The sequence below is a fragment of the Dermacentor albipictus genome, chromosome 1 (assembly GCF_038994185.2).
Source record: "Dermacentor albipictus isolate Rhodes 1998 colony chromosome 1, USDA_Dalb.pri_finalv2, whole genome shotgun sequence".
Taxonomy (NCBI): Eukaryota; Metazoa; Arthropoda; class Arachnida; order Ixodida; family Ixodidae; genus Dermacentor; species Dermacentor albipictus.
In genome coordinates, this window is record NC_091821.1 from 47140190 (window position 1) to 47212278 (window position 72089).

The 72089-nt window shown below is 45.2% G+C and overlaps 1 protein-coding gene across 1 annotated transcript; it reads left to right on the forward strand.

The window, feature by feature from the left end:
* The first annotated feature begins 1033 nt into the window (after positions 1-1033).
* On the forward strand, positions 1034-46052 carry LOC135906713 (cholesterol 7-desaturase nvd-like). Its single transcript, XM_065438301.2, has 6 exons — positions 1034-1562; positions 7702-7825; positions 8699-8887; positions 18313-18626; positions 27379-27660; positions 45757-46052. Exons 1-6 carry the CDS (start codon positions 1389-1391, stop codon positions 45919-45921), a joined length of 1248 nt encoding a protein of 415 aa, XP_065294373.1. The 5' UTR covers positions 1034-1388; the 3' UTR covers positions 45922-46052.
* The last annotated feature ends 26037 nt before the right edge of the window (positions 46053-72089 follow it).

Consider the following 72089-nt stretch of genomic DNA (forward strand, 5'->3'; position numbering starts at 1 on the left):
TACCTGAGTCAGTGAGATAACAGTGAGCACTTGCTAGAAGCTTTCCCGATCGCAGATCTATGTGGTTACCCGTTTCTTTTTATTTTCGTTTTTTGATGTGCTGTGTTTCTAGTTTTGGGCAAGACCGCGTCGCACCGGTTGCTTTGCTCCTTGTTATGGTGCAGGAATTCCTGTAACACTTTTTCCAGCGCTCCAAGCAGCCGTCATAGCTCCTGCATGCCACCAGACGCTGTGGCGCCTACTTGAACAAGGGAAAGCGACGATGACAGCGGTGGCTGGACGGCTGATCATGCGTGCAACCTATAGGAACGGTGCATAATGAGAGCTCGAAGAAGTCGCGAAACCGACCATTGTCGGTCAAATCACGCAGCCGCCCATTCTTTACCGCTACCACGAGTTCACGGCTCAATAAAGGAACCGACGGAACGTGAGAGACGTTGTGGTGTTGTTCGAGCACGATGTCCTCAGGATGCGCGGCACGCGGTCAACGGCTATTCAAAAACCCCTGAAAGAGTGAGAGCTGCGAAGCATGGGCAGAAAGTCATCGATGTCATCCAGGGGACACATCACCTTGCGGAGGGGAAGGCCGTGGCTTTGCACATGGGAGTTAGGTGTAGCTAAACTGACATGGTGTAGGACAACACTGCACAGGCACGCGTCAGTAGAAATACACTTAGCGCGTAAACATCTCCGTCATTTGTCGACTGAAGTGATCACAACGGAGAAGCGTTACTAATCGAAGAAAGTAACTGAACCGCGCACATGTTCAGCTACCCGGGCGTGTTGTTACAGTAGGTGTTGGAGGAATAATAAAAGCATGCACACTTATCAGTATAGGCAATAATGTTCTTATCTAAAGAAATTCATATGTACTCGACTACAAAGTAATACAATCAGAATAATGCGGAAACCATGCCAAGGCCCGACTACCGACTAGGGCTTCTGACAGATGGCTCGCTTGTTTATTCATGACTGTGGCATGCTACTCACACATTCGACAGCTCGAGTGCAAAATCTCGGACACCTTCATTAAGGTAGCTTAGTTGTGTGTAGTAGCCATCTTGTGGAGTTTCTCGTTGAGGTCACAACAGTTGTGAGCAAGGAGCACGGAAAATCGATACCTCGTTTCACTTTCCAGTGAACACCGCTACTCCAGTGCGGTCCGCTCCGGTGTCGGCATTGGTCGCAGTTATCGGCTCAGCGTTGGCGCCGGAAGGCGGTGCCGACTGTTCCCTCAGCCTCTCAGACATGACGCACGCTGGTGGTTCCGCCTTTCCCAGCCACTGAACCACTCTGGCGCAACGATTGTTATCGACGGAGAAAAGAACTGCTCCCACTGTCGCCGCTTCTCTCAGTCGGAACTCTTGGTGCGCTCCAAGCGATGTGCCATGGATGGCTCCGGGGCGTTCGGACGAAGCTTTGACCGCCTGCCCCAGAAGACGAGCGGAAGCACGATCTCCTTGGACGCTCATGCTTTCGCGACGGCTGCCACCGTTGCGCTCGTAGCCGTCAGCGTTTGTTATTTTTGGCACAAGAAGAAGCTGGTCAGCGATTCAGAGAAGGTGCGTGACTTTGCCCCGCTAGCGATCGAGATGGCGTTTTTGTGCGCGTGAAGGCATGTTTGTACATGCAGAGTCGAGTTCACAGCCATAGCAGTAAGGCTGTGGACTTAATAACACTGAATGTACGTGGAGCACATACAGTCTCAGTCACGTCTGGTGCTACCACAGGTCGTATAGGTATACAGCTCGAAGGTGAACGTGACTTTTGCCCATTACCGCAAGTTTGCCTAAATATACGCGTCTTAGAGAGCCACAAGAAGGCAGTCAGAGCTATAAGGTTACTCATACCTGAGATTTAGGTGAAATAAACACGCATTATAAAGTGCAAAAAAAAAGCAGGACGCACGTAACTATGACTCCTGTAGTGTTCTTTTTTTCTGCAGTGTCGTATTTTGGTTAATTCGCCTCGGCGATAGTATCACTGTGAGGCGCGCCCTGATTGGTTGTTGAGCAAAATCGGAAGACGTAGTGCTCAACCAGCCAATGGCCGCGCCTGATGGCCAAGGCGATAGTATAGCCGAAGTGGATCGTCGCAGAATACATCCCTAGATGAGGACGGGTCAGGAGTAGGGAGTGGTTTGCTACTGCCTGGCATTGATACTGTCAGCGCCGTCACCCGCCCAAGTTAGTGGAGTTCGTGGAACTAAGCGAGCAGGGCCAGCCATGTCACCATTAATTTTTCGGGTGTTTGACCACGTCTCAGCAGTTTTGAGCACGATTCTGTGTCCGTACCTTAAGGCGAGAAAGCTTGCTTCAGAATCGGTCCACAGTCAGTTCATCTGGCTGTGGACTGTGAGAAGCAGCGCTTCTGTTTTCTCCACTTTCGGGGAGCACGACTGCTATCCATGCCTCACTACACTGTTACTTTGAGTATTAAGACACTGATTCAATGCTAATATGCTTCCTGTTGAAGGGGATCAGCTGTAGCCTAACAAAACCTACACGCTATCGGTGTGCCTACATATGGAACCTTCCTCGGTGAGAGAAAAACAGGACAAGAAAAAGCGAAAAGATGCAGCGCTGAAAAAAAGTTACAGATACACTTAAGTCTCCTTACGTGCACTTAGTCCGAAAGTAGTATGACTCTTCCACACGATACTTTTCCCTTTGCCATGTGCTCAAATTGGACACAGTAATGTTTAGGGGAGGGCCAAGTCAATTTTGCGAGTGGGTAGGTTGGTTTTGAACGCAGGTCAACTCAATTTGTGAATTGGGCAAAGTCAATTTTGGGGGTGGGCCAAGTCAATTTCTGGAGTGGGCCAGGTTGGTTTTGAAAGTGGAGCAACTGAATTTTCCAATTGGGCAAAGTCAATTCCGCAGTGCGAGTCGCAGCAGCAGGTTAAACGCGGGGAACGTGATGTCATCACTTGGTCACGTGGGTTTTGGTAAAATCGGGTGTTCAATCTGGAAGCAGGCTGGATTTTCTGCTTCATGGGACATATAATGCTTTCGCATTAAAAGGCAGTAGGTTGTTGGGCTGGTTTTCTATCACGAAAGAGTACCAACAAGCTTCAGTTCAGAGTATACTGTTGCTTTTCTTGCCATGCACCGTAAGGCGAAGTTTGGCAGGCGCACGCACCACGAATGAAATAATTCCAGTGAAGTCTGCATGACAGCAGTTAGAAAGTTGGCCACTGGCAACGAGAGCATACTTTGCAAAACGCCACTTCGATTGTGTCCTTCTGTGCTTGAGGGGTGCCTTTTGGCCTATTTTACTAAGCATAATTATTCAAGTTCCAAAGAGGCCGAATTAACAAAGTCGACATTAGCGCATTATCACAATTCCTGGCGAGAAACTCAATATTGAACTCCAGTTTGCGGAATTCTGTGGCGGTTCGGAATGAAGGTTGGCCAAACTTCTCAAGGGAAAACCTTCACTTTAATCTCTGCTGTGCCGACTTTGTTGACTAAAACTAATACAACGGGCACCAACCGCAAACACACCAGCTTCGGTGAATGTGTATTTATGACCTTCACACATCGTAAAAAACAAAAACAACGCAGTCAGGTGGCGGATCCGAACAACGCCTTCACAATAGATGGCAGTGTGGCTAGCTACCTTGCATTGAGCAGTTTTTTTTTTTGCTAAGAAATGGTTTAATTTTTAATTTTTGGTAGAATTAGTTACGATTGTAACGCGCATGCAAATTTGAACGCTTCTTTTATTTAAAACAAGTGACCCTTAGAAGCGTGGAAATACTGCAGGGCACGTTTATTTCGAAGCGTAGCTATAAGAGGCCTTACATAGGTCATTTGCGCCAATCGAGTACCCGCATACCACGTCTCAACAGCACAAGCAGTGCATGGCTGACAACGCAAAATGTGACTCTACTTGATTGAACACACGTTGCCTCTCCGAATACTCTTATCAGTGTGGTTAGAAAAGATTGGGAGAAGTTACACGCCAAAGCCTATACCCTATATGCCATAGGAGACATTGTATTCGCAAGAAGGGCTCTGGAAACTATAGAGGTTAACATATACACTTCTTGTTTCTTGCGGTTTGACTCGAAAGCTATTATTGTATAAATTTGTTCTTCCTTTTTCTATTACAGTGTTGAGATTCGAATTTTTCTGGGGAGTAATGTGGTTCACATCATCATCATCATCATCATCATCATCATCATCATCATCAGCCTGGTTACGCCCACTGCAGGGCAAAGGCCTCTCCTATACGTCTCCAACTACACCGGTCATATACTGATTGTGGCCATGTCTTCCCTGCAAACTTCTTAATCTCATGCGCCCACCTAACTTTCTGCCACCCCCTGCTACGCTTCCCTTCCCTTGGAATCCAGTCCGTAACCCTTAATGACCATCGGTCATCTTCCCTCCTCATTACATGTCCTGCCCATGCCCAATTCTTTTTCTTGATTTCAACTAAGATGTCATTAACTCGCGCTTGTTCCCTAACCCCATCTGTTCTTTTCTTATCCCTTAACGTTACACCCATCATTCTTATTTCCATAGTTCGTTGCGTCGTCCTCAATTTAAGTAGAGCCCTTTTCGTAACCCTCGAGGTTTCTGCCCCGTACATGAGCACTGGTAAGACACAGCTGTTATACACATTTCTCTTGAGGGATAATGGCAACCTGCTGTTCATGATCTAAGAATGCCTGCCAAACGCACCCCAGCCCATTCTTATTCTTCTGATTATTTCAGTCTCATGATCCGGATCTGCATTCACTACCTGTCCTAAGTAAATGTATTCCCTTACCACTTGCAGTGCCTCCCTACCTATCGTAAACTGCTGTTGTCTTCCGAGACTGTTTAACATTACTTTAGTTTTCTACAGATTAATTTTTAGACCCACCCTTCTGCTTTGCCTATCCACGTCGGTGAGCATGCATTGCAGTTGGTACCCTGAGTTACTAAGCAAAACAATATCATTCGCGAATCGCAAGTTACTAAGGTATTCTCCATTAACTCTTTTCCCCAATTCTTCCCAATCCAGGTCTCTGAATACCGCCGGTAAACACGCTGTGAATAGCATTGGAGAGATCGTATCTCCCTGCCTGAGGCCTTTCTTTATTGGGATTTTGTTGCTTTCGTTATGGAGGACTACGCTGGCTGTGGAGCCGCTATAGATATCTTTCAGTATTTTTACATACAGCTCGTCTACACCCTGATTCCGTAATGCCTCCATGACTGCTGAGGTTTCGACTGAATGAAACGCTTTCTCGTAATCAATGAAAGCGATATATAAGGGTTGGTTATATTCCGCACATTTCTCTATAGCCTGATTGATTGTGTGAATATGGTGTATTGTTGAGTAGACTTTACGGAATCCTGCCTGGTCCTTTGTTTGACGGATGCCTAAGGTGTTTCTGATTCTATTTGCAATTACCTTAGTAAATACTTTGTGGGCAACGGACAGTAAGCTGATCGGTCTATAATTTCTCAAGTCTTTGGCGTCCCCTTTTTTAGGTTTAGGATTATGTTAGCGTTCTTCCAAAATTCCGGTACGCTCGAAGTCATGAGGCATTGCGTATACAATGTGGCCAGTTTTTCTAGAACATTCTGCCCACCATCCTTCAACACATCTGCTGGTACATGATCCTCCCCAGCTGTCTTCCCCCTTTGCATAGCTCCCAAGGCTTTCTTTACTTCCTCCGGCGTTACTTGTGGGATTTCAAATTCCTCTAGACTATTCTCTCTTCCATTATTGTCGTGGGTTCCACTGGTACTGTGTAAATCACTACAGAACTCCTCAGCCACTTGAACGATCTCATCCATATTAGTAATTATATTGCCGGCTTTCTCTTTTAACGCATACATCTGATTCTTGCCTATTCCTAGTTTCTTCTTCACTGCTTTTAGGCTTTCTCCGTTCCTCAGAGCATTCTCAATTCTATCCATATTATACTTCCTTATGTCAGCTGTCTTACGCTTGTTGATTAACTCGGAAAGTTGTGCCAGTTCTATTCTAGCTGTAGGGCTAGAGGCTTTCATACATTGGCTTTTCTTGATCAGATCTTTTGTCTCCTGCGATAGCTTACTGGTATCCTGTCTAACGGAGTTATCACCGACTGCTATTGTACATTCCTTAATGATGCAACAGTGGTTCACTGAGTTTTCTCTTAATATGCACAAATGTCATTCACATTAGCCTGCATTTGTTGTTTACTTGTGTTTATTCTCTTTCGTCTTTCTTACCGATGCTGTCTTTCCTAGCTCTGTGAGTTAGGTTAACTCAAGCTTTTTGGTATAATTCGAATGAAAAAAAAACAGCGGAGGATCAGTGCAATGCTTATATGACCTACAACCAAGTTCTAAATTACCCAAAACCAAGGACATCATTATCATTATCGTCTTGGTTGCCATTGACGTCGTCCTCATCGGCCTGTTTTACTACTCTCGTTTCTTGCTATTGGCATTTTCTTTTGAGTATTTCTTTGCCCTCCTTAGAATAACTATTTGACTTGCGTTTTATTGCGCTGTTCCATTCTTGGTCAATCTCACTTTGCGGGCACCTGACACAGCAGAGAATCATGGTCAATATCAGCATTTCCACTGCAGTACAAAAGCTTCTCTTCAGCGGTCTCCTGTTGCCCTGTCATGCATAAGCAGACTCCATCCTGATGGTATCCACTTATGGTGTGTAATTTAACACCATCTAATTCTCTGTGCTCCTCGACCACATTATCGTTTCCCTAACACTCATTATGTTACTCTTAGAGTCCACTGGTTATTTGCACAAGCGACTCCCATTACCGGCTCGACTAGAATTCTTTTTCGTAACCTGAAATGGAATGTCAGCTACACCTGCTTTCTCTCTAATCCATCCTACCCTGTTCTTGTCTTTCAGTTACATCTACTTTTTTCTGTTTTATCTCTGGTTGCGCGGTCCTTAGTTTGTCCTCCAGGTTCTTTCTTTTCCTCGATTATAGTAGTGTACATTTACGAAGATTCGAAAAGGTCACTATGGTTAGTGGTGTGGAAAGTATGAAGGAGAAGCGCGCACACAATAATTTTCTTAGCGTACAAATCTCCACAAAGTCCTAAGGCTAAGAAGTTCCAGTTTACTATTTGCTTCATTCCTAACGTTGGCCAAAGGCGCTGAAGTTAGCCCCTAACTGCCCATCGAGGTCCCTTTTAGTCATTCGACCAAGTCCGGATTCTCTTGGACGTAAGCGGGTAGCATTAGAGAAAAAAAATTAATTCCTCTTTTGTAATTCAATCCGCCAAGCACAAATTTCGACGCCAGTATACCCGCAGGTCCCTGTGCGCATTACTACGTGGTTGACCACCACCGCGGATATAATTTGCTCATAACGCCTATCGCTACCATCAGTCTCCGGTACCTGGACGCGACCCAGTGGGGTAACGCTGTTATTAGAGCAAATTTTTGCTTATACGTGTCCCGTTGTTCTCTGAGAGTTAGAAACTTCTGCTTGGTGAAGGCGACTTTCCCTTCGCTCGATACTAGTTTAGAGCGCCTAGACTTTCACAGGAGCCTCATCTATTCAGATCAGTTCAGGATATTACACCTAAATGATGGCTCGAGAACTTATCTCACGTGGTCTAGCAGCAACTGTGCTTATGTGCGCAATTGCGCACGATTTTTTTTCACGGAGTTTGTGAAAGTTAAGTGATAGTGACACGGCATCTGCAATCAACGTGATTGTTGTCTTTTCAGCCTATGCGTACACGTACAGCGCGAGCCTTCAAAAACTGCCCACCCGTTTTCCCGAATGGATGGATCCCAGTTCTTGAGTCTGCACAACTTCAGGCAGGGGAAGTGAAGGCTCTCAACGTCATCGGTGAGTTGTTCTTATTCTGCGCATACTTGGAAGTTGCGATAAAGATTATGAATGCCCTGTAACACGTCAGAGGGCTGAGCGAGCATTAGGGCAGACCCAGACTCGGTCATGTGAAGGGGAAGATAGCTATGCGGCTTTAAAGAGAGGCCTATAAATCTTCCAGGCGGGTTTACAAAATCCGCCTAGACTCCAGCTGAAGTTTTGATATTACGTAAGGTGAAATCTTAGTCCGACTGGATGGTTTTATGTAGAACATATGCCTATGTAGAACATAGGCAGACCTATGTGACATTAAAAAAACTAGAAAAGAAAGAGCCGAATGCATGGAACTTCGCTATCGCAACAATTGTTTCTTACTGGCTGGTTGCTTTCGGAAAGTGCATGTGCGCTCTCACTAAATCTCTGGGGCCCGCTCTTACAAACCATCTTAGTGTATGAAATACTCTGCGCATCGCTTTGCTAGTGAAGGTAGCCAGTCAATGACACAGTTCATGAAACGAAAACGAGTGCGGCTATGGCTTATAGCTGAGTAACCTCGAAAATGTATAAACTCGAGATCGTGTGTTCGATCTCCTCCATGGAGTTCACATTTAGATGGGGGAGAAATGCAAAAACGTTTCAGTACTTAGATTTAGGTGAACATTAAAGGAGCGGAGGTGGTCAGAATTAATCCGGGGCACCGTGATACAAATTTCCCCTCCTACAGCATGCTTCATAATCAGATCTTGGTTGACGTAATGCCCGATAATTTATTTTATTAATTAAATAGTCAGCAAATGATTCACTTGCTACATATTTACAAACTTTCTTAGTGTGTAAAGTTCTGCTATGCATTAATTTTCGGCTCTAACTGTGCGTCTTTTTTCCTTCAAGGCCTAGAGCTGGTAGCATTCCGCACCGAAGACGGCGTTGCGCATGTTCTGGACGCTTACTGCCCCCACCTGGGTGCCCACTTGGGAGTGATGGGCCGCGTGGTGGGAGACTGCATAGAGTGCCCGTTCCACGGGTGGAGGTTCCAAGGGGACACCGGTGCTTGCACACACGTCCCATACGCTGTGAAAGGTAAGACATGTGTATGTTTTTAAAATTTATACTACAAGAGTTATAAAACATCATACACATAAAGTCTAACCTGCTGCGATAGCTACCGTTGTCGTAGCTTATTGCTGCTGTCATCTGGGATCGTATTGTTGATGAGTCATCTTCGGCAACTGCTTTCTCTAGGGGCCTCACGGCATGCGCGAATGCCTTAATTTAGTAAAGCGACGACCTTCTACCACCACCAAAGTACGGATCGACTGTACCGTGCGACGTGAAAATAAACGTTACATCTATAATAAATGATATTGTATGGAAGACCATTTCGGTTGATTGATTAGGTTTAACATCCCAAAGCAACACTGAGACTACTAGAAGCGTCGTAATGAAAAGCTCCGAAGTAATTTCGATCAGGTGGAGTCCTTCGACGTGCATTCAAATCTCGGTGCGTGGGGCTACTTGCCTTCCATCTCCATGGGTATGCGGCAGCCGCGTTCGAGAATTTACTATATGACCTCGTCCTCAGTAGCAGAAGGGCATAACAGCTGTAATACTTAGGCCGCCAACAAACATTTATGGTACCGCCCACTACTGCAATAAAGAAAACAACGTGAAATGAAAAGGGATATATCCGTATATAGCAGACTTGGAGTATGTCCCCAGCGTACTGCGTGTGAGGCCAGGTGAGAGTAAGCAGAACGCAGTAATTTACTATTGTCTCCAAGTAGAATGCCGTCACGTAAGTACATCTGTATTCAAAGAAGTGCTTTAAGACACAGTGCACGAAACCACAGGTTCAGCCTCGCCTCGATCGCAAAGCCAAAACAGCTTTTAGCTACGTTATCACACGACCACTGACCTTGAGTGACGTGGAGCTGATGTCATGGCAGCGAGAATCAACACTTTGGCCACCGCCACCTGGCATCTATGTCATGCCACTGCAGCAATGTGAAGCTGGAAGACTGATGTGCCAACCACTGAGCTGTCGCGTAATACGCTCTCTTAGCAATTCGGACGGGTTTTATAGCGTGCACGATACAGACTAATAGTGACGGTGCTCGCACATGAATTTTATGAGTCAAAAGTAGGCAATACGCTCACACAGGACAGCTCGAACAGTGTGAAACGTGTAAAATGGAAGTTGTTGATGTGATGTGCAACGCAGCGAATGAAAGAGGAAGAAGGCGTGGAGAGGAAAAGGATATTGGCCGTTGAGGTACGTCAATGTAGGACGAATATGAGCGTCGAGACTTCGGCGCTTGCCAACCACATGGCCCGGTTAATAAGACTCGCTGAAATGGTCGAAGATAATAACGTGTAAGCAATCAGCTGGTGAAAACCACTCTTCACCGGTGCAGACGTCACTTATAACGAAATGAGACATAGACTTCACGCAATATTTCTAACTAGGTACTGTGATTTTATCACGGAAAACATGTCACTAGGATTACCGTATTTGCACGAACATAACGCGATTTTTCTTTTGATTTTCGAAACATATAGCCTTAGAACGTGCCTCACGTTATGTTCGGGTTCGTCACACAAATGTAACGCAGTTTCTTTCTTTTTTTTTTTGCCTATCACCTCGTGCGCGCTGGGCCTGGCTCGGCTCGGCTGCTGGCCCTGCATACTGTGGCCACTGCCAGTTCGCCTCGTGCAAGAGCGGCGAGCTGGGAGTCGCGGCTGTGCATTCTGCGATGTCATATTTCTGTATAATAACACTCTTCCTGTCGCATCAATTTGGTTACGACATATAAATGGCAATCTTGAGCAAGACCATCGCCGTTGTTGTGCAGGTGCCTCAAGCGAATGATCTACTATGTCGCGCCTTGGTTCACCGCACAATCCGCGATGGGCCTTGCCGTGCCTTATCATGGCGTGCGCCGGCTTTTCTGAAGTGCTGACTCTTCAATAACCTTGGAGGTTTGTGACGGAGAGCGACGCCGTTGTCGCTGACAGTGACAAAAACCTCCGCACTCGTCCTTTCAATATATTTTGCAACAGCAGTTCGTAGCAACGATGAACAAAGCTCTGAGAGAATCCGCTTTTATGCGTCATTGCTTGTTTCATTGCGGCATCACTCCACGTTAAAATGGTTATACATCTTTTTCTTTTCTGAGAGACCAAAAGTCCCTCCTCGCGTTATATTCATGGTCACGCTATACGGTAATACGGTAATCGCCGGCACTTCTACGTGCTTACTACTGAATGGTCAAGAATATATTGCAGCACGCATGAACGGTGGAGCATACCATAGGTACCATTACGATTGCAGTGTTTCTGATTGTAAAGCGGGTCTTTAACATTGTCAACTACCACCACGTGCTACAAAGTTTCATTACCACTGCGTGCGTGGTAGAATGCTTCGACAGATAGCAGATCGCTATTTTTTTGCTCGACCATTAAAACATATATCGGGAGGCTTGATGAAAACACTTCTAATAATTTTCTATCATACGTGGTACCGCAAGGCAGTTTGCTGGGTGGGACACTGACTAAAGCTGTTATGTCAAAGCTGCCATCCAAACTTCCCGTCCTATTGCCCATCTATAATACGCAGACATTTGCATATGGGCATCCTCTTTCCACCTGTTTCTTCTGTAAAAACAATTGCCGTCTGGAAATGCTACCGTGGGCAAGTTTATGCGAGCCACAGGTATGTATTGATATTCTGGACAGTGTTATTAATTTCCTGTTCGTTGTCCAACGATTAACATTTCTTTTTTAACTTTTTTAGAAATGCTGATTGACCCTTGATCGCGTGGGTCATTACTAGCTTTTTGACGTTGTCATTGAAGTGTTTCTCTTCTGAAAACAACAACAACAACCGGCATGATGAAACTTAAATTGAACAAGCTCATTCATATTATACGCTGCTGGCGTGGGCCTTGATGAGGCTCCCCACAAGATGTGCTTCAAGCACAGACAACACTCGCTTGGCAGTGCATGGCCTATGGTTTTCCTGTGCTAAACTACTAATTACCTACTCAAAAAACACGAAATAAGTTAAGTCGTTCATGACTGCCAGACATGCCATCTAGAACCTTCGTGGTGGCGAATCCAAATGAAGCTCCAGTAGCCGCCCCTTCCTCAATAGAGTATGAAGACGTTTTTATCGTGTTTACGTTCGAATTCTTTCGTCACTTCTCGTGGTGGCTCGGTGGCTATGGTGTTGTGCTGCTGAACGCAAGGACGTGAGTTCGACTCCTGCCCACGGCGGCCGAATTCCAGCGGGGCGGAACGCAAGCACGCTGTTGTACTGTGCTTTGGGTGCAGAATAAATAAACCGAGGCGATCAAAATTAATGCGGAGCCCACCACTGTGACGTCTCACATAACTAATTGCGCAGTGTCGGGACGTAAGGCCTCACACTTTAATTTCTAAAATATTTTCTTTGGATGTGATGACATTTTCAAGACACAACAGCTTCTCCATGTCAGGCCATGTTTAGTGAGGGGTCAATCGTCCATGTTGACTTCGTCGGACACTGCGCATAAATGCGGATATTCTCTCACTGAAAAAAAAGTGTTTACACCATTTTTCGCTCAGTCGGTGACTCCTTCACCTACATGATTTTCACAATGGAAGCATAAATTATTTGTGTTAACAGATTAAGAGCTATGCATTCATTATTCTGTCTGTGACGAAGAAGATCGGCAGGCTAAAAAGCCCCGTTGCCATCGCGTGGCTCATTCCTAGTTCGTTCACTGGCTGCGCCCTAGCTGCTGCTGCCGCGTTGGTTGCTGCTCCTCTAGGACCCGAATAAACCCCCTTTACAGGTCATTCGGAATACATCAATTCTGTCGTCTTTCCCATGGGCTGTCTTCCATGGAAGGGGAGCTACATGGAATATTTTTGGCAGACTTCATTCAAGCACTGGTGAAACCTCCTGTGCGAGGTATTCTAACAAACTCGAAGACGCATCTTCAATGCTTATGGTGCTGTTGCTCGTGTGACCCTAACGCAATAACAACTTATAAGATTTCACAGAAAATAGCTAAATGCAGCCATATTATCCGGACACCAAACGAAGCTGCAAAGGACATGGAAATGTGGGTGCTGCACGTAACATTGAAACCAATGAACTGATTAGTGAACCACATAGTTTCGCTATTACTGGGCTAACTGAATTCACGAGGGATGATACTAAAATTGGGGTAAGATAACATTTCAAGTCTATAAGTCAAGCTTCTCGACTTGACGGAAATTCTACAAGCAGTCTTTTGTACACAATTGAACTCCATCTGCAGTTCCTGTTATCTGCTGGCGCTGGCCGTGACACAGGCTCAGATCCATCGTCTCAAGTTGAAAGGAGCGTATACAAGCAGATTTTGATCGCGTATATGTCATTTATCCATGCCTGGTTGCACGTTTGGCCACTCATGGAACAAAGTAAAACACGTCTTCATAAACTCTTCTAAGCCTGAGCCGCCGAGGGGGACTTTGAGGTCAGCGATGGGTAACCTCGATGCGCGTTCTTTCACGCTAGAAAAGTTTCTTGGTTCATGCAAGTAACACCTCATTGAAGAAACCGGCTCTTTAAAAGTTAATAAAAGTGATACATTGTACCTAATCAGCCAGCGTTTTTTTAATTTTCTTTCAGTATTTATTTACTTATATATTTATTTACAAGTACTCCTGTCTGAATGCAAGACATAGCAGGCGTAAGTACAGATAGTGAATACAGTTGTAATAAAGATACCAACAAAGTGGTGATGAAATGTTTCAACTTGTAACGTGGTTTGGTAAAAGATTAGCAAAGCTATCAAATGGTATGTTACGCAATGAAACATATAATTCGTTCCATAGTTCAACAGTTAAAGAAAGAAAGTTATAACAGTCCAGGTAGGATCTAAAGGCCACAATATTTAGCAGGTGCGTGTGCCTAGTTGGTTGGACAGAAAGGTTTCAAAGCATGATGGGTACTGAAATGACCGATGTTGAGGGCGCTATTTCTTATAGCAAGGAAATGCGTTTATAAGTCCACCGGTGCAGTGATGAAGAAAGTGATAAGCGGACAGCTTGCACTGTACGTGAGGATTCACCATCATAACTCTGGTATTTGAATCTAACATATTTTTTTGCCGTATTTCAAGTTTATCAATGTCCCGCAAAAAATGGGGTAACCACTGTTAGATACGGACTGTTTTCCTGGCATCCTTCGAGTTCACCATACCACATCAAATCGCGGTCGCACCCAATTAAAGTGCGCAGAAGCGCGTCTAACACGTTTCCGGACCTGTCAGACAAGTTGGCGACTCCAACCTGAGGTGTCGCACGTCGAGCTACTGTCACCCTGCTTCAGCCTTCCTACAGTGGTGCCTTGGAGCAACTCCCATCCACCGATTGTGACGGCGCTTCCAAGCCATGAGGCAACGCCGGTGGCAAATCACCCGTCCTACAGTGAAGCCTTTGGAGGAAACCCCATCCGCCGTTTGTAACGGCACTTGCACGGGCACCTACCATTGGAGGAAAATGACACCTCAGTGGGCTCGACGATTGGGCAAAAAAATGACATGACCCCGTGACACCAAAGGGGTTAAAAGCGAGAGACAGGGAGTAGAGAGAAGCATTCCTTCATTCATTCATCTCTTTAGGGCTTCTTGCCACGGGCCGCAGCGTCCGATTTGTTGCCGGCCATCGACGACTTGATGACTGGTAATTACTTCATATTTTTACTGTAAGTAATGTAAATACACCTCCACTTTTCATCTCAAGATACTCCTCAGCGTCGGCCAACTCCCACACTCAACGGCAAGATCCAATAACTGGTGGACAGCGGGGCGATTTTACTCCAGATACAATAACTGGTGCAGCGATAAGGATGAACCTTCGTCCAAGGAAGTCCTAAGGAACTGGGAAAAGCGAAAAAGAAAGAGCCTTCGACCCAGAGAGTCCTGAGGAACCCGGAACAGCGAAGAAGAAAGAGCCTTCGTCCCAGGGAGTCCTGAGGAACCGGAAACAGCGAATATGAAAGAGACTTCGCCCAAAGAACTCCGGAGGAACTGGGAACAGCGAAGAAGAAAGAGCCTTCGACCCAGGGTGTCCTGAGGGACTAGGAACAGCGAAGAAGAAAGAGCCTTCGGCCTAGTGAGTCCTGAGCAAGCGGGAACAGTGGACCGATGAACCAGATGCCGTGGTGCTGCATCCGTAAGTGAGCGCATAGTTTTTTTTTCCTTTTGATTCGCCAGACATCAAATTTTGCCTGTTTATTTTGATGTTCTAGGAATGGGGAATTTGTTGCATACTGTGTGTTTGCACAAACTATTTACGGAAAATAGTTCTAACCACCAGTCAGGGCAGGTGCCACGGATCTTAGAAGATCCACGAAGTCAGACTTGTTGTGCGACGAGTTGGTAGCTGAGGCGGACGAACAGATGAAAAAGCCAGCTATCATAAAGGCAATTCAAGATAGTTGCAATGATGATGAAAGCATTAAGAATGCTTGGGAGGTGATACAAGAAACACGGGAGCGTGAGCATCAAGAGCGTGAGCGGCAAGAACGTGAGCGTGATTGTGAGCGAGGACGGGAAAAGCACAAGAAAGAGATGGCAGCATTGAATGAAAAGATACAAGATTTGCAGCAGTTAACCGCACAAAGAGGACGGCTGTCTGAAAATTCTGTAAGTAGTACAGAGCAAACAAATGAATTATCTAGCGGATTTTCGCCAGGAGACAACGAGAAGAATAGTGCCTGTGAGATTACCGGCACATTCATAGATGAACGGAAAAGCCTAGCTGCTAACGATGCCTTAGCGGCAACAGAGGCCGTTAAAGGGCGTAGTGAGAGTGACTAGGTGCTGCGCCAACAGAATACTGTAGAGACAGCTAGGCCAGCTGTGAATGAGTGCCAGCTGGACGATGCAGTTGAGGGCAGTACGCACGATGGGGAGCTGCGTAGCTCAAGGGAAGACAACTGCATGGATCAGGGATCGATGCAGCTGTCCGCCAGTCGAGGCTAAGAGAGAGTTGATATAAAGCAAAATTACTCAGACTGTGCGGGTAGGAGAGTGATCCGGGCCGATGGTATGTGTACCGGCCAGCTTGAGGCACTACAAGGCGACATGAAAGGGAGTTCGAGGAAAAAGTGCCGTAGAAAGAAGCGCCGTAAAAATCGGAATGCGGTGAATAATGTCGCGCAGCCAAAGGCGGCGACAGACGCAAAAAGCCGGGGCGCGAGGAAAAGACAGGTGCGGTCGTCGTGTACGACGTCTGCGCATTAAACACGTTCGAGCCACCGGTCAAAAAGAGACCGAGAAGCTTGTTCTGCGCGGACGCTGACAAAGGGCCCGGGGCAGTTATGTTCCTCGTCGTTCCATCGTTCTTTTCAGGAAGCAGCATGTAGTGCGAAGGAGCTCAAGGTGGCAAGACGAGACGAGGTTGTAGGAAGTCGTGACATGGTCAGTCGAATTCATGATGAAAGCCTGGCGCCAGGAAGCAAATTGGCAAGAGAAGAGACTATAACGTCTTGAAGGAGCTGATAGTGTGTCGGCCCTTTTGTTGTTTCTGGGTAGACACAATAGCTTTCGAACCGCGACCACCTCGTGTACGGCTCAAAAGTATGAGTCAGTCGTACACGTTTGGAACGGGAGGCGAAAACAACTTCCGTAGAAGTGAAACGTTTTCTTTTGTTTTATTTTTGAGCATGTGAAAATTTCCGTGATTTTAGACTGAAGTTTTTTTTTAATATGTAAGGTAGGAGGTTTGTTTATGTTTTCGTTTGATAAACTCCGAGATTTAAGCGATGCGTTCAATGTAAACCTTTAGTTTCGCGAGGTGTTAATGCGTGGATTGGCTTTTTTTTTGTGAGTAAACTGAAGCGCCAACGTTATCGGTGAGAGGCCTATGGTAACGCGCGTGTGCATTAGTTAACCTTCTTTATCTTTAGAAGTGTTTTCGAAGTTGCTAGGGTTAAGCGCGTAGGTTTTCAATAAGTGCATAATTTACACTGAGAAGCGCTCTTATTTCTATTAGCGCGTGTCCTGTGCGGACGGAAGGAAGCACAATGTTTATGACTGGGTCGCTCGTGTGTGTTGAGGACGGCCGCGTTCTGACTTCTCTAGTAAGTGTGCGTTGAACTAGTTATTAGAAGACGCATTATTTTAAGGGTTCTGCGGAGTGCGTAAGTTAAGCAACTTTAGTTCGTTTAAGGTGCGTGTCCTGTATGGACTAGAGGAAGAAAGAAACGTGAGTAAGCGGGAAGAAACGTTTGCGTACGACGCAAGTACACGTTCTGAATGGGGACCACAAAGCTGGCGCGATTGTGATTACGTACCTGTGGAGTTGACCAGACTGTTCAGTGGCACCAGTACGTGCGATAAGTACGCCACTGCGATAGGGTAAGAACAGGCTGTTCGTGAAGTTAGGCCGCTTAAGTTATTTGCGGTTGTTTTCCTTAATTGTTTAACTTTCTCCCGTTTCTTTTGCAACGACAATTTCACTCTAGCCTTGTCGGCATTCGGGGAGATGTGGAAAGCTGTTTAGAAAGGTGGTTGGAACTGCTTTATCAAAATTGGGGAAAGAAAACATCAGGGTTCATTTTCACCTAGTAAAAGCCTGGCGAATCAGGGGTGAGGAGCCTGCGCTTACAATACCACACAGCGGAGGCATTTTCAAGAGCCTGGCGCACCAGAGATTTGTATGCCAACAGCTTGCAATCGATAGCGATTTGCTCGCTTCACTGTTATTGCCTTTCATTTAATAGGCTTCACTTCGCTTGGCGATGCTTTTGATGACTTAAGCTCAATGCGCTCAAGTTGTTTTTATGTATGTGCACACCGTATGCAGTTGATTTCCGTCACCACCCATTTACCAGTGCCTGTATCCACAAAATGCACTTAGGCTGGAATTGTTCGTAAGAAAAAATTCCAGCCAATCCTGATGCCGGACATACTATTAGTGAAGCCGACCAACCAATGCCAAAGTTTATTTACGTACGAGAAGTTTTGTGAATTCTTCTGAAATCTTTTCTTATTGTTACTAACACTTGTATTTGTAGCGTTTGCACTTTACTGAGTTGTGTACGAGCGGTAGAATAACAGTACGAGCATAGAAACAGCACAATTATTTTATTAATGTTGATTAATTCTTTATGCACTGGCTCTCCATGCACGCTGGCGAAAACTGAGGTCGAATTCACAAAGGTTTTTGTTCGTAAGTTCCCTTTGCCATTGCTGGTCGCCTTCGCTAATTATTTGTAAATCGTCACAATTAGGTGAATTGGCTCTTACGAACAGTTAGAACATAAGAATTTTTTAGTGAGTACGGGCCCGGCTGTTTTGCCGGAATGCTATCACATCACCTCATGCTATAATTCCTTAATCATTTAGGAATTTAATGTCTGCGTAGAAGCCGCCTGCAGAGTGGGTGCCTTTGTTTTCAATGTCGTCCAAAAAGATCGATTACCGTATACATTTCTGTGCCAAATGACCTCCATTTTTTCCCTACAGTGCCGGAGTTCGTGAAAGCCACCAGATGGGAGATGCGTGAATCCCTTGGTCTGCTGTTCGTGTGGTACCACGCGGATGGCGCGGCTCCTTCTTGGGAGCTGCCTGACGTGGCCGAGGTCGAGAAGGGCCTCTGGAGGGAGGAGCACCGCTTCGAGCACATCGTCGAGGCGCACATTCAGGACATCGCTGAGAATGGCGCCGATCTGGGACATTTTAATCAAATTCATCGTGCCTCGTGCTTCCTAACTAGCGAGCAGTTCCAGCGCACACTCGGAAACTCTTGGTGGGGCCGCTTGGTCAACCACTCCTGGCAGGCAAGAACTTTGGTGGTGCTATGCACCGCCCCTGTTTACCTACGCAGGTAGTTACGAACATGGCGCATCTTCCTAAGAACGAGTAGTAAGGGGTATTACAGTTAGACATTAAAATGCCGAACTGCAACGTTATAAAATATTTTGCACAGTTTCCTTTGTTTTTCAGTGGACTTGCGTGATACTATAAAGACCAGGGCCCGAATCCACAAAGCCTTCTAGCGCTAAAATTGTTCGTAATGTGAAATTTCAGCCAATCTCGATGCAAGGCATATTATTGGCGAAGGCGGTGGTCCATTGTGAAGTAGCGCTTCCGAACGAAAAGCTTTGTTAATTCAACCGTAGACGAAAAGCTCTTACTCTTGAATGATTCATGAAAGGGAATGCCAGCCATTCATAATGCTGGGCGCATTTTTGGCGAAGGCGGCAGCCCATTGGCAAGTAGCACTTCCGAACGAAAAGCTTTATGAATTAGGCTCCAGGGCCTGTAATTACAAACAGCTCTTACGATTGTATTGTTCGTAACAGGAAATGCCAGCCAATCCATATGCTGGACGTACTATTAGCGGAAGCAAGCGGCCAACGGCGATGAACGCTTAAGAATGGATAGCTTTGTTAATTCGCAATCGTTTCCTTTCATAAGCGTTCTTTTCATCTGGCCGGTGGCCTTCACTGATAATATGTCCAATATCAGGATTGCTTGGAATTTGCTCTTACAAACAAATTCTAGTGTAAAAGCGGTTTCTGAACATGGGCACCATTCCTTTAGGAAAAGTGTAACAGCTTATTGCGTTCCAGGGCCACCTTTCTATATTCTTACTGCTCACTGGAGCACTGGTCCTCCAAGTGTGCGAGAACATCTTATTGTCATCCAACCTGCAGGGCTCTATAGCTCGTTGTTCCCGCGTCGTTTCCTCGGCCGACATTACACTGCCTGCCACTGCTACAAATGTCTCTTCAGCTAGGAAAAAGCGGCATTTGAACCATTGGAAGCCGCAAGATCCCCTCCTCCAGCGATGTACATTCATCAGATAAATGGAAGATATCCTTTACTAGGATTGCCAGTGTCATTGGAAATGTTCGTCTAAACACGCATGAGAAAATGGCCGGATCTATGTTATTTTAAATTGGTAATGGGCATGCATAGCAACATTCGATCGCTCTCGGCCGTGCTTGAAGATTCATCTTTCGTAATTAGCATGAGGACAAAGATGTATTGAGCCCTCCTGTCATTGTTCTGATGGTGTTTATGGTATAGCCTTATGACTAGGGGAGCTATAGAAGCTTCATACAGAATGAGGAACAAAATTTATTAACAAATGCTTAGTGATGCTACAAGATTTTGTATGCAGAAGAAGGTCCCATTGTCAAAGAATATTTCGGGCCCTCCTGTACAAAAGAATAATCATCAATAACAAGGAAAGCAATAGCAGAGCCCTTATTTATTTCACATACTGTCAATTCCTCATGGAATTATAACAGCAAGGGCAAGTACAATTGTAGGAGATACGAACAACAAAGTTATTGTAAATACAGTATATATTTACAAGAGTATTATTGCACAAGTTCTTTCTAGGCTAAGACAAAAAAATTAATTACTCCATCACAGATTCAAGATATGGGTACAACCTACAGTTACCTAGAAGAATCTGGCGTAAAAACGAAACAAACCAATTCAAGAAAAACGAGTAAACACACGTGATAAAGATACGTGATGAACATAATAAACAGAATGTGCTAATATACATAACGCATTATAAAGAATACCTCAGTGTCGGTGCAAAAGCAGTGATAGATGAAAACATGTACTTTTCAAATACTAGAACATCGAGAAGAAAAAAGGTGTAATCTTGCGTAACTAATCAAGTATGCAATATTATATGGAAGGAGGGTGTTTAGAAGGTGTACAACTAAAAATGTTGGTAATATAGAAGCAAACAAGGAAAATGATGGCCCAGAAAAACTAAATCAAGCATGGTTTGTTGGAAGTAGTTCCCTGAACCCTTGTGGGCTTTGTTACCATTTTGCGGAGATTCAGCAAAAGCATGAGATCGAGGACATATCGGCATTGAGTGAGTGGTGTTGAAATGTTGGCCAGTTAACATCAGGCAGAACAAAAGCTTCTAGAAATGCTACTCTGACACCCAGGATGGTATTTTGCGCAGCCTTTCCATCACATCAACATCACATGAGGGACTTCATGCGGAAAATGATAGCTTACAAAAAATTCATTTCACGCCGATGACGTCAAATAACGCAATATCAAGAACTTCAGTTTTAATCAATAAGGCGACGCCAACATCACGTGTTAGTCGGTCCTTCCTCACGATTACTTAGTTTGGCGGTGTGGTTTCAGCATCCATGATAACGATTGTTGGCCATGTCTAGATAATAGTAATAAAATCTGTTTCGTGATCAAGAAGTAACACTTCAAGGACGCCAGTTTTCTTTAGTATGCTACGCGTTTTAATATTGCAGAAGGTTATCTCGTATGAAATGCGTTATACCGAGGGCGTCTTGCTGGTTTTCCTGCTTCCTGATTTTGTTGGATCGAAGTAGCAGAATGTAGTCGTATTAGGACGGCGTCATTTGTTTCATCATCCCATCGGGAAAGGTCACCATTGATACGTTGTTTGTCATAAACCACGATTCTTTTCTAGCTTTCACGTAGTCCCAGTTTGTTTTTCTGATGTTTCTGACGCGCCAAGAAAAATCTTCGCTGATTAAAAACTGCTCCCCTTTGGCTTATAACAGTTTCTTAGGATTTTCCATTTGTTACGGCAATCTAATAGCTTTAAAATGATCGGTCTAGTTTCTTAGCTGTATTTAGAAATAAAGCAGTTCATAGAACTAAAGGAAACAGAACAACGCGTATATAAAGAGACGTCCAGCACTGCAATCGTTAAGCCACCCAGCGAACGATTAATGCAAAGGTGAAAGTTCGGCAGATATGTGCCTGGTTGGGGACAAGTGAATTAAAGAGAAGGGAAATATAAGCACTACTACTCCTCATGCCATCTCACCCCTGAAGAAGGATCTGGTTAGGCTTCGAAAAAGCCTGGTTTTAAAGTAAATTTTGGTTATACTTCTCCCTTCTCGTTAAAAAAATAATTGGTGCTGCTCAGAAGTCTACAAAATTTGTAGTTCTGGCCTCGTTAATCTTCAAGTATCAGCTTTGTTACTTGATGTTTTTAATCTTTTATTACGAACAAATTAAAAAAAATCGTCTGTGACGAAGAGCGCCATATATCCTGTTCAGGAGGATTACCTGACGAGGCCGACATTACTCGCACAAGACACGATGTCTAGAGATAGCCTAAAAGAACTCACTAATAACTTTTTAATTGCTCACTTTTGCCCACAAGAGGCAACAGCTAAATGGAAGCTGAACCACAGGGAAGTCCCCCATTCTCGTTTTACATAAATCCAGAGATTAGCACCGCTTTCGAGATATCCGCCCTGAAAACCTGCAAAAAAGGCATTGGCGTTCTAGTGATGATCGTACAGAACTGCTGGAGAGAGGCTTTTGGGGAAATAAACAGGATTGGTGGGGGCGCAACGACAGGATCAACAAGACAGTATTTACGTTCTTTTTTTGCTGAGTTCATCTGTCACATAGCCACATGCTGAACCTATCTAAATTTAAATCAGACATTCAGCTACAATAACGCAAAAGCTCTTTCTTAGAGGATTCTCTGGAAGTTTTGTATAAAAAAGTTGAAAGAGACAGAATGGGTCCCATTTCACCTTTGCCATTCTTAGCAGTGAGACATCAAGCTGGAGAAGATGGGACCATTTCATATGGCCCTAAAGTGTGTCTACTTGACCTCGTACGCGGAAAGGTCGACACTGAACACAAGGTCTTCAGTCTTGGGGTTCTGCTTGCCACTTGTCGCTCTGGCAACTTTGCAACGATGTCTTTTACAATAAACATAAGTCCGACGGGCAGTAAAAATAATTGCCAATATTTCTCCTCTTCTTTTCATGTCCTTCACAAATGTATCCGTGCCGTCAGTGCTCTTGACTTTGCCCTTCAATAACGACTGATCTTTCCTGGATGTTCATGCAAGCATATTCTTACAAAAATTTATGTTTTAACCTACACGACGATTGCTGCGAGACCCTGCGGCTCATTGTCAGGGAGGGTTAGGTTACTCTGCGGCTTCGTTTCTTTCTACTTCAAGAGAAAAGAATTGTCATTCGCTGTACTAGCTCTGCTTTGAATGTCTACGTTCCTTTGCCACGCCTGTTTTGTTGCCATGATTCCTGGTCCAGTTCTGCCATCATTTCTAGGCCAGTTCGTTTATACCGTATTACATTTTCTTACATATCGTAATTTTGGCTTAAAATTGATTTAGGAGAGTGCTATAAATACACGAGTAAGTAACCAACTATAGAGAGGTAATTCGCAATTAAGATAACAACTAAAGCATGTAGCGCAGTTAGGGAGGGCTGCGGCAGGCGTCCTACTCCTGCCTCCATCCTGCTGTCCCATTCCTCTTGAGGACACAAGACAGGGCGAAATCGCTTCTCATGTGGAACGGTCGTTCATTTAGCTTAATATTAAAGTGGCAGAGAACATTCCAGAATTACAAGTTTTGAAGATTTTTCTTCATTGACTCATCTGCCTTGCTGCAACAAAAATGCGATTACATTGTGCAATCGAAAAAGCGATTTTCGATTCACGCGCACTCCTTGACGAAGCGATGAGAAATTACTGCAGAAACTATATGTACGGTGGCGCTATTGGGGACGGATTCCGTCAACTACATAGCTCAAATGGTGTTTGAATTATTTGACCTATCCCAACACTCCAACCATCCCCCTATTCCCTTCCTTCTCTCCTACACGCTTGCAATGTACAAGGTGTTTAAAGAAACGTGCACTAATATTGTTTATTCGAGGGTTTAATTCAAGTTGAAACCGACTGTGCGTTGCTAGCCGCCACATAAAAAAATCTTCGGTAACATACGTTTTTCTTTAATGTTTAGGAATGATTAGGTACCTCATTGTTGAATGAAGAAAAAAAACTACCATCGATATATAAATGTACCAGGTTAACGAAGGAAGTTTGAAACCTTGCGTTTTAGCTTGATGCGGTGCCCGAGCTTTAGAGCGTAGCGCTTTTCTCCACTTTTATGCCGGGGCTTATCGGCAAATACGACCACGCTGGCGACTTCCTGCTTCTAACGCCGCCACTCTTCCACACGCTACAAGCTTTAGAAAATGAGGAAGTTTCGCACTGGGCCATAACTGGACACTGACGCGTACGCGCCGTGCATACATGCTCCTTGATGTTAGCCGCTGGAAACACGCGGCCATGTACGGAGCTTTCGGAGTTCTTTAGCGTAGGTAACGTTTTCCTTGTTCGAGCGATAGTTAGACGCACTTGGTGTCGGTTTTGGCCGCATGAAACGAATGTTCGTCCTGGAGGCGAGGCGTAACAACTCCATACTCTTCCGGACTGACGTCACAGCTGTTCTGCGTGCTTTCCCGCGCCTCAGCTGTGTGAGAGACCCTACCCTACGTATAGCCATCGAGACACCGACTCAACACTAGGAGAAGGAGGCAAAGGAGCTAAATGCACATGCTACACCCGAGCGGCTGTACAGCGATACCATTACCAAGATCGGTCCAACCACGCCTTTTATTACTCTGCCTTCAAAACGGACCGCCGATACAAACCACATTAAAGCCTTGGCGAGGACACAGATTGTGCACTCTGGTCAGGCTCGAACCACCAAGTCACCATTTTTAATTCACAGGTTTCTCAGACAGAGTGCCCTGCGGCACTTTGTCTGACGCGGTGAAAACCATTTTGGCCTCTTACATCTGGCACTGTCAAGATGGCACCAAGCAGTGCTCACTACCACTCGACAGTCGCATGTATCGGACCATCGGGTCATGCGCTAAGCATGTTTATTGCGATGTCCCTACAGTATGTCTATTTCGCTTTCTTTACCACTGCTCTTTAGCGCATGTAAAAAGCAGCGAAATGAACTTTTAAACGCATGACCCGACGGACTGTGTGGCTGTCGGGCACTAGTGAGGACTCACTGTTTGCTGTCATGTTGCCCTTGTCAGATGTAGCGGCGAAAATGGTTTTGCCTATTTCATAAATTCTGCCGAAGGGGAAAAACATATGACAAATTTGTACTGACTTGGTATTGAACCAGACCCGTGTACTCTAGCGTGGCATTAGGGTTTTCTAACGCAATGCCACGAACGGGCAAATTGCAGTCATTACTCTACGTGGGATATTAACCACTGTATGGAAACTGTTGTGGTTACTGCTGCATGATGTTTCATGGTTTCGGCGTTTCCGAAGACAAATGCTTGTGCACCTGAATTCTATACACAACATTTTATCTATAACGTATCGCACGCCTACAGCCACTTCTAATCATTTGTTTCGTTTAAGAAGCGAGCCCTCGGCTGCGTCGACATTGATAGCCCTCGAAGTGAGCTACAGCATTTACATTCTCCCCCACATAAGCGCACAGGCCCACTTACAAGCAAATAGGCAAAGAAGCAACAAGTTGTATGCGTGTAGGAACACCGCCCAGTATTATTTTAGACATACGTAGAAGCCCGACGTCTCATACGACGCCCGTATACACACGCTACCAATTTCCAAGTTTGTATTATTGATCTGCATAGTGGTGTGATTAAACCTGTCCCCCGAAGAAACCTCTTGCAGGAAGCTCTTGTGAGTGACAAAGCAAACGGTACGACAAGCGTCATTCGCGCTTGTTCGCGAACGCAAATTGAAGGCGTCTTGAAGAGAGGGGTCAGCGGAACGAACTGTTCGGTGATGAGTTGTGCTTCGCTGCTTCGGTTTAGTTAACGCTTCTGTTCATTAGTGGATCGAAGTTAAGACTTCGACATGTTCGTAATTGCCACATATGCGAAGAACAGTTGCAACACGGCGTCATTTGCACTCAAGCTGATTGGTAGCGGAGGGTAATTGTTTAATTATTCAATTTGCGAGAAGCACATGTTGCCGTAGTACAGGATGAACCGGATGGAATTCGTTTTTTTTTTCTTTCTGCGAAATTGCGCATCTACACCATTGCAGAAGATGCGGTAATTGTAGCAGCAGTGATGAGTATGCAGATCTGCCCTGACTAAGGCGCGCTCCACCGCAACACACACAACCGGAACGCTGACGCGAGGGAAGTGCGTATTTAGCTTTTCCGCGAGCTTATTCCCGGTTTATCTTAGCGTGAAACATGCCGAAACAAACGAGATATATCGGATGTACTTCCGTGTAAGTACTGACGGATCCATCTAACGTACCTGTAAAGAAGTTGAATGGTTACGTCCGACGTACCTTTAGCCATAACCTTAGACATGTGCATATAAAACACTCTGGGAAGACGCGACTGAATGAATGTCCTTGACTACGGAACGGAGGAAGCAATACTTTTGTTTTGTATTGGGCTTAATTGTATATTTACACAATATTAAATAACCAACTTCGTAAGTAATAATTTTAGGCGAGAACTTCGAATACGAAAGTTGGAGAACGTTCCAGGCAGCATCTAATTCAGCAGCTTTGAACTTTCAACGTGTTGCGAATGATTTGTTGTGCTTCCTAAACAAAGCCCGCCAAGTGTTAAAACAAAGAGCAAGCGAAATACACGCTTGCTCGCCGCGATTACAAGTGCTCTCAAACGTGCCACATATGAACGAACAGCCCATCAAGTCTGCAAGTCCGCAGCAGGTTAAAAAGTGACAGGGCAGCAACGTAGACGTTGGCTGCGCGGCTTATACTAGTGATGTTCTTCTGCTTTTTCAGCGGCGAGCTGACCAAGCAGTACACAAGGTTATATGCGCTGTTCGCCGAGTCCTTCGAGTTCCAGTGCTAAAGAATGGTATTGTCTAATTGAGTATAATGTCAGTGATTGTAAAGATAAAACCAACAATGAGTCGATGCTTCGTTTCTGATTCTGATAGTCTGGAAAATCACAAATATAATTTGTACGCTCAGCGATGTCTAGCTGCCTACGCCAACACCTAGAATAATTTATGAAGGTCAGCGTTTACGGTCGCAACGAATCAAGATACGTTGCCAATAGTAAAATCTGCGCCAGCCGGATACAGCATACTCCGCACGATCTCTCGCACTCTTCTTGTCTAGTTTAAACCCTTTAGCATGCTAATTCTAGGAGCTCCATCTCTTATCTGTTCCTTCAAGTCACTGTTTCCTTTCGCACTTTTGGTGTTTCGCTTTTTGTTTGTTCGTTACTTTCTAGCTCTTTTGTGCTGTACTTGCGTGTGCCCCAATAAGCATATATACTCGAAGATAGCGCGAAGACGCAATGGTTAGCATTTGAAATGGTAGCGCATGCGGTGCTTAAAACCTCCCTGATAATGTTCCTACGCTGCGTACAGCAGTTGCAAGCTCTGTCGAAACTTTTCTCGTTTCGCAATTTTCGGGGGCGCCCCACAGCCACGCATTAATGAAGGTACCCGTTTGGCAGTTTTATGGCGCAAAAGCGACGCGGCCAAGGCTATGGCGCGCCGATAAAGTCGGGGTGCCGGTTTATGATTGCGGTTCCCTTCTCTAACATGGAGCTCTGAACAACGGCAGCACACAATAACTGCGAAACACCTGGATGCTGTGGCAGTAGGTGGCTAGGCTGGATCGCCGCGAGCATCATTCTACATCCGGAACGGTGACGTATACGATCCGCATCGCACATTGCGTGTGGCGGCCCTGTATAGAACGAGTATCGCTGTTTTCGTGCAGGCTACCTGGACTCCGCACGAGCACACGGCTTCCGTGGACGTGGCAGCATGCGTGTCGGTGTTCGGCACCTGCCCCGACTTCCTCAAGCACCGCGTCCAGGTGCTCCAAGTGGGGCCCGCTCTGGTGCTGGTTCGCATGCACAGCCGCCACGGCGACTGCCTCATCATCCAGTCGCTGACACCAGTGGCGCCTTTCCGAGTGCGCCTCGTCCACCGGTTCTACCCTGAGCCCCAGCTGCCTTGGATCATCCGGCGCCTGAACGTCCTCGGCTTCAGGCATATGGTGTGTTTCCTGCCCTGTCGCCGTATTATACGACACCAGTTCCACACTTTAAGCCGTCGGGATGAGTCGAGATCTGACAAAGAAATGCATGACACAAATCGCAGGAAAACATTGAAAAGGGCACCCGCATGACACTTCCGCCTCCGCTCCCCCTTTTTTGTTGAACGCGGCGGCACACTCCTCTTCGTGATCTCGCATTTTGCGTTCGTACATCTGCATAAGATACCACGTACCTGTTCATTTACTTTCTTCGTGAACGAATTTTTGAATATCGCAATTCTTCCTTTCCAAGAGGAAAACTTGAAAAGGCCGATATTAACAAATACCACTGTTTGACTTACTAACGAACAAAGGTTCATTATTTAAAATTTTAATTACTGCATTTGACTCCGTTTTATAATTGTTGAATTGAAGCTGGATGATAACGGAGTCATGTGTTATTACAAAAAATTCCGAGACTTGTGTACCATTAAGAACACGTGTTTCAAAATCAGCAAAATAAATTCACTGACATTACAATTTTTTTTCCTGCATAACGCGATGGAGGCTTTTATAGAACTGTTAACCGGAGGATCAACATAACATGTGGCATTTTTTGTGGATGAATATATTGCAACTAGCGCTGGTCTTCGGATTCCTACTAAGTGAAAAAGGGCGTGTTGTTACCTGGTTTCCTTTCCTAAATTTCATCATGTGCCCTAAAAATGCCGATGCAGCGTCCATGTCGGTGCTGGGCGTCGTCCCCAGCTTCCTCAAGCACCATTACTAGTGAGACTTTAGTAGTTAACTAACCGCCCAACTGATTTTCCTGTTTCAAAGAATGTTCACTTCCTCCCGTCAGCCGCCTGAAGATGTCGGATGGCGCCATCTGCCAAAGGCGGTTTTAAATGTATGTCTGAAGTAACAGAGAAACTTCCCGTATACAGGGTGTTTCACTTGAACTTGAACCAAGGGTTTAAAAAAAGTGGGTAGCCGCATCTGAATGAAACCAACAGCACATGGCTTGACGTCAAATGACGCTTCCTAGAGTATTTTTTATATTCTGCTTAAACAGGTAACTAAGCTGTATTCGGCAAAATATTTAATATTCACTCTAGGATCAAGTGCGTTTCATTGCGCTGTAGAGGGGGTTTAGAAACGACCAAACCAATCTTTTGTAGCAACGTACATGCTACGTGGCGATTTTTTTTTCGGCGTTTAAGGTAGGCCTGCGAAATATGAAATGAAAACACGTGACCGCCCTCATGTGTTATCGTATTGTAGCGCTCTCAACCGTACTTAGTGCAAAAGAACCGTGCGCCCGGACCATAGCGAAGTGAGCGGCCGTGGCTCTCGGCATCGGCTTCGCAGTATGTCAGCATCTTTGGCGATGGCACACGGAAAGGAAGCGCCGTCGTCCCTGGCAAGCGATAGGCTCGACGCACGGTTGAGATCGATGGGGTTTGCATTCGCTTGGAGACACTCAGATTATTTTTTTATTCATTTGCCTAATTGGACAGTCCTAATTAATTAATGAAATTTTTAAATATTATAGTAAATCAAAACTGTCAATGAGAAAATTGTAGAGCAAGATGAAAAACTCACGACACAGCTTTCTGTTGCTCGATACATGCTACATAAAAGTGTTTTACTGAAAGTGCAAGAAGCCCGCCTCGAGCGGCCAGTCGCGCTACAATTTTTCGTGCATTTGCGGGTTTCTTTCACGCTGGGAAAAAAGCACTCGAAAGAATCCTGTATAGCGTGTCCAGTTGGAATGAATTTCCAGAATGGAGCCAGTTTGAAGATCATCATCATCATCATCATCATCCTAGTTACGCCCACTGCAGGGCAAAGGCCTCTCCCATACTTCTCCATTTACCCCGGTCATGTACTAATTGTGGCCATGTTGTCCCTGCAAACGTCTTAATGTCATCCACCCACCTAACTTTCTGCCGCCCCCTGCTACGCTTCCCTTCCCTTGGAATCCAGTCCGTAACCCTTAATGACCATCGGTTATCTTCCCTCCTCATTACATGTCCGGCCCATGCCCATTTCTTTTTCTTGATTTCAACTAAGATGTCATTTACCCGCGTTTGTTGCCTCATCCAATCTGCTCTTTTCTTATCCCTTAACGTTACACCGATCATTTTTCTTTCCATATCTCGTTGCGTCGTCCTCAATTTCAGCAGAACCCTTTTCGTAAGCCTCCAGGTTTCTGCCCCATATGTGAGTACTGGTAACACACAGCTGTTATACACTTTCCTTTTGAGGGATAGTGGCAACCTGCTGTTCATGATTTGAGAATGCCTGCCAAACGCACCCCAGCCCATTCTTATTCTTCTGGTTATTTCAGTCTCATGATCCGGATCCGTGGTCACTACCTGCCCTAAGTAGATGTATTCCCTTACCACTTCCAGTGCTTCGCTACCTATCGTAAACTGCTGTTCTCTTCCGAGACTGTTAAACATTACTTTAGTTTTCTGCAGATTAATTTTCAGACCCACCCTTCTGCTTTGCCTCTCCAGGTCAGTGAGAATGCATTGCAATTGGTCTCCTGAGTTACTAAGCAAGGCAATATCATCAGCGAATCGCAAGTTGCTAAGGTATTCTCCATCAACTTTTATCTCCCATTCTTCCCACTCCAGGTCTCTGAATACCTCCTGTAAACATGCGGTGAATAGCATTGGAGAGACCGTATCTCCCTGTCTGACGCCTTTCTTTATTTGGATTTTGTTGCTTTCTTTGTGGAGGACTACGGTGGCTGTCGAGCCGCTATAGATATCTTCCAGTATTTTTACATATGGCTCATCTACACCCTGATTCCGTTCCGTAATGCCTCCATGACTGCTGAGGTTTCGACTGAATCAAACGCTTTCTAGTAATCAATGAAAGCTATATATAAGGGTTGGTTATATTCTGCACATTTTTCTATCACCTGATTGATAGTGTGAATATGGTCTATTGTTGAGTAGCCTTTACGGAATCCTGCCTGGTCCTTTCGTTGACAGAAGTCTAAGGTGTTCCTGATTCTATTTGCGATTACCTTAGTAAATACTTTGTAGGCAACGGACAGTAAGCTGATAGGTCTATAATTTTTCAAGTCTTTGGCGTCCCCTTTCTTATGGATAAGGATTATGTTAGCGTTCTTCCAAGATTCCGGTACGCTCGAGGTTATGAGGCATTGCGTATACAGGGTGGCCAGTTTCTCTAGAACAATCTGACCACCATCCTTCAACAAACCTGCTGTTACCTGATCCTCCCCAGCTGCCTTCCCCCTTTGCATAGCTCCTAAGGTTTTCTTTACTTCTTCTGGCGTTACCTGGGGGATTTTGAATTCCTCTAGGCTATTCTCTCTTCCACGATCGTCGTGGGTGCCACTGGTACTATATAAATCTCTGTAGAACTCCTCAGCCACTTGAACTATCTCATCCATATTAGTAACGATATTGCCGGCTTTGTCTCTCAACGCACACATCTGATTCCTGCCTATTACTAGTTTCTTCTTTCTCTGTTTTTAGGCTTCCTCCGTTCCAGAGAGCCTGTTCAATTCTATCCATATTATAGTTCCTGATGTCCGCTGTCTTACGCTTGTTGATTAACTTAGAAAGTTCTGCCAGTTCTATTCTAGCTGTAGGGTTAGAGGCTTTCACACATTGGCGTTTCTTGATCAGATCTTTTGTCAAGAAGCCAATCAATGAGTTAGCGGTAAGAGGGAAACTAGATGAATTCCGGATCAAGCTACAGAACAGGTATTCGGCTTTAACTCAGGAAGAGGACCTTAGTGTTGAAGCAATGAACGACAATCTCATGGGCATCATTAAGGAGTGCGCAATAGAAGTCGGTGGTAACGCCGTTAGACAGGAAACCAGTAATCTATCGCAGTTTGAAGATATGCGCCATCAAAGTCGCCATCAAACGAGGGTCTCGAATTCGGCAACATTGGTGCCTTCAGGTAATGTGCGGGACCAGTTACCTTCACCGACAAAGATCACGTACTCGTGATGCCTACGGCACAATAAATGTTTACGTCCGCCGCCAAAGTTTGTGAGTGGTGGCGCTGGCTAAAGTTCCCAAGGTTAGTTCTAACAGAACACGTAAATAATCAAGAAAACGGGTGAGGAAACCGCGCCGCTGTAGATGAAGTGGTTAGAGCATCGCACGCGTTATGAAAAAACGCGGGATCGTTCCCCACCTGCGTCAAGTTGTTTTTCATCCACTTTCATTACCATTATTTATCATTTTTTCAATTCAATTATTAAGTACAAGTAATTTCCCCTATGTTTTCCTTAGTGTCTTTGTTTGTTGGCTTCTCATGATATGATTAATAAAAATCGGGCCCCTCGGTTAGCCCCCTTTCTTCTCGTTCTTACATAACGAGGGTCTCGAATCCGGCAACATTGATGCCTTCATGTAGCATGTGCAGGTTTATTCACCAGTTGCCTTCACCCAGAAAGATCACGTACTCGTGACGCCTGCAGCAGAAGGGATGTTCCACATCTGCCGCCAAGGTTTGTGAGTGCCCTTACAAAAATGTTTAATGTGTTTTTTTAGTAAGTCTTGAATTTGTTCTATACAACTCTATTGCGTTTATTTTGATTGCCTATATAATTTTCCTATAGAGTGCCAAAAGTTATTTGGCTACCGCATTCTCATAGGAACTCTAAAGACACATTTCTATAGAATCGCTGAATGGACTTGCTTTTATGATCCTAAAGACAAATTTCTATAGAATGTTTCTATAGAGTTGATTTCAAGATGCTAAAGACAAATTTTTATAGAATATTTCTATTGAGTTGCTTTAGAGATGCTAAAGACAAATTTTTATAGAATATTTATATGCAGTTGCTTTCGAGTCCCTACAGGCAAATGCCTATAGAAGCTAGGCCGATGTGTGTAAAGTGCTTGCAATTTACCAAGGTTCTAGAGAACTATACTGTAGCCAATAAGGACTACAGTGAATGCAGTGGCAGAAAAAATGGTACTACCACCACAAAGTATTCAGTTCGAAATGCTTATTGCACTTCAGGCTAGATACATGCTTCATTTATGTTACATATACGCTTCAGACCAGAACCTGCAGCACACAAACTGTAGCTGCAAACATGCTTCTCGGGCAAAGCTGGTGGTGCTAACGCCCGAAACATGAGGTAAAGAAATCAGTGGCAGTCCTGATTACAGTGGACACCTGGCAAGCATAACATGCTTGACTAGGTCAAGAAACCTTACCACTGAAACTGCATAAGGACCCCCTGTTCCAGCAGTGTACAATAAATTGTTGGGTACTAAAGCCTGAAAATAAACTGATATGAATGTGCACTGCAATGTTGTGTAAGGCAAACGAAACCACACAGCATTTTAGTCTATGTTTAAGTGCAAAAATAACACTGGCAGTTTCTGCAAAAATGTGGCAAATATGGTCTTCATAGATTAGTACACTATATACCGAAACGATACAGCATTTTAGTCTATATTTATGTGTAGTATTAACACAGGCAATCCCTGCAAAACTGTGTGCAAATGGTAGTCTTCATAGAGGAGTACACCATATATCGTACAAAGTTTAAAAGCTTGAATTTCGTTGTAAGGAAACAACAAGGACATAAGAGCCAATATTCTAAATTTAGGGTGAGGACACATGCAATGCCCCCCCCCAAAAAAAGATTTAGCTCGGGAGTTCCTATGTAATGCACATGAAAAATAAAATCGTTTTTCTCGCCAGCTATGGGACCGAATTCGATTTTGATACATTAGAAAATTTTAAAATCATAGTTTTTAGATGAACGCCATCAATTTTTATTAAAAATTGCTGAAAATAGCAAAACTTGATGGACAAAAACTTACTCAGTTTGCAACTGTACATAACAAATAAAAAGGACTAGCACAATTCCGTTAATTCTGTAAATTTTCCTACACAAATACATCCAAAATAAAGAAACGCTTTTGAGGCAACCACCGGACAAATTTGAATTAAGTCTGTGGCATTTGCGAAAGTTAAATTCTACTCGTTGCAGGAACAACACTTTCATTTAGAGCCTAAAGGTAAAACTTTATGAAAATTGGCAGGTTTAAGAAAAATAACACCACGACCCTAATAATCCACGTCTCTGTGCCAAAAACAGATATGACAGTTCTGCAGACTCCATGTGCTATGTCTAAAGTCAACAAATTTGATATATAAATTTACAGCTTACATGAAATTGTTGCAGTATTTGAGAGTTTTGAGCATCTACTCACCAATTAATTATTGTATGTTAGAGTAGCATATGATATCTCCAATTTGCTAGATTAAATAATCGTACTAGGTCCAATAGAAATGTGATCTCGTTTTTTACTTATCAGTAAGGTTTGTTAGCCTTACAGCGTTGTTTCTTCATATTTTCAGTTTTCATGAATTCGTATCAAAAGCCGACTAGTTGCTTAAAAGCGTTTAATCATGGTACTGTGCTACGTGAATTATGCTTTCTCGAATTACACGTTTACTTTGATACAACGATATTGCTTTGTTTTACCTGATTCCTTGTTAGAAACCTGTAAAGTATTCATGAGATACAAATAAATAAATATTAAATGAATACGTAAGCAAATAAATATTTCGATTTGTCTTAGCATTCCACAACCACCATGACCTGTATGGAGCTTTGGCTGCTGCTTACATGTTGCAAGTTCATTCTTACATGATCACCTGCTATTTCACTTCCCGGGAAAGGAGCGAGGAAAGGCTGATTTTTAGCCTTATTTGGTCCGTCTAGTAATCGAACACGGTGTAGCCCTGCAAAATACAATTGAAATTAATTTTCAAAAGGTGTAATGAACGTTCAGCTATAATGTATCAGCAGGCGCAAGCATGCCACAAATATGTATATAGTTGTATCACTATGCTATGTTTCATTTCAGTATTTCAGAAAAAAATTATAAGAAAAGTGGCAAAACGCCCCACATCCCTGACCACTCTGCCAAAGAGGGGCAGTTCTTTTGAGAATCACTTTTCAGAATATTTTCATTTTCCCAAGATTCTGTGACATTTGCACTGGGCCAGTGTGCCTGACACTAGAATATCATTGCGAACGAAAAAAAATTTATCTCCAAACGACAACAGCCCAGCCACACATTAATCTCATCTTGCAATGATAACACATTGCCATTTATAACATAAGCAAGTAGGAACACACATGAGCTAAGAGTCCTATACAGATGTCACACTGTGCATAGCAAACAAATGTTTTGAAAAGAAGGGAATGACCTACTGGCTGCTAATGTTGAGCGGTAGAGAAAATTAATATTCCATCCACTGTTAGCCATAGTTGGTATGTACTATGCTTAATATGCCAGTAATAAATTTCTCACGTGGAGCTTTAGGTTGAGCAATCATGATAATGCATCGATCCATTGCATGGGGGCTAATAATGTTTTATCGTTGTTCTCGCAAATTGTGTTCGAAAACTGCCGATTTGTGGTATTTGGAACACAGTCGCAGTGTCACTGTCAGATACAATGGGCACAGTATATTTGTGCTTTTTGAGTTATCAAAACAATTCGTTTCTAATCTAGTACGGGTATGTACACTGATGTGTATCCTGAGCGCAATGATGAGAATTCCTAATTGTAATTGAAAAGTTAATTAGGTCTTAATTAAAAAGGGTCCTTCTTGCAACATAGCATGTGAAAAACAGAAAACAAAAATTATACTCAGGAATTACGTAAACTTGAAAATTGATTGCATAACTGCTCTATAGGTCAAGCAGAAGATTTGGCAAGAAATAAGGTGCCTGAAACCAGCATCAACAAACAACTTTGTTACTACTGGAGGTTGCAAAGAATTCAGTGAACAGATTGTGACCCACTGTTTTTATGTGGTATTTCTCAGCGATCTTGTTGGTCAATTGGTTGCCGTAGGTGAACAAAACTGATGAACAGTCTAAGTCTGGCGCACAGTCCCAGTCCCATCGGTCCATGCTCAAGCGAGACGAGCATACTGGTCCCTTGAGTTAATTATGGTGCTCCCCTAGGCACATGTTGAGGCGCCGGCCAGTGTGCTGCATGTACATTTGACCAAATATGCACATAATCACAGGAATAGACTACACTACCCCTGACAGACACAAGACAAATTTGCTGTTATCTTTAAAAAATTAACTTACGGTGTTTTATGTGCCAAAATCACGATCTGATTATGAGGCCCGCCACAGTTGGGGAGTCCAGAAATATGGACCACCTGGGGTTCTTTACGTGCACCTAAGTCTAAATACATGGGTCTTTTCGCATTTCGCCCCCATCAAAATGCGGCCGCCGTGGCCGGGACTCGATCCCGCGACTTCGTGCTTTGCAACCTAACACCGTAGCCACTAAGCAACCACAGCTGGTTTAGTGGTATCTTTAAGCAATCCTTCCTTGTCAGGATGCCTATATACCAGGTGAAAAATAAGGTATGCGGAATATACATGGCAGTGCGCAAGTGAATTGATAGGATAGGATACACTTTATTGCTCTAATCTCCCTTAATTTATCGTTTCTTCATTCCATTTAAGCACAAGTAATTTCCCCTATGTTGTCCTTGGTGGCTTGGCTTCTCATGATAGGACTAATAAAAATCGGGCCCCTCGGTTAACCCCCTTTCTTCTCGTCTAATTTACAAAGTCATTGAGCGGTCGGACCGAGTACTTTTATCTTCTTCTTGTCGATGGTGACTCCCGTCTTGCAGGGTTGGCGCCCCTATTCCAGGGCACCACTAAGCGTGGCTGCTCGTCGGGCATGGTGTACCAGCCCCCGTTGGAGGCATGGGTTGCCGCTGGAGAGCACACTCTCCCACTGTTCTGCAGTCGGATTTTCTATATTGTGGAATGTTTTGTTTTTGCTGCCTTCCCACGTGATATGATAAAGGGTGGGTTTTGCGGCACACCATGGGCATATGTCTGTGTATTGGTTTGTGAAAATTTTGCTTAGTATGTGTAGATTTGGGGGAAGGTTCCTGTTTGCAGCTTCCGCCAGCAAACTACCTCTTGTTGATTAAGCATGTTATGGGGCGGGGAGTATTTGACCCTCGTTCCTCTATGATAATTTAGTATTTTGGAGTACGTCGGGATCACCGTCATGAAATCCTCGGGGTCTCCATTTAGGTCCCCTCGGTTAGTATGCTGGCGAGCGGTCCTATCGGCCCTCTGGTCGCCCTCAATTTCAGTGTGTCCCTATATCTAGAAAATGTTGTGTCTAACTCGTCTTTCGTGTTGGCGAGCGCGGAGGAAGATTTGGAGCGCCTTTTGGCCAATTCTGCCATTGATGTAGTTACGGCATGCTTCCTTAGAATCCGTTAATATTGCAAGGGATTTGTTTGCGCAGTAACCCTCCGCGACTGCTATAGAGCAACAGCCATTTCTTCTCCCTCAGTTACCGTACAGTCCCGTGCCGACGCGCAAGTGATCTCCTTATAGTCCGAGCCATTTACTGTCGCAACGACTTTTTGCTCTATTCTTCCTCGTTTCCGAGGATACACCGCGGCGTCCGTATACACCGTGTTCGCCTTGGCTGCTAGATATTTCTCTACATATTTTGCCCTAGCATTCCACCTGACTGCGTGTAGGTGTGGGTCCATGTTTCTAAATTTAAGTACTAATCTAATTTCATCTAAATCTAAACCTAAATCTAAGTCCATATGTGTTTTCGCATTTCGCCCCCATCAAAATGCGGCCGCCATGGCCGGGATTCGATCCCGCGACTTCGTGCTTGGCAATCCAGCACCATAGCAACTAAGCAACCACGGCGGGTTTACTGGTATTTTTAAGCAAGCCTTCCTTGTGAGGATGCCTCTATAACCAGTGAAAAATAAGCTATGCAGAATATGCATGGCAGTGCGCAAGTGAATTGAGAAAGGCAAGCAGGCAAGGGATGCTTGCTCGTTGAAGGATACACAAAATTTTTCCAGCGTGAGTCATAAGGAGTGTACGCTATTCCTTTTACACGTGGTCAAACATACATAGGGCAAACTGGTCGGTGCCTTATCATGGTATTAAGAATAAATAAAGGGAAAATGAGACATCCACTTGTTCGTAGCAATTGCTACAAAGGAAACCCGTACGGGTTCCTCGATAGAAAAGCCTCGCAGTTGAAGACAAATTCGTCCTGGTTCGGAACAAATTTCCGGAATGCCCAGTCCGGTGTTCGCAAGACTATTACGTGATGTGCCTAAGAGATCACCATATTTCATTCAAAAGACCAGTATGACTGTCCACCTTGGCCGTACATTTCAACAACGGGGCTTCATGTTGGATTACAATCATTCATCTCTTTTCATTGAACGTAAAAAATTTACCAGTGAAATCAGTGAGGCATATCACATAAATAGCAAGACATGTTAGTGAGCCCCCACTTTTAATGCAACAACAAAAAAGGCATCCTGTGGAGATGACAAGGAATCGAAATCAATGTGTGCCTACTTACTACTTACTACAGAATATCGACCTGCATATTAATTTTCAAGAAATTCAAGCTCATCAAATGTGTATTTGCCAGTGGCTGTTATTATGGGAACAAGACAGAAGTAAAAAAAACGGAACATCTCAATGATAAACAATGCTGCGCACACTACGTGCTTAGACCTGAGACATATTTAGCCCACTACACTTAGAATTCTTACATGCACAGAAAACTGCACGAGATTGCAGCACAAACAGAAAAAAATGTAAATAAAAGGTGCAGCATAGGAAATAGTTTTCAAAGAATAAAACCACAATAAAAAGTGATAGATATACTACGTGCAAAGCAAAAATAAAATTTAACTTGCAGCCTAGGAACTTATGCAAGAAGAAATACTAAACATCAGGAAAGGTTAGGTATAGTTTTATAGAGAACACCATAATGTGGGCATAATGGCCATACACACAAATGAGTCGCAAGTTCAATAAAGGTGCAAAAATCTTTATCCTCTTTAGTAAGCTGCGTTAAGTAATGTGTTGATAAACTTCACCATGAATGATACCAAGCCCACTTTTTGGAACATGTACATTTCACACACCTGACATGGCCATCCAGATCACACGTCATGCTGCTGCAGCCATGGGGTCTGCATTTCTGGGGGCTCCTTGATCTTGTGGTTTGTGTTGTGGGTCACGATCTCACCACTGCAAAATAAGTTCTGTGTCAACTTACAGCAGTGGCACAATAATGCTGTCATATCATGAACACATGCAAGCAGCACCTAAAGAGTCACGAAAACAATGTTTGAACTAATGTGGAAAGAGAGGAAAAGTTTAAAATGATCGAATGTCATGATAATAGAGACCTCTTCATCAAAGTAAAATTTTGGACCCGCCGCAACAGCACATTACAATGTACATTTTTTTTATTGCTTCCTCCTGTCATATTTAGTTAAGTGAAAGCTATGTCAACGCATCTAGTCTTGAAAATAAAGCTGTATTAGCAGCGAGCTGTGATTAGCTTACATTGTTCCCTAGAACTGTTCGTTAACGGAAAACCTCGTAAGCAGAGATTGTTTACAACATCGACGCATTTATAAGCAAGAAAACGTCATCGAAGAAAGAATCGGTCAAGAGGTAGACGGGTGGTTACTATGCAACTTTAGCAGACAAGCGGGAGCTCAAGCACAGCTGCACAAGGTGAACACGACTTCCGAAACTTTTCTCAATCAGGATTATCAATTTCGCATTGTGGCAATAGAGTTGCGTAACAAAATTCTGACAACCAGCGCGCCGCAAGCATCTGCACAAGTTTCACTCTTGTCGTAGGTGTTCCCATTCCTACGTTCGCAAGGTACTCTATGCACACACGTGAAGCACGCACAAAACGCATGAACGCACGTGCAGTTGGCGAGCACGATTGCTTACCGTATTACCAGTATGATGGGGTCGAAAGGCGCTCTACAAGTTTCCAGTGCTGCGTCAACGATGTTACTCGCAGCGTACATGTCGTTGCGTAATGGACGTGCAGGGCACGCTAATAATAAGCATTATTTCTTTGCGACGTTCACCAAACTTTCCACGACAACCAGCAGAGACAAAGGGAACGCATTCCACGGCATTGAAATCGTTGGTCTAAATTTAGCTGGCGCGCCACTGATACGGCGAGTTTATAACGAGACGCAAACCATCGTCTGGCACTTTCGTGCACGCGAACTACGTCTTATTTCATGACAGCAAACCTAAAAACACACGATCAAACAAGCGCATTGAAGCAGCTATCACTATACCGATTGAAGACGGAGCGATAACAACAAGCCTTATTTTGCCGGTCGCGTGGATGGATGGATGGATATTATGAGCGTCTTCTTTGGAACGGGGCGGTGGGTTGCGCCACCAAGTTCTCGCTATTATACTGCCTATTGTCCTACCTAGGTTAAACAGGAAAAAAAGAACAAAAAACACTACGAACTCCGACAACCAAGTTTTCTGAGCCCATACTGCAAACTTTGCTTTTGTACGTCTCCATTTTTAGTCGTTTCCCTACTCTTCTTTCAACTGCCCTCGCTGAACCCAAGGGCTTAAAGGAAGCCAGTGGTGCCTAAATCAACCGCTGAGCAGACATCTTCACATTTTAATAAAACAGGCTCCATAGTCTCCCTAGCTTTACCGCAGCAAGCACATGCTTCTTCTTCCTTCTTATATCTCGCTTTATAGGTGCGTGTTCTATAAGGCATCCCGATCTCGCTTCGAAAGGTAACGAGCTTCCTTTTGAGTTATCCTAAATTCTTTCTTTCCTGATCTCGTTTTTTCCTCTTAAGTAGTTACCCATGGCAGGTTTTTTTTTCCATTGCCGCCACACATGAGATTATTTCAGCCTCTCTTACTTTCCGCTTGACGTTCTTTGTTGCTGTGTTGCCCACCTTACAGGCCGCATACTTGCTGGTAAACTTCCTAGTTCTTTTCCTCCACTGTGAATCAATGTTTTTTCTGTACAAGTACATCAACACTCTCCCAGTCCATTTACTTTCTTCCATATTCCTCAGTCGTTCTTCATACTCAATTTTACTGCGAGTTCAAAACTAGTTCAGCCCATATCACTCAGCACAGCTCCATTTGTAGTCTTCCCGTGAGCGCCCAATGCGAGGCCTCCCACTGACCTTTCGTTCCCATGGAGTCCTGATTGTACCCCTGGTTTAAAGCAAATAACCGCATTTCCAAAAGTAAGTCCTGGAAACATTACAGCTTTCCCCATACCTCGGAGCACCTCGTACCTATTGTATCCCCATAGGGCTTTGTGCTTCATTATGGCTGCATTTCTCTTCCCCTTCACTGTTGTTGTTTTTTCCTGTGTTTCCAAATATCTATTGCCTTCGTTTATCCATTTACCAAGGTATTTATATTCTGTTACCTGAGGTATTTCCTGGCCCTGTCTTGCCACTGTCTGTTCACTGTTTTCATTAAATATCATAACACCTGATTTTCTAACATTAAATTTCAAACTAGACATGTTGCCTTCCTGTCCACAGATGTTAGCCAGACGTTGCAAATCACTTTGTTTGTTAGCTAGCAACACAATATCGTCCACATAAAATAAACCTGGAGCTGCTGCTCTACTACTGTATCCGCCTGTTGTATGAGAGATAAAACCCGATATTACTTCCTTCTAGCGCCCTCTCCATCCTCACCATGTACATCATAAACAGCAATGGGGATAAGGGGCACCCTTGCCTCAGTCCCTTGTTGATATGAACTTTCTCCTCACTCCTCATCCCTTCCCATTCAACGCACACGGTATTTTCTAGGTAAATCTCTCTCAAAAGCTGTAGACAATCGTCACCTTCCCTTCCAGAATATTCCACAAAATGTTGCGGTCTACGTTGTCATAGGCTTCTGTAATGTCTAAAAAGGTCACATATTGTAGCACTCTTCAATGAAGCACACTAAACACACTGGTTTATTGTGGGCGAACTTGTGCCCGGAAACTCAATATTAAGCATTCACACACTTTTAAAAGAAGAGTTAACAGCAGCCTATTCCACAGTCAACCGCGTCTCACCGCCGAACGCACTTTTCACGCGCCCGGAGGCCAAGAGCCACGCCGTGGCTTCTCATTGGACGGCAGACTCGGGCGCTGCCGTGAGCGCGTGCACGGGAGGCACGCGCTGTATCGCCATGCGCGAGGCGTTGCTGGCGCTCTTCTAATGGCGATGCGACGAGTAATGGGCTTTAGCGATGAGACGCTTGCAAAGGTGCCTCACGAGAGTGCTCGTACCTGGCATGTGGAGAGCTCTCTGCGGCAATATAGCGGTCTGCTTTCTACTTTTGATATTTTAATACAATGAGTAAGAACAAATAAGTTATCATCTAAACGCCTACCTATTCTGAAACCATGCTGAAGTTCTCCCAAAATGGCATTATTCTCTGCCCATGCTTGCAGCTTTAATTTGATTGCCTGCATTGTTAGCGTGTATAACACCGATGTAATGGACCGATGTAATGGACCGGCGCCGACAACGCCGTCTGTATACTTGTGCGGCCGTTGTGGCCTGTGTGATGCCTGCAATGATAGCCACTACAGCAGGTTTTGTGCCATTTTGGGCCCAACTGGATACATATGTTGTGAGACAAAAAGAAGCATTGACATGTTTATATTGTACGCTACAGCTTAGCGCAGAAATAAATTACATGACGTATTCTCGGTTTTGAGTCGCTTATGCCGCACGCAGTCAGCAAAAGCATGGCCTTCAAGATCTGAACAAGCTAGCCTGAGCAAGCTATCGCTGGGGTGTGATTTGAACAATTTCAACTTCGGTCACTGGCCTTAAAGCCTTAAATGACGTTATGCGCAGCCGTTACTTGCACAACCTGCGGCGTCGTTCCGTTTCTCTTTGAAGTAACTTCCTACTCTCGTTAACATGTCACCCAGAAGCTGTTGACACGATCTCGGAGGTACACGTGTGCAGTGTATGATGTTTCCGTGCGCCTTGTAACTGTGTCCGTGGCCTAGCAACAAATAAATGATGGTATTTAATTTTGCTCGTGAGGCGAAGGTTACGCTTATGTGGTCCGTAACTTGCTTTTGTTGTGGTGTGTTTATCGCGCGCGGATCGCGCGCATGTCGTCCATGCCTTCTGTGTGCATTGTGCGCCCCACCCCGATTCCACGAAAAAAAAAACTGCACATTTATGAAGCGTGCATTTGTCACATTTAAGTGGTGTGTTCCAGAAATGTGCGGTGGCGTTCTATGTATTTCCACCCCAAGTGCTGCAGTCACTGCATTCCAGCAAATAGAAGTGACGTGACTGCTTACGCGCAGTTTAGCTTAGTGTTTCTTGGTCATCCTTGTGATTTACCCGCACATGCGATAGAAACCACAATGCGCGCTTTCTTGACATTGTTTTGGTTTTTCTAATTTCGATTAGTGACTTGTTTGATTTCGTCAATGAGTGTCTTTTCAAAGGCGCTCTTGCTTGAAAGTGAAAACCTGTGAAATGGGGTTGAAATAATCAGACTTTTTATTTTTCGAGAAGTGCGTGAGTGGTAATTTCACAAGAACCTAGTGATACAGCTCCGTCAATAGAATTAAAAAGCAAAATATCTAAACGTGCTACAGTATGTAAATCTTATTATTATGTGTCAATATACGTCAGTACGCTCTCAGCGCAGTACGGCCCGCACCCCGTTCAGGGCAAATGCAATACTTCAATTCGCTCTGAACTAATGTACATCACTTCTTCATATCATTTGTTCCATGAACAAAATTTTCCATGTGTGCACGTTGCCTTTCCGAGTTAGAAAGACAACTTGAGTTATTATTCAACAGTATTGAACACCTTCTATTGAATGTTTGTAGAGTGCAAATATAGAGCCACTTATTAGACAGGCCGCACTTAAGCTTGTTTATATGTCCTATAAACGTTCTTCTATAGAAGTCAGTACATAGGATGTCATATGATGGCACATTTTTAGAATGTCAATGGAGAGCCAGTCTTTAGACAGGCCGCATTAGAAGTACTAAAAACGTTCTATCAACATTGTTCTATAGAATGTTGCACATACGATGACAAGAAACCCTCTATAGACCGCTTATAGAGTGTTAATGGTGAGTCATTCTATAGACAAGCCACATTAGAAGTGTTAAAAACGTTCTATAGACATTATTTTATAGAATTTAGTACATATGATATCAATACACCTTCCACAGAACGTCTATAGAGGGCGAATGGAGGGTCATTCTATAGACAGGTCGCGTTTGAAGTTTTAAATACATTCTATAAAATTTACATTCTATAAAAATTGCTTTATAGAATTTAGTACACATGACGTCAATGTACCCTCTATTCCACATCTATTGTGTGTGAAATGACTTGTTTCTATAGACAGGTTTCTTTATAATTCTTATAGAGATTCTATGCAGAAGACTCTATAGATCGCGAGTTCTTACAGAGTACCTTTTGACTCAATAGGAACTCATTAGGAGTTCTAAAGGAACTCTAAACCCATTTTCATAAGGGTGGTGGCGCTGGCTAACACTATCAAGGTTAGTTCTAGTAGAACACATAAATACCTAAGAAAGTGGATGGGGAAACCTCGCCGCGGTAGCTCAGTTGGTTAGAGCACCGCACGCGTAATGCGAAGACGTGGGATCGTTCCCTACGTACGGCAAGTTGTTTTCTCATCAACTTTCATTGTCCTTATTTAGCATTTCCTTAATTCACTTAGTAAAAGTACAAGTAATTTCCCCTATGTTTTCCTTGGTGTCTTTGTTTGTTGGCTTCTCATGATATGGAGCGCCCATGTATTTCGTACGACACTTTGTGATGTAATTTCTCGAAACTGCTGTCACCCTGCAGGTCCAGTTCAAGTTGGTACATCTTGCAAATTGACCGGCTACAATGCGTAAATATCAGTACGTGACCTGAACTAACTAATGAAGAAGTTAGTTAATTATTGTAATAAGTTGAATGTATGTTTCGATTTCTTCTTCTAGTAACGTCCGCCTCTTCGAGTAATATAGGTAAAGAACAAGAATAATGATATCTGCCACAGACGATATTATAAAATTCAGTAAAGCTTAAAAATGCTCACCCCGCATGTGAATGAATGGTGGGTAAAGCAAAGAAGCCTCATACCGAAGGCAACGTTTCAACAAAGGAACTTCTCTTCGCTACGGTGCATGTACAGCACTTTTTGTTCTTTATTCTAGAACATCAAAATATCACAAAACTTGATTTTGTGGGCTATCCCTTTCTTTAAAAGCAGCTACGTGCTCGTACGAGTTCTGCACGAATATGCTCAGCTGAAGTAAGCATACGAGAATGATTTTAACTTTATTCATCCAGAAAAGTTGTATAAAAGCCCACGTCCCCAATTTCCCTGTCTTCGTTGGCCGCAATAGGTGGAATAGATACTCGTATGTACACACATGTTAATGGAGCGCTTCAGCTGTACCTTAATAACTTCAATAGTATGTAAGCTGACAAAGAAAATAGTGGCCGAAGATTCAAGTAGGGAAAGATATTGCTTATGCTGGGCAAAAGTGGATATGTGTACGGAAGCAAGAGTTTGGGCGACCGTAGCAATGCGCCGTAACTCGTGCCGCACGGGCTAATGTGTACATGCGTGTTCCTTTCCAAACTCGTCAGAATGTTGCGAGGCGTGATTTGTTGACAGCGGTTGACATCAAAGAAAGATAAGGTCTTCTTGCGAGTATTAGTGTTCCATGTGGTTTGCTGTTAAAACTGCACTACATTGGGGATCGGCCCAAATTTTTAGAATGCATCCATCTCCGGGATCAGCCCATATTTTCCGTTCAGTAAAGCCGCACTCCCGATTCCAGTTTTAAGCAGGCAAAGTTTAGACGAGCGCATCCATTCTTCATTTCGGCTTTCTTGGGCTAGTTACACATTATTACTGCTCGGTACATAGGTCTACGATGACTTGGTGCGTCTCGTTCGTTCAGACTTTCATTTTGACGCCTTCTATCGTTGTCCTATGCGCACTAGAAGGCCTCGCATCGTCTAATTTGGTGTAACGAAAGCGGCCAGATACCCACATTCCACGAATCCCAAATCAGTCTGAAGTCTCCCGAGCACACCTTGCCCTCAATAAAGAAAGCGTGACGCTGTCGCTGTGCAACGCACCTTTTCTGCGCTCACTAAACAATAAGAAAGACATTCCTGTGACTGTTCTGTACCGCTTTTTTCAGGTGGAGAGGGATATAGCCGTTTGGAATCACAAGACCTACCTCAAGCAGCCTGCCCTGGTCAAGGAAGACCGAATGATTGTGTCCTTCCGCAAATGGTTCTCGCAGTTCTACAGCGAAAGCAGCCCCAAGTGGCGCGAGGTTATGGAAATGAGTCTGGACTGGTGAACCCAATGGATTCAGTGCCGGGAAGAAAAGAAAAAAATAACTGTGTCGACGCCACATTGCACGTGTTTTCACAGCAGCTGTCTTCTTGTAGCTACAAGCCATGTCACTCGAAGCGCGTAAACGACACTCTTCAGCAGTGGCATAGCTAGAATTTTTTTTTCTTCTTTTTATTGGGGGGGGGGGGGCGCACCTGACCGCAGATGGTGGGTGGAGTAGGAGGGGAGATGGGGAGTCCGCATGGTGACAAAGAAATTTCGAGGTTGGGGGGCACGGGCACGTGTCCTGTACCCAGTGTGCCACCGCCTGGCTGCGACACTGCCCGTTCAGTTACATAATGTTTTGGGTGCTGTTTCCGTCCCTGGACGCCGCATTTGTGAACATTCAACTTTGGGCATTAGCGTGCAGCCAGTGCAAGATGATGGTGCCACATTGCAGCTCCGGATGATGATGATGTGTGGTGTTTTCTGGGGCAAGGGGCAAGTATGACCAAAGAACACCACTGCAGCTCTGGAATCGATTTACTTACGTGAATCTGATGCCGCCTTCACTTTTCACAAGGAGGCAGCTGCCTTGTGTGGTGGTTTTACAGCCCCCCCCCCCCCCCCGGAAATACAAATGTTATGCCACTGCTCAATTTGCCTCGGCCGCTTTCAGCCCTTTCTTCAGAAGCCGTTTTACTTGTAGAAGAGCCTAATATACCTGACGTTCCTTGGCATGAGATAAGTGTACCTGAGAACAATCACTCAGAGATTTATTCAAAATTTTTTAGCGGAGTAGCACTTACGACCTCTATCAGTTTGTTAATTTTCGTACGTATCTTGGCTTTACAAGCAGAAATGTTCTGGATTTAGTGTTTAGTAATCGTTAGGAACCTAATTGGATCAGTCATCTCGACACCCGGCATCAGTGACCACAACATAGTGGCAGCTACCGTGATATGCAAAAAATTGAGCTAAGTATATCGCTCCCAAGAAATGTATACCTGTATGACAAGGGCAACTATGATGCCATAAATGGCGATCAAGATGCGCGTATGCGTTCGTTTATAAAACACAGCCGTGACTTGGAGATCAAAACATTGTGGTTACTGTTTAAATAGAAGTTAATGTCCATAATGCAGAAGTTTATTCCAATAAAAATTCTGACATTGAGTTCCCACAGTGGTAGGGCTTGGATAACAATTATGGGGTTTTACGTGCGAGAACCACGACTTGATTATTACAGACGCCGTAGTGGGGGGGGGGGGGAGGGGGGCTCTGAAATGATTTGGACCACCTGCGGTTCTTGAACGTGCACCTAAATCTAAGTACAAGGGCATTTTCGGCCGCATTAAAATGCAGCCACCGTGGCCGCGATTTGATCCCGCGACATCGTGCTTAGCAGCCCAACGCTACAGCCACTAAGCAACCACCGGTGAGAGAATGCCTTGGATAAGTAGCAACCCGTGTGCTCCTCTATCAAAAGGAAGACTAGGGTCTATAAAGCATTATATTCAAACGAAAACTGCGGATTTATTTTGGAAAGCTGAAACTCCCAGTCCTTGAACCTACACAGCAACTAAAACAGGCAAAGGATGAATATTTGTTTTCATTGGCAGATAAAATGATATCGAACCCCAAAGAAGTATGGCGATCTGCCGTGGTTGCTTTGTAGCTTTGTCGTTGCCCTGCTAAGCACCAGGCCGCGGGATGAAATCCCGGCCACGGTGGCCGCATTTCGATGGGGGCGAAATTCAAGAACACCCGTGTACCTAGATTTAGCTGCAGGTCAAAGAAACCGATGTGGTCAAGATTAATCCTGAGTCTCCCACAATGGCGTGTCGCATAATCAAATCGTGGTTTTGGCACGTAAAACCCCATAATATATTTCATAGAAGTATGGCGCTTTGTTAAAAATCTTAAAAAGGGTTCTACCGACATCCCAATCATAGTAAACAACGACGCTCGAGGTTTTACAGAACGTAGGTTAGGGCGTGTTGGAATTCCATAACTGAGGTTTTTTAGCGCACGAAAAGGGACAAAAGACAGTGGCAACACGCGGACACAGCGCTATATGTCCGCGTCTTGCGACTGTCTTTCATCCCTTTTCGTGCGCTAAAAAACGTCGGAGGTTTTAAAATATGACATGCAGAAAGTCGAATGTTCTAACGCGTACTTTGAATATGTTTTATTCTGAGCCAATATGTGCGTCGTCAACGCAAATTGACTATACTGAAAGTATGGCACTAGTGCCACTACTTGAAATGTTCAAAATTCATATAACAGAAGAGGGTGTCTGGAATCTCTAGCATAAACTAAACCCGCACTCTGCTCATGGCCCCGCTGGCATAGCGAACGACATCTAGAAGCGCTGCGCCTATCATATTGCTTCTTTTATGGTTGTACTCTATCGCCTATCATTCCGGCAAAGAAAGCTCCCTTGAGCTTGGAAAATGGCCATTATTGCGCCCGTACATAAAGATGGTGATCGAGTACAGTTATGTAATTACAGACTGATATAGATAACCTCATTGTGTTGTGAAATACTTGAGCATGTCATCTATTCGTGCTTATAAAACATCTTCAAAATGGCATTTTTTTCATCCATGACTACACGGTTTTCTCGCCGGGCTTTCTTGTATAATGCAGTTAACCGAGTTCGTACATGATATTGCTTTATGTTTAGATGAAGATGTACAACTGGATGCCGTTTTTCTTTACTGTAAGGAAGCTTTTGATGTAGTGCCACATTACCTCCTTCTTTGCAAGTTATGCCTTCTGGGAATTTCATAATCTTTGTTGGCATGGTCTAAAGGCTATCTGACCGACCACCAACAGTGTGTGGTTATAAATGGTACGACCTGGTCATCCGCAGCTGTACTGACTGGTGTACCCCAAGGCTCACTACTGGGTTATCTACTATTCTCGATTTTCATCAATTATTTTCCAAATCGTCTGAAATCTACAGTAACACTCTCTGCCGGTGACTACGTATTGTATTAGTAGGTGAAATGCGTTAATGACAGTGCTGCATTACAGTCCGACCTCCAAAAAGTTCCGTCTTGGTGCGACGTCTGGCACATGAACCTAACTGTAGCAAAATATTTTCACATTAGATTTACCAATAAGAAAAATATCTCATAAACAGTTCTTATGTCCTTGAATTTCATCCCTTAAAAGTGACTGATCATGTCAAATTACCTCGATATTACATTCACTTCCACATTAGTATGGACATGTCACATTGATAAAAATTGCTGCCAAGGCTTCTAAGTTGCTGCACTTCTGAAGAAACTTTAGACATGCACCGAAAAGTTGAAGGAAAGCTTGTACTTAAGGAACATTAAGCCGTTAGAGTATGCGTGTGTTGCAAGGGACCACATTACAGTCGTATTGAAAGATAAATTAGAAAGGGGACAGAAACAGGCTGTGAGGTTTGTGATCAGCAATTATAACTTCACCATACGAAGCCCGCGGATTAAATTCCAATGGAGTTGGAAACAACTGCAGACTCCTCGAAGATTGCAAGGCTTAAGTTTCTCTTCATCATTTATATAATAAGCAAACAGGAATAGATAAAGTAGCTATATTAAGCAACCATTTTATGTGTGAACAAGGCGTAACCATAAAAAAAAATTGGGAGTATAAATGTCACCTTTATGTATTGAAGTTCTAATTCTTTCCTCATACTATTAGTGCTTGAAATGAGCTCCATGCGAAGATATTTTTTATGCCACGCAACATTACTGCATCTTAAGGCACAAGTTCATTTTGACTGCACTTTGTTCCTATTTTATTCTATGACGTTGCTGTTCGTCCCTTTTCTTTTGGCGCTTGTCCTCTTTCTCAAACATTTTTGCATACTGATTGTTTTCTGCGCGGTTGACCCTGGTTGCCGATGTTTGTGCCTGCATTTTTTTTCTCTTTTTCTTTTGTTGGACCCCCTACAACAATGCCTTCGGGCGTTGTAGGTATTACCAATAAATACTAATAAATAAATATTACGTGTCTCACTCAGGGCTATATGTGCTTGAATGTTTTCTATTACCTGCAGCTGGCCGACCTGGAAGGTTTTTGACCTTAAAAGAAAGCTGGGCTGGGATATGGCGGCGGGAAATATGGATCAGTGTTTTACTAACTGGTTTTCCAAGGAGTACAGAATATCTAACGAGCACTGGCACATGTTTTTGAAAGTCCTAGAAATGCCACAGCACGTTTGTCACACTTTTTAAAGGCGTTACAGTAAACATGAAGCTCTAGAAACATTCGCAGTAAATTTTAGTTGTTTTAACATCAGTAGTTTACATTCAGCGCATGATTTTGTCGCTTCATGTCTCACCTTCGTCTTCGTTGGTTGCGCTCTAGTAATTACGAATCAATACCGACTGGCCCAATTCACCGTTCTCCTAAATAATTTCTGAAAATTGAAAATTAAGATCTTAAAGAAAAGTGTACAAAAAAATGACCGTCATGCCACTACTATGAAGAGGGGTGCAAGCGAAGCTCGGGATCCGCGGCTCTTCGTTGCCGTAACGCCTCGGCTTCGTGCTCCCTCACAGCGAGGTCGGTACGTCGACGACGAGCCCTTTCGCGAGCAAGTTTCCGGTGGCGTTCATGACACGCAGCCTGTCCTTCGGCCGAACGCACGACGCGCGGCCCGCTGCCGCTGTCGTTCCTTCAACGCAGCCTGCTCTTCGGCAGAACGAACCTAACGCGGCCTCCCCATCCGACTGCCGGGCCTGAACTGGCGGGGAACGGCGGGCGCCCAGGCGAGCGAACACGCGATTACACCTTTTCCCTCCTGGGGAGGGAGGGGACACCTTGCGCTTCTTCACGCACATAAAAACCCCCTTTAAAAGGCGCGTACGATCAACCGACAGTGGCTGAATCGGTCAGCGTGGTGGTCGCGCAACCAGGAGGTTGCTGGCTTGAATCCGCAGCCCGACAGGCAATTTTCATTAACGCGCGGCTTCAGTTTTTTCATACGACAACACCGACACCGGCACCATTGAGGGTAGTACAAGCTTCGCTTGTTAAGAAGTGGGGCGCGCGTTTCTTGTGGCTGTACTCACGTATGGCAGCATCAGTGATCGCAGGAGCGGAGCGAGTCATTTTATCATGGCGTATATGACGCATCCACCTCCTGATTGCCGAAACTGGAGCTGAATCACAAATAGGTTTTGTTGGTAGTGCTGTTTCTCTTTGGTCGGCCTCCTTTGGTAACTATATGTACGTCTACGCAACTGGTTGGAATCTAGTCTTGCAAACAATTTTAGCGTAAGTACTTCTTTGTGAATACAGGCCCTGGGGCGGAATTCACTAAGCGAACTTACGAACAAATTTCGTCGAAATAAAGATCTTGTGAAAAAATGTATTGACAAAGCTAGAACTGTTCGCAAGATCAGTAAGCTTGCGATTCCCGCCGCTACAAAGGCGCGTGCTTTAGTCGAGAAAAGGCATATATGTAAAGGTATCACATTTGCGAACTGCAGTGCTTCCGCCAATAGTAAGCGTGAGTCGATTAACAAAAAATCGCAGTTTTCCCTGAAAGGCGAAACATGGATTGCGATAGCAAATTAGCAGACAGCCATATGAAGTAAGGATATTACTTTATTCGACGGTATAAACTTGTAAACATTCACTTGCTAACTAAATTAGCAAGCATGGTGTCAGCGCTCATGGCAAACATGAACACACCACACTCGATGACCGCGGACACTCGCTAACAAAACGCTGGTGTCAGGAAACGTGGCAGGAGCAGCAAACGAAGTGACCTTCGTGGTGTTATCGCTCCAACGAAAACTGAGCACCGAGAACACACATCACGCGCAAACCTATGAGCCTTCGACGGACTCGGCCCCCAACGCTGATCGCTCTCAAGGTGCGCTGCAGTACAGGACACGACGTTTTAACGCGATAGCGTTAAGGAGCTCGTGTCACAGAAAAGCCGGTGTCATCGGCGTTGGCCGTGAGCGATAAATCACGGCAGGCACTTCATAAATAAAAAGCAACGTCCAAGATCGGCTGGGTGGGAATCGAACCAGGGTCTCCGGAGTGTGAGACGGAGACGCCACCGCTCAGCCACGAGTTTTTTTTAAATTTATTTCCAATGTGACAACACAAAACAGAGAAACCAACACAAAAATGTTAAAAGCGCCAACCAGTAGCTTGTTGACGCGACATTGCTAAAAACGTTTTAATGACACTAGGTCATTAAGTACAGGATACCATGTTGGCTGTTCGTCCTCGGACTGGTACACATCTTGGATATAGGCAATGCTTTCAATGAAGTTTTCTCTTACCGATCTTACAATAGGATCTGCATATCTGACAGCCATTCTTGTTTTCCACATGCTATGCATGCTTAATACCATGAACATGTCATAGGGCACACCCCCGTCATTGTTAACCGCAAGAAAGTTAATTCCATATGGTGTGAGGGGCAAATCTTTTTTCAGCGTTCTCTGGAGGACGTCCCAATGAAAAATTGAATCTAAACAGTGTAGGAATATATGTGTTACAGTTTCTGAGTTGCGGCATAAAATGCAATCAACTGACCAGGGAAGAAAAAAGCCCTTTTCCTGCAGCTAGGGTTTGAGTCGGAGCGTGCCACTATGGAGTTGAAAAAAGAAAGTTTTCACAGACGACCGAACCGGCATTTTTTTTAACTCTCTTTAAAACATCCTTACCCGGACCGACAGAAAAAATGGCTCGATATAAAGGTGCTGGAAGCATCACGTCACGGAGATCTTTGTACAATTGTTTCTTTGATACTATAATGAGATAATCAAAAGAGAAACGTACTCGAAGAATCTTGAAGGCACTTACAACTTCGCGTAGATACCCGCACAAGCCGCTTCCAGTAACGCCACACGATGACACAATAAACTCGGGCAGAGCATTCTGCAGTCTCACTTGAAGCACTGCTCGCAAAAGTGGGTCATGCTGGTCCCGCAAGAAAATAAACCTTGAGACAATCTGCCTCAGAAAAAGATGAGCTAAGCCAACTCCTCCTGCTTTCAGTGAGTGAAATAAGTTGAGACGACTTGTGCGTTCCCATGTTGAATTCCATACAAACGATGCAAGAATTCTATGCAATTTCTGCGCACTAGTTCGTGACATAGCGAGCACCTGCAACACATACCAAATTCGCGCAACAAAGAACGTATTGCAAATAGTTCACCTGGTAAATATGGATATCGATGCTTGAAAGCGGTACAAAAGCGCTTCTAGTGAATGCGGTGTTGCCTTAGAAACGTGCCGTAGAAAGTTATACTGCGGTGCATATCGGTAATTATGAGCATGTAACTTACAGAAGTCGCAGTTACACGAGTAGCGAAGTACGTTTCCACTACATTTCTTCTGCGCTTACCGCACACGCAGAGCCATCTTGCGGCAAACACAGAAGAACCCTCCTCTCAAAGTACGGCGATGCCCCAACAGGTGGCGCGCCACGCGCGCATTGGGGCTGTGCGCGGACCGGTGCCAGGCGCGTCGCGGCCCCGACTCCCTCTCCCCTGACGACGCTTCGCCGTGCTCCCACACAGGTTGCAGAATCAAGCGCCGTTCCTTTATTACTATCTATCTCTCTGCCCATGCCGATCACGACGTTTGGCTGGCGTAGATCGTTTCCCTCTCCGAGACACCGAGTTCTTTGGTTCGTTCTGTTTGCTCAGGCGCACGTTTCGTTGCCGCGCCGAAGGCTGCGTTGCTCGACGCTCACCGCGTGATAGGTGGGCGCAAAGTCCGATGCGGGGCGCCTCGTAAGTGATCGCTGCACCGTAGCGCATTGTCTTACACCCCTTGGTGGGTCGACGGGAACGCTATCGCGTTCCACTCTTGAAGACGAAGCTTAAGCGTCCTCCAATTTTGTTAACAAATCAACTGGAACGCCAATGCATTTCTCCGCAAAGTTCGGAAATTTATGTCTCGAAACTGGCGTCGTCTTGAAAATTCGTTCCAAATGGATCGGCCTTGTGAACTCCACGGCTAGAATTTGTTAATTGCAATATGCGCCATAATGTAAATAGTTAACAACTTAATTAGCTATTCTTTAATATTGTGCCGATTTTGCATCTCAATCTTTGTGCAAGTATTGTCCGCCGCTTCGAGAACACCAGCTCATGAACTTGAATTGTGATATCTGCCACAGGCAACTTTTCAAGATTTTTGAAAGTGTTCGCTGAAACACTCTGTATATATAAATTGTTGGATAACTCTATATGTACCATTTACGAGGGTAGTTCCTTCAGTTTTCGGTCTGGCATCTGGAACAAACAGCACTTTCAAGACAGCCGCCCCAGGCAGGCAGCTATTAGGAGGCCAGAGTACGAGCTTCAACTGAGCGCGCTTGTTCGTGGTAGCAGGCGCTCGCTTGACCAACTATAGACACGCTAAGTGGCAATAATGTTAAAAAACTGAGTTCCGCTGGCACAGCTGCGCTTCCGAAGCTTCAGAACACCCTAACAAAATCACTCATCTCAATAGGCACATAACCACCCAAAGAAGAGGACTTAAAGAGCAAGAAACCATCCAAATAAGCCAAGCCCTCCTCATAAGCCGGATAACATATGACACCCCGTATCTATTTCTCAGAATGCTGTCTATTGCCCTCACCAAAAACGAAATCAAGTATCTGGCTGTGATGCAATAGGGGTTCATGCTGACCTAATGCAAAAGTTATTTTTTTATTTCTTTTGCTCATGCATATAGTTCTGGCGATTTCGCAAATAAAGATCAGTTGAAGTCAGCGCCTGCGTTGTGTTCTTCCTTCAGTCCTCTTCTTTTGCGCTGTGCAATCATGTCGCTATTTCTCAAGAAAGTTGAAATTGAAAGAAAACTCAACATCGTCATCAGAAATGCAATCAAGAGTGCACTAAGACCGGTGTGACCTCAAACACGACACTCCTCAAACTTGGCATCTATAACATCTCAGAAGAATTGGCTGAAGCGCAGATGACGAGCCAGATGGAACGCCTTAAGCTGACTCAAACAGGCAGAGCAGTACTGCGCATACTTGCGTACAACGAAAACTTCATAGCAGATTCAGACGTGAAAGCCCGATTTCCGCCACTACTGCGAGAGCTTATCTCAGTTGCTCCAATACCTCGCAACATCTATGCAACGCACCACAAAGACAGAAGACAAACAAGAGTTCGAGCGCTAAGCAAGAGATACTCAAAGCACCGCAACACGGGACATATAGATGTGCCAAAGTACCCAGGTACAAGAGCATACGCAGTTAGCGTGATCAGCAACCAAGGGAATGAATGAGCTAGTCGCTGCTGCCATACCAGCCAGAAATTCAGAAATCGCGGAGGAAGTTTGTGGCCATCGTCCCCGGCATCGCCACATGCGAGGACGAAGCCATCATCTTAAGTGACTCCCAAACAACGTGTAGAAACATAAAAAAGACCGAATCTCTGCCGCAACAGTGAATATTCTAAAAGAAATTACAATATGACAACAACTCTCTGAGACGTACGTCGCATGGACCCCAGGCTATGAACACCTGGCAGGAAACAAAGCAGTACATGCTGTCACCCGAGAGCATATCAGCCGGTATTTCCTGCCGCACAGCCTCGAGAAACTGACGAGGGTGGAGAGCATTCGCATCAACTACGCCATAATATTGCAACTCCACCGACTGGAAAGGCGACAATATCCACTTCCGCATCCAAAACTAAGCAAGGAAGAAGAGACTGCTCTCAGCGGACTACAAACGAATACATATGTTCATGGTATTATCATACAACGGATGCACCCTCCAAAATTCTTATAGCCTATGCCGATTTTGGGATGTGCCGGACACGACATTCATCCACAGTCACATGAAAAACCAACTAGCCCGAATCATCACTCTTCTAGAGAACTTAATTTGCTGTTAATGACGTATTTAGAAGTAGGGTATAACTTGAATCGATCAAAGGAAACTCCCGAAGTTTTTTTAGTAGCTGGATCACTGCACTGCGGCCACACATTGAAGAAAGTGAAATGAGAAATTAAGATCTAAGGGTGCTCTAAGGTAGACACAAATCCGGATTTTTGCAACGTGGGTGGCCTCACGGTGGACTTCTGGTGTATTACTATGAATTGCAACGTTATCGCAAGTCGGCGACACGTATCACCTTAACAAAGCCTGAACTTTAGATATGTTGTTGCTGCATTATTAGTTAACGCTTATCTAGATTGTCGAAAAATGGAGTCACGATAAATGGTAAATAGAACATCAAGCCTATGCGTCACATATATTCAGGGCGAAAGAGGTGCCAGGCACGAGATTGCTAGTGAATGGGAATGATTTGCGTACTAGATAGCTTCAAATTTGCATTCAATATTCCAAAATTGTTGTTTCAGCCCTAATTAGTAAGTTTTATTTAATCACGTGCTTAAATACATGATAAATACACACGTGATAAATACGTGTGTAATGTCCACCACGGGGATCATAAAACAAGTGTCAGAACTCACATATGGACATCTGTACGTAAATGACGATGTTTTCTTTAGTGATAAATATAAATAAATAAACAGTCACTTTGTGAGCCGTGGGCGCCGCCTACTCGGATGAGAAACAATAATGTCGAGACACGTATAATTCACGTCTATTTCGCACGTCATTGTAAACGACTCCACCATAGGAATCATTAAAGTAAGCAGGAAAGTTTTTACACAAGTAAAGTAAAAAAAAAACAGCAGACTTGTGTGACCTTGTGGAATCACGTCACAATTTCCAGCGAAGTTGTTTCTTTCGAGTAGACAGTTGTAGTTGTTTGTAATTAAAGCACACATTTTAACACATTGCCGGCATGTGGCACCCGCGTCGGCCCTGTTCCCCGCAGACTACAACGCTGTCAAACACTCTATAACAATTTCTTTCTCCTTTTTACGCTCTCGCTTTTGTTTCTTTAAGCCGACGCTGTACTTCACCCACACGCTTTGAACTTCGCATGCATATCCGTCATAATGTTCTTCCATCTACCAAATGTAATCTGTGTGGCGTATAGTTCTCCTAGGACGATGGGTTAAATTCTGCGCTGCTATTCAGCGACCTACTTTGAACTTCGCCTACACATTACCCATAACTACCCCCCCCCCGCCCCATATCCATAGAATATAAACAAAGTAACTCCTTTATTCATCGAGTACACCACAGGTGTCTTACATAATGCATGAAAATAGGGAGGAAACAAGGGTTCGGTAGTTATTTGCAATCCTTGTTATTAATTTACACACGTTAGCGTTTCGCCACACATTGAACATTACACGCACTCAATTTTCACCAAATGCAAACACGTTACGATGTAAGTTCTTTCGGGATATTGGAAAACACAGCGGATAACGCATTGTATAACGCATTGGAGCACTTGACAAAGAAAGTTTTCACAAAGGCTGTAAGTTATGCACAGACATTTAACCGTTCGCTATAATGGCCCTTCCCCTATTCTCTTTTACTGAAAATTTCGTCTTAACGGCCGTTTTAGTTCTACATGGACGGTGGGCTCAATTTTGCGCCGTTCGTATAATACAACTATAACTTTCAGAGTGCTTCCATACGTATTCACTGAATATAGGCCGCAATTGACCAATAAGCTCTGAATTTTGCCTAAACATTTTTCTCTTGTTTCCACCAAATACAAAACAAATTCCTCGTTCAGTTCGCCTACGCCATGGGGTAATACTATCATGCCTCGTGGTGCGCATGAAAATAGGCAGAAAAGTAGTATTCAAAAATTACTTGCATTGGTTGTAATTAAGGCAGACACGTTACGCTTTTGTTAACACACCACGCCTAACATGGCCCCCTTTTCACCTAATGTGAACTTGGTTCCATGCGCAATCATCGTGGGACGTACGGCAATTTTTTTTCCATGTACTCTAATATAACAGCACATATTTAACTTCGCATGCTCATTGGCCATAATGTTCCTCCCATTTTCACTAAAGCCGATCCCGGTGGCAATTACACTTTTCTTGGAACAGCGTGCTAAATTATGCGCTGTTCGTAAAGCACACCGATAACCTTCCGGAGCATTTGGATATGTAATTTACTGCATAGGATTTTAATCACGGAAAAGCTCATAATCATGCCAGAAACGCTGAAGTTTAGCCACACATTATACTTAAAGGGCAACTCCGGCGTCTTTTTAACCATATTAGGGTATTGTAATTTTCGAATGTCATTGACAGTCGTATCACCGGTAGGGTGGTTCGATTTGCTTAGAAACTCAATTATTTTAAATAGCCAATAAGCGAGGCACCGAAACCGAAACGGGTAGCTGCCTCGTGTGATGTCTACGATGAGTCGACGACGTCAGATGTACACACTACCGTGATGCAAACACGCGCAACGCGTGGCGCTAACGCCAAGAAAGCGAAGCTGACGACGTCTTCCGACGACACGGGGAGCTTTTCTAGCCCGCTCGAGCTACAGACAGCGGCGATTTCGGCGACGATATGAGAGCTGAAGAATAGCCACCAGCCTTTGACCGGCGGCTGCCGCGCGAGGCAGCTGTCGAGCCCCAAGCTCAACGCATTGGGCTGCGGCAAGACGCAGCGAAGTACCCGTCGCCGAGTCTGTCAAAAAACAATGATCGTCGGCCATTGTCCCGTAGAAAAGGGAGCCACCTTTGTCGTTTCTGGGCGAAGTGGCGGTGTAGACTCAGACATCACAAACACATGGTGGTCATTAAACAGTCATACAATTCTGTGAATGAATCCGGAAACACGCAGCCACTCTCTAAAATTCATTTTCAGGAAAACTAAATGATTTGGAGTCATGTCGTTTGACACAGTCAGTCAGAGTGCAAAATAGAACGTATATTCAAGATTTTGCTAGGGTCAGTGGACCATTGCCGGAGTTGCCCCTTTAACATGCACCTCTCTTTTCCCCAAATGTATACTCGGTGTGTTGAATTATATCGGGACACTTGGATACCTAGCTGGTAATGACATATAACGCTTTCGAGCCCCTGCATAACGACTTTTTCGCAAAGAGTGTAATTAACTGACGTTCTTCGAAAGTTTCCTCATGCATCACGCATAATATGCCCATTATTTCCTGAGAATGTCAACCTTGTGGTACGTTTCGTTCATTCAGGACATCGGGCAAACTTTCTGTGCTGTTAGTAAAATACGCTTGTTACTTCTGCTACACGTCACCCAAAATATGACACCAATTCTGTGCAAATATGCAATTGCTAATGCCTTTGCTTCGTTCAGGGCAGCGGGGAAAGGCTTTTGTCGTTTTATTAACGCCTCTACACAGCCAAAAAAACGAAGATTTATTCTGTGTCATTTAGCCATTAATAACCAACCAACTTGAAATTTATTAGCGTTTTATCACTATAATGCTCTCTACTTTCCCTCGAAATATAGCTTACCTATATAGGCAACGCACTTTAAAAAAAAAAAGAAAACATAGACACGAAAAAATGAAGCGCTGATACAATTCAGCGCTTCTTGGGTACCCTCATTGTTTGCATCCATGTGTTTTTTTCCAGTGCACTCCTAAACAACGTCATGAATTACCCACTAGCTTGTCAGAACGTCTCAAGCTTTAAATGTAAACTGAGTGAATTATCCAGCTTTCCCAGGACAGCACTGAAACAAGCATATAACGTTTCGAGCACTTCTAGTCGCACTAGCTCCTTCACTGTAAAATCTTGCGCAGCAGTGTTGGACGCAATGCGAACATTTAACAACATAATAAGTCTGTAGGTACAAGCTGCCCGTATACCATCAGAAACGATTATTAGTGTGCTAAATTACTCTCGAATGCTTTGCCCTCAATTATCAGCATTCGCAGAAATTACACTAAATATATTATTTTATGAAATGTGTAGCACACCCACGCGAACAAAAAGTTAACAAGCTTAATTAACGAATGAAAACTTATGAAGAACTTAAAAGAAACCTCAGATGTGCCCGACAAAGGCCTGGCAAGGATATATTGCGGCTCAGGAATGGGTGGAGGAAGGGGGCTCGAATCTTGTCCCTTCCCCCCCACCCCCCACCCCCCGTAGTTTGCGCCTATGGTCGCGAACAATTATGGCGCGAAGACAGATCGGGTATTGTAGTGGCGTATTTTTCACTAATGAAACGCTTTCTTAACTACAATAATTAAATAGTGTGAACCAGGCAGTATGAATTTGCACACGTAAGAGGGCTGAGTGTGGGTTGAATGGCATCCCAGATGGCGGAAGCGTACGTATTCCTGTTAAGGGCGAACTATATATAGTGTTTTGTACAGGTTTAATTTTAAGGATGAATGTTCACTGGGAAAAATTACGGCGCGTGTAGCCAGTCGTGCATTTCTCATTGCGAGTTACGGAGCCGACGTGTATCCACCAAGACTGGTCATCAATATTAATGCGAGTGCTACCGGTGTCTAAGGGAGTTCCATTAAGGGAATACGTGTAGTCCTTAGTGTTGTTAAGGTGGTGAGATATTATCATACCCCTACAGTTCTTTATGTTTAGTAGTGTAAGTCATTGTTTGTTGAATGTTTTGGAAATCGGTAAGGTTAGTTATTTTGCGCTAAATTATGCAATAATTCGAAAAATATTTAGTGGATGAAAAGGCAATGCAGTCGCTACCAGTTTTGTGATATAATGTAGTTATAGAATGTAGTCACTAGCAGTTGCGTATTCGTTTCGCTTAGACAGAACGTCTTTATCCAGTTATAGAGATTTATGTCTATGTTAGGTTTACTAAGATTGAAAAGAAGAGGGTAATGCCATATATGGCATAAAATGCCTTAGCGAAGTCGAGAAAAATTCAGCCGACGCCGAAACCGAGGTCTGTAGCAGGTGATTAGTAAGTGATAGTAGCTGGATGCCAGATGAAAACATTATTAGACATGCATGCTGGCGGGTATTAAAGAATGATTTTTCTTCGAAAATTCGACAAGATGCGAATATAGGACACGTCATCAGATTTTTCAAGCAGTGCAAGTAGTGTTAAAGATATAGGACAATAGTTAGCTCGCTAATACTCAAACACAGTCCCACATAACTAAAAATTGGATGTCGTTCACCTTAATTTCTGATGAAAGAAAGTGCATCTTTACCAAAAAAAATCAATAAGACCTTATTTGAGTAAAGCCAAATTAGTATTGTAATTTAATTATTAATTGGTTTACCGAGCTATCACAAATGAAACCTTGCTCCATTTCATCAAAAATGCTACTATAGGCTATGCGTTCAGTTTCTCGGGATTTAATCAGAATGTTGAGGTATCTAACTAAAGGAAAACATGAATTCTGGGAATTTACGTTCGAAAACCGCGACATGACTGCGAAGCGCTGGTATTAGGGGGTGGGTGGCTTTCGAATTAACTTTAACCCCTTAGAGTTCTTTAATGTGCGCCTAAATCTAAGTACACGAGCGTTTTTGTACTTCGCCCCAGTCGACATGCGGCTGCCGCACTCGGGATCGAAGTTGCGACCTCGAGCAATGCTATAGGCGCAAAGCTACCGCGGTGGGTGCAGTAGTGTTGATTTGACGTGCGCCCGCTTATGTATTGTCATCTAGACACTACGATGCTTTAATGCGGCTTTGTGTCTACATGCTCTGCGTCAGTTGTACGCTTGACAAATATGCATGGTGTTTATTTTTGAGAAATAGCAGAAACGTACCGTAGCGTACGTTGAACTTAAATTTATCCGGTTTGTGCGCAACCGCTGTCGTGTCTAGTAGTAAAGCGTTTTCTTGCTTCCTAGCGTCGCCTTTTCTCTCTATCGCCGTTCCCCTATGCATGGAAATTGCCAGCGAAGAATGGCAAGACTTTTATTCACTCGTTTCGTGACTGTGTCGGCTCTCCCCATTGTCTCCCTACCTCCTATCTACTATTTAATTACCTCCCTCTGGGCCGTTGCACATTAGCACAAAGGTAAGCGCTGCAGTTTCCGCAATGGTTTTGTGGGGGGTCACGGATAATTAGAGCTGTCAAGAGATCTGTAGTGACGCTCAGGGAGCTCCAGAGGACACTGTGCACCTGCAACGCGATGGAAAGGTCCAAACGAGTTTCTCGGTTTCTTGCGTCACCGTTCCTTTCTGCTACGTTCCCGCCATATATACACACACACGCGGAACCGCCTATCGACGCCGCGAGCAAGACAGCGACAGCAGCAGCAGCAGCAGCAGTGGAAACGTCGAATGAAGAGGCAAAGAAAGCTTCGCTTTAAAATGAAGTCAACAGAAGGAAATGACAGAAGGAAGGTGCCTGCAGGTTTTGCACCTAGGGCGACAACATGCTTTTAACATGTCGCCCTAGGTGCAAAACCTGCAGTCATCTTCAAAGTGACATTAAAATTGAAAGCACCGCAAATAGTTCTACACATGAAGTCAGATCTAGCTTCACTTGTACAAGTTCGGATGTGATTTATATGCTTGAATGTTCCTTCTGTAAGAAACAATATGTCGGTGAAACAGGACACTCAATGAACGTCAGATTAAACGGACATCGCGCGGACACAGCTAAAGAGCTTCCCAAAGCCGTCGCCGAGCATTTCAACCAACCAGATCACAACTTTGATGAACTTAAACTCTACATCTTACAGTCAAATTTACGTTCTGAACGAGAAAGAAACTACAGAGAATCATACCTTATCCATAAGTTCAAGACACTGCAACCAATAGGCATAAACGTTTCAAAGGGAGCTTTAGAATCTATTCGCTATGCTAAACTTCAAGCTATAGGCAACAGCACTCAGTTTGATTTCTTGGCGTATTCCCCCCCCCCTTTTTCCCTTTCCTTTCCTTTCCTTCTTTTTTTGTCTCAGCCGGTGTGTCAGACGCCCTGACACGCCGGCTAACGCGCGTGCGTTAACAGACCGGGCGGCGGGGGGGGGGGGGGGGGGAGCGCCCTGGCTTTGACCCTGTACACAGCGTTCCTTTACTCTCAATTCAACACGCTAACACATTTTCCCTCGTTTCCGTATCCTCCCGCCTCACACCCTCTCCCCTATAGAAGAACCTCACCTATATATACTGTGCGAGGAAAGCATATGTCGCCTTGAAGAAAAGTCCACTTGGATCTGGAGGAGCTCGGCCACAGCGACCCGTTATTAACATTTCACGAGATCGTCTCCCATTATAAAGAGGAACGCAGGCGCTTCCCGCCTCCACATCCAAATCTATGCAGATCACAATCGATCACGCTTAGGATGCTTCAGACGAGGTCATATCCCTTGCGAAGTTTCTTAAGCAGGATTTATCCAGAAATTGACCCACAGTGCCCGGATTGTGGGGAGGTTAGCACTCTACCTCATATGCTCTGGCAGTGTCCTGCGTTACGGGATACGTCCCTCACCAGCGAACGGGACTGGGACGAGGCCATATCTAGTACGCAACTCAAGTTCCAGTCCATGGCCGTCCAGAGGGCCCGTGAAAGAGCGGAGAGGCTTGGCCTCCCGATTCCGACATGGGAGCAGCCAGCGGTGAGCCGGGGGCCCCAACGGGTCTCCACCGGCTAGTCCCTGAGGACCTCAATAAAAGTTCATTGTCTGTCTGTCTGTCTGTCTGTCTGTCTGTCTGTCTGTCTGTCTGTCTGTCTGTCTGTCGAAATGTTGGGTCCTGCATTCACCTTGTTAACGTTTTGCTCATGGTGTACATGATACGTTGTGCTTTGCGCGTGTTCAGTACGGACTTGGGGGACGTCGTTTTCCATGAATAAACTTCATTTGTCAGTCCTGCAACCTACCTGTCACTTAGTTCATGTCTACTTCTAGATTTTGCCCTTTTTCCAAGTTTGCTGGCATTCTCCTAGCATAACTTAGTTTCGGTGGTATGGTTGTATGTGGACTTCAACAGCGACTCCCCTATGACCTGGAGTAGGGTCTGCGGAAAACCTGCATTACAGAGACGCTTCACCTGGGAGGAGAAAGTAGCTTGGACCTTAGCATGACAGTTAGTTTCTCGTTAGTTTCTATTGGTTTGTAGTTAGTGTGGTCGAGTATGGTATCGCAGCGTTCTCTCTTTGAAACAGTTCTGATGAGATGCTAGGGATTTTGGCACCGCACTTGTTGCATTCAACCATTTCAAGTACTTCAAGATTACAGAACCTGCTCTTCACGTGCCAGACCTTTGACGTGCGAACTCTACCTTTTTAGCTTTGAATTTCGATTTACGACGGCATCTAGAATCTTTTTAGGCGCGCATAAAATTCGATAGCAAAGGTCGGCATACTCGCACACACGTACGCCCTGACTCATACTCACTCATTTCACATATTTGAGCTAGAGCTTTAGCGATGGACGAGATGTGCGAGCGGGTGTGAGTAAGAACAGGAGTGAGGGTCGGTTAACCGGAGCACTGACGAAAGCCCGTGGCGCTGAGCTTGAGTGGACGTGAGTGACTGTTGGCGACTCTGAGCGAACGTGAGCATGTACGCGAGTGCCGTTGAGTGGAAGTTGATGCGAGTACGAGCGCGAATGGGCACCCGTATGTATGAACAGAGGTGACTGCATGTGAACGCGAGTAAGCGTTGGTGAGCCTGAGTAGGAACGTGAGTGCCGACGAGTGTGAGCGCATATGAGTAAAAGTGAGCGCACAGCCTACAAATATAGCGGTGAGTGAGTATGAGTGAGTAGCCGCTTATTCTGCTTACCCATGTTTGACAGAGAGCTGCGATGACAATAAGTACTTCATTATGTTGCTTAGTAGGGCCATCGCTAAGTACGGGGTGCCATCCCATCGCATATAACAGTGCTGCGACAAGTACAATACCGCACAATGTTGCGAACAATACACATGGACACGGGAGGAGCACTAAAAAAGCATTACTTGTGTGGTTGGAATAAGGCGATGTGGGATTACTAACCTGCATATAAAAGCAGAGAGTGTTTGTTAGTGGCAACTACATGGTTTCCCTGAAAGCAGGCAGTCAATCCTGGTCACTTTCGTTAATTTTCGGGGGACGGTGCAGTCGATGGTGGTCGGTGACGGAAACTGCGCGTGCCTGTCCAGGTAGTGCAGGCCACAGTGATCGGCGACCGGCGCTGATACGACGGTACCAGTGACTGAGGTGATAGCAGCTCTTAACTCGCCGTCGATAGCATAGGGAGCAGAGAGACCCAGCTCCAAGCAGAACGACAAACTGCACATGAAAACGGAGGAGGTGTGTGAAAAGTAACTGCATGGTTCCCACTTTCCTGTGCCTACACTGTCCTTTCTGTCAGTTTCATTTCAATTCTTCTTGATTAACATTACTTTTTCAACAACATATATTCATTAACATTAGTGAACCCTTATTCATAGTTACTTCTATATTACAATAAAAAACAGTTGCTGCACTTAAACTGTGATGTATGTGAATCATGTAGGTGTAAAATCTAGGTGCAAAAAATCCAAGGACACCTGAGAACTTCTTATGAGCTGTGAATGCGAAGGCATTAATGTCTGTTTGAACTCCACTGAGTAGTCCTTCATGCTATGAACTTCTCGCGGGCAAGCGAGTGCGTTGAGACGCTTGGTGCGTTTTGATTTGGCCTTTCAGAGGCACAGTTAGAACACATGCGAGAACTTGCACGGACAAGGAGCACGCCGATAACGCAGGCTTGCAGAGCGAGAGCGAGGATGACGTGCCGCCGCGGCGATGCCCTCTTCCCTCATGCAACACCTGGCGTGCTACCGCGGCAGCAGGTGTTCTCTTTCGCCCACTCTGCTTCGTCGAGGCGCGCTCGTGACGTGTCGTTTTTAGGTGCCGTTTTTTGCGTGTCCAGACGACAGACGCCGGCTTTTTCGCTCAATGGGCCATCTGACGTTTTCAGGTCAATAACGCGATAGACCACACTGTCACGTTCATACAACGGTGGCTAGCGAAGCCGTAGGGTCTGTGAACCCTCCAAAAACTTGAAGCGATAATCTGCTTCTCACACTTTCGTTACTTGCAAGGCAAGACAACTGATGATGGCCATCGAGCTCGTCCTTGAAATACGGCAATAATTAAATACACTGTATTGACGCAAATACCGACATGACCCTGAACACTTCACTATAGAGAATTGCTGCGATACTTGCTTGCAGCCTCGGCTACTTGTATCACTCACAGCTGAGAACCGATAAAATGTCATAGCTGCTCCCGGCCTTCGTGTTTCGCCATTTGTGGTAGTCCCGGCGCCATTGTACTGCGTGCGTACTTTTTTTAAGGACAAAGGATAAGCAACCATCGTGAGAGGCGAAAAAAATTGGTTGATCTATCCTCAGAGCAATTGGATAACAACTCGAAAATGAAACGTGTATTTTAAGAAGCAGTTGCAGCTTCGTTGTACATTAACAAATACAAGTCCATAAGTGTGCGCAGTCTTTTACAAGCTAGTTTCACTTGAAGGGTCAAGCATGGCAGCGACAGCAAACACGCTAGGCCCGTGATGCTGGGCAGTGTAAACAGAACCCACGGAGGCTACTAGGTGTCATAGGTATCTCCGACGCGATGGTGAGTGCGTATGTGGTGAAATTGCGTCGTTAGAGATCGGGCGGCATCACCTGCACGCGCCCATACACATGTTCAAAGGTGAATGGACGGATGGATCAATGGATGGATATGGATGGATGGATGGATGGATGGATGGATGTTAACAGCGCCCCCTTTGAAAGGGCCGGGTGGTAGGCTTGCGCTATCAACTATTATATATATATATATATATATATATATATATATATATATATATATATATATATATATATATATATATATATATATATATATATATATTGTAAGGAAGAAGAAGTGCGCCGTGCCGAGCTCCGCAACCGGATCGCCAGCGCTACTGAAGTGGGGCGCGGGCAAAACGCTGTTCTTGGTTTTGTACTGGCTAAGCCTACGCTGTTGCGTCTTGTCCGCGTCATTCATGTCGTCCACGTACAGCCGTGTCGGACTTCTTTGCCATAATTGGTGGAGGTTTGCTGGGTCTCCTGCAATCCTGGAATGCGCAGCCGGACTCTCCCTGCCATCATGACCACCGAGAGCGCCACGAGCTTACCACCACCTGCTCCCCAGTCTACCGTATGCCCCGGCACGTTCCGCCAGCGGGATCCTCCTATATTCAGCGGCACTGACGACCACGACGTTGATGACTGGCTCTCATCATACGAACGCGTCAGTCAGAATAACAAATGGGATGACATCACGAAATTGACCACCATCCCTTTCTACCTCACTGGAATTGCCCAGTTGTGGTTTCGGAACCACGAAAGCGAAGTTCCAAGCTGGACGGTGTTCAAGACAAAGTTCAGCGAGGTCTTCGGCCGCCCTGCTGTGCAAAAGCTTCGTGCCGAACAACGTCTGCAGTCGCGCTCTCAGCAGCCTGGTGAGAACTTTACCAGCTACATCGAAGATGTCATCGATCTCTGTAAACGCGTCGATGCATCCATGACTGAGGGCAATAAAATCAAGCATATCATGAAGGGTATCGACGAGGACGCGTTTCAGATGCTCATTTCAAAGAGCCCCTCTACTGTTGCACAAGTTATTGAACTGTGCCAAAGCTATGACGAGCTCCGCCGTCAACGCCTCCACACCCGCCGTCCTGTTCTCCATCAGGAATCGTTGTCCGGCTTGACCTCTTCTTTTCCAGATGCCACCCTCCTCTCGCAAATCAAGGCTTTCGTCCGGGATGAAGTTTCTCGCAAGCTCTCCCTGATCTCCAACCCACCGGAGTCAAGTTCGTCTCTTAGCCCAACCCTACGACACGGTATAGAAGAACAAGTGTCCGAGGTCCTTCCTCTGGAAAGGGCGCCTCAACCCGCCGCCCCATTGACTTACGCCGACGCCGTCGCACGACCACGACCACGACCACCGACCTTCCGGGCTTCGCCTCCGATGCCTAGCCCTGTTTTTACCCCCACGCCGCCACGACCTCCAGCCCATCGAGTGATTAATCCCTGGCGCACACCGGACAATCGGCCCATCTGCTATTCGTGCGGTATCCCCGGACACGTCGCACGCCTGTGCCGCCGCCATCCACTTCATCCACGTGATGACCCACACACAGCCGCGTACGACCATCCGTCGTCTTACGCTCCAGACTGTGATTTACCCCTTCCCCGCCCAAGCCTTCGCCCAGTTTCCGACCGCCGTTCTCCTTCTCGTCGTCGCTCGCTCTCCCCGATGCGTCGACGTCCCTCTACCGCTGACGCGGAAAACTAAGTGGCGCAGTTCCCGAGGCAAGAACTGCGTCATCGTCACAATGCTCAAGCCCTCTTCTTTCGCCGCCCAACGTTATTGATGTCGCTGTTGAAGGAGTCTCTGTGCTTGCCCTCATTGACACAGGTGCCGCCATATCCGTAATTGCCGAAAAACTATGCCGCTCACTACGAAAAGTCACGACGCCTTTCTGCGGTCCTTTACTCCGCACGGCCACAGCACAGCACGTCCAGCCGGTGGCTGCGTGCACCGCCAGACTAGAAATTCAAGGAGTGCTCAACACAGTCGAGTTCGTCGTTCTTTCCCACTGTTCCCACGATATTATTTTAGGTTGGGACTTTCTCTCCCGTCACCAAGCTGTTATTGATTGCTCCCGTGCAGAAGTCGCCTTCTCTTCGCTTGGCAATGCCATATCTGATGACGTTTCGCTTTCCTGCACCAAGTTGTCCCTCACTGACGACATCCATATACCTCCGCACGCATCCGTTCTGGCACCTGTATCCTGTTCCGTTGCCTCCGACTCTACCGTACTCTTCACGCCTTCCACTGCTTTCGTTCACCGCCACCTCTCACCACTTCCAACTGCGTTACTTAGCCTTCAAGCTGGTGCTACTCACCTTCCTATACACAACCACTTCCCATTCCCGATTGCGTTGCTTCGCGGTGAATCTCTCGGCTCTGTGGAGCCTTACGACACCATTACCACGTCGGAACTTCCTGTCGGATCATCAGGGGTCAACACCCTCTACTGTAGTCCCGTACCTGCCACATCGCCTGAAGACGTTTTCAGCCACGTCATCGACAACGCCTTAAGCCCCACGCAACGCCATGACCTTCTCCGTCTCCTCGAGAAATTTCGCCCTGCTTTTGACAGCCATAGCCCTTCTCTGGGCCGAACGACGACTGTATGTCACCGTATTGACACCGGTTCCCACTCACCGCTACGGCAGCGACCCTACCGCGTCTCATCGACAGAACGACGCGTCATTGATGAGCAAGTAGGTGACATGCTAAAGTGTGGTGTCATTGAACCGTCCGACAGCCCATGGGCATCGCCAGTTGTTTTAGTTAAAAAGAAGGATGGCTCGATCCGCTTTTGCGTAGATTACCATCGCCTAAACAAAATAACCCGAAAGGATGTTTATCCATTGCCGCGGATCGACGACGCCCTCGACAGCTTACAAGGTGCAGAGTTCTTTTCCTCCCTCGATCTACGCACTGGTTATTGGCAGGTACCTATGGCTGCAGAAGATAAACCTAAAACTGCTTTCATCACACCAGATGGCTTATACGAATTTCGTGTGATGCCATTCGGCCTTTGCAACGCGCCCGCGACTTTTGAGCGGATGATGGACACTATTCTTCGAGGGCTCAAATGGAAGACGTACTTGTGTTATTTGGATGATGTAGTAGTGTTCGCACCAGATTTTGCTACTCACCTTCATTGCTTGGAGCAGGTTTTACGCTGTCTCAGTGACGCTGGCCTCCAACTAAATCTCAATGTCACTTTGGGGCACGCAAGCTGACAATTCTCGGACATGTCGTGTCGAAGGACGGCGTTCTCCCTGATGCCGCTAAGCTCCGTGCTGTTAAATAATTCCCGAAGCCGACGTCTCTAAAAGACCTGCGCAGTTTCATTGGCCTCTGCTCGTACTTCCGCCGCTTTATTCGAAATTTCGCTTCGATTATGGCACCTCTGACAGAGCTTCTTCGGGGAGACCCCAATCTTTCCGCGTGGTCCCCGACTTGCGATGATGCCTTCGCGACGCTACGTCGCCTGCTCACAACACCACCGATACTGCGCCATTTCGATCCAACTGCTCCCACGGAAATCCATACGAATGCTAGCGGTGTTGGTCTTGGCGCTGTGCTCGCCCAGCGAAAGCCCGGCTGCCAAGAATATGTTGTTGCTTACGCAAGCCGTACTCTGACGAAAGCTGAAGCGAACTATTCCGTCACGGAAAAAGAATGTCTCGCGATCATCTGGGCCATCACAAAATTTCGCCCATACCTGTACGGCCGGTCCTTCGATGTCGTTACCGATCACCACGCACTTTGCTGGTTGTCGTCTCTCAAGGATCCCTGCGGCCGCCTAGCCCGGTGGGCACTGAGGCTTCAAGAGTACGATATCCGGGTTGTCTACCGCTCTGGCAAGAAGCACGCCGATGCCGATGCTCTTTCGCGCTCGCCTGTCCACGCCGACATTGTCAGTGTGTCTCTCCTAGACGACCCACTTCTCCCATTCGCTTCTGTCGACATGGCTTTGGAGCAGCGCAAGGACTCCTGGATTTCGTCTTTGATAGATTACATCTCTAATTCACCTGCACGCCCACCATCCCGAGCGTTACGCCGACAAGCTTCGCACTTCACCATCCGCGACGGAATTGTCTATCGCCGTAACTACAGTTCCGACGGCCGCAAATGGCTGCTTGTAATACCTCGGCAGCTCCGCACTGATGTATGCGCCGCTTTCCACGCCGACCCTCAGTGCGCACACGCTGGTCTCTTCAAGACCTACACCAGACTACGTCATAGGTTTTATTGTCGTGGTATGTACACATTTGTGCACAAGTACATTCGCTCTTGCACAGAATGTCAACGCCGCAAGCTTGATCCTTGCCGCCCTTCTGGACCAATGCAACCTTTGCCATGCCCTTCGCGGCCCTTTGACCGGGTTGGGATAGACCTCTACGGGCCTCTGCCATACACAGCTGCTGGCAATCGCTGGGTCATTGTAGCTGTAGACCACCTCACGAGGTATGCAGAAACGGCCGCCCTACCAGGCGCGACGGCTCGTGACGTTGCTTCCTTCCTGCTTCACCGCTTCGTTCTACGTCACGGCGCTCCCCGCGAACTCCTGAGTGACCGAGGTCGCGTCTTTCTCGCCGAAGTCATTCAAGAACTTCTTGCTGAATGCCGCGTCATTCATCGCTGTACCACTGCATATCACCCGCAAACAAACGGATTGACAGAGCGCTTTAACCGAACTCTTGGCGACATGCTTTCAATGTATGTCGCCTCCAACCACACCAACTGGGACCTCATCCTTCCCTATGTCACGTACGCCTACAACACGGCACCCCAGTCAACGACGGGCTTTTCTCCCTTCTTTCTTCTATATGGCCGCGAACCATCATTTCCCATCGATACTATTCTCCCTTACCGTCCCGACTTATCAGAGGGTACACCGGCTTCCGAAGCCGCCCGGTATGCAGAAGAATGTCGGTAACTAGCTCGCTCCCTTACAACGCAAGAACAAGCGCTACAGAAATTTCGTCACGACGACGGGCGTCCCCACCACCAGTTTTCGCCTGACGCTCTTGTTTGGTTGTGGGTGCCTCCTACTTCGACTCCAGGTGTCTCCTCCAAGTTCGTATCCCGATACCATGGACCTTACCGGGTTCTACGCCAAACTTCTCCTGTGAACTACGCTATCGAACCTCTGACGCCCCCTACGGACCTGCGCCGCCGAGGCCGCGAAATTGTGCACGTAGATCGGCTCAAGCCGTATCACGAGCCCTTCGTCCTCACCACGCCTTAGGCCTCCTGTGCGGCTCCGTCTTCAGCGAGGGGGGAAGTTGTAAGGAAGAATATATATATATATATATATATATTGTTACGGCACTGTGGCACTCGTGCGTTGGTGACAACGTGGCAAGAGACATGCCTCGAGGAACTACTTGCGGGCACTGTCCGAAATTTAGGATGGGAAGACATGTCTGATTGTCCGCAACAGAAACGATGGTGTGTAGGAAGGAGACATTGTGAGAAAGCAGGACTGACGTCGCGGGAGTAAGGACATAGTCTCCATCAGGTAAAGGTGGGCTGGCTAAAACAGGGATGAAGGTTGCTGCAAGAGATGGCAGGCGTATAAAATCCGTGGAACAAAGCTGAGCTGGAGCTTGAGCAGGAAGATCAATGGGAACAGGTAGGGGTAGGTCAAGTTGTACAACACCGGCGGAACAGTCAATCAGAGCAGAATGGGCGGACAAAAAGTCGAGTCCGAGGATCACATTGTGAGGGCGACGTTCAAGCACACTAAAC

What these genes read in the sequence shown, in the direction of transcription:
- LOC135906713 (XM_065438301.2), top strand. Translation starts at nt 1,389, where the DNA reads ATGGATGGCTCCGGGGCGTTCGGACGAAGCTTTGACCGCCTGCCCCAG. An exon ending in TGGTCAGCGATTCAGAGAAG is followed by an intron (nt 1,563 to 7,701) that starts GTGCGTGACTTT and finishes TTGTCTTTTCAG; the next exon opens with CCTATGCGTACACGTACAGC. An exon ending in TGGTCAACCACTCCTGGCAG is followed by an intron (nt 18,627 to 27,378) that starts GCAAGAACTTTG and finishes GTTTTCGTGCAG; the next exon opens with GCTACCTGGACTCCGCACGA.